We start from the raw sequence: 71855 nt of genomic DNA, 5'->3' as shown, positions 1-71855 counted from the left end.
TGTAATGTCTTGATGCTTGTGTGTATATATATATTTACATGTTTCACCACTTACCTGTACTGTTTGTATGTAATGTCTTGATGTTTGTGTGTGTGTGTGTGTATATATTTACATGTTTCACCACTTACCTGTACTGTTTGTATGTAATGTCTTGATGCTTGTGTGTGTGTGTGTGTATATATTTACATGTTTCACCACTTACCTGTACTGTTTGTGTCTTGATGCTTGTGTGTGTGTGTGTGTGTGTGTATATATATATTTACATGTTTCACCACTTACCTGTACTGTTTGTGTCTTGATGCTTGTGTGTGTGTGTGTGTGTGTGTATATATATATTTACATGTTTCACCACTTACCTGTACTGTTTGTGTCTTGATGCTTGTGTGTGTGTGTGTGTGTGTGTATATATATATTTACATGTTTCACCACTTACCTGTACTGTTTGTGTCTTGATGCTTGTGTGTGTGTGTGTGTATATATATATATTTACATGTTTCACCACTTACCTGTACTGTTTGTATGTAATGTCTTGATGCTTGTGTGTATATATATATTTACATGTTTCACCACTTACCTGTACTGTTTGTATGTAATGTCTTGATGTTTGTGTGTGTGTGTGTGTATATATTTACATGTTTCACCACTTACCTGTACTGTTTGTATGTAATGTCTTGATGCTTGTGTGTGTGTGTATATATATATTTACATGTTTCACCACTTACCTGTACTGTTTGTGTCTTGATGCTTGTGTGTGTGTGTGTGTATATATATATTTACATGTTTCACCACTTACCTGTACTGTTTGTGTCTTGATGCTTGTGTGTATATATATATTTACATGTTTCACCACTTACCTGTACTGTTTGTATGTAATGTCTTGATGCTTGTGTGTGTGTGTGTGTGTGTGTGTGTATATATATATATTTACATGTTTCACCACTTACCTGTACTGTTTGTATGTAATGTCTTGATGTTTGTGTGTGTGTGTGTGTATATATTTACAAGTTTCACCACTTACCTGTACTGTTTGTACGTAATGTCTTGATGCTTGTGTGTGTGTGTATATATATATATATTTACATGTTTCACCACTTACCTGTACTGTTTGTATGTAATGTCTTGATGCTTGTGTGTGTGTGTGTGTGTATATATTTACATGTTTCACCACTTACCTGTACTGTTTGTATGTAATGTCTTGATGCTTGTGTGTGTGTGTGTGTGTGTATATATATATATTTACATGTTTCACCACTTACCTGTACTGTTTGTATGTAATGTCTTGATGCTTGTGTGTGTGTGTGTGTGTATATATATATTTACATGTTTCACCACTTACCTGTACTGTTTGTGTCTTGATGCTTGAGTGTGTGTGTGTGTGTATATATATATATTTACATGTTTCACCACTTACCTGTACTGTTTGTATGTAATGTCTTGATGCTTGTGTGTATATATATATTTACATGTTTCACCACTTACCTGTACTGTTTGTATGTAATGTCTTGATGTTTGTGTGTGTGTGTGTGTATATATATTTACATGTTTCACCACTTACCTGTACTGTTTGTATGTAATGTCTTGATGCTTGTGTGTGTGTGTGTGTGTATATATATATATTTACATGTTTCACCACTTACCTGTACTGTTTGTATGTAATGTCTTGATGCTTGTGTGTGTGTGTGTGTATATATATATATTTACATGTTTCACCACTTACCTGTACTGTTTGTATGTAATGTCTTGATGCTTGTGTGTGTGTGTGTATATATATATATTTACATGTTTCACCACTTACCTGTACTGTTTGTATGTAATGTCTTGATGCTTGTGTGTATATATATATATTTACATGTTTCACCACTTACCTGTACTGTTTGTATGTAATGTCTTGATGCTTGTGTGTGTGTGTGTGTGTATATATATATTTACATGTTTCACCACTTACCTGTACTGTTTGTATGTAATGTCTTGATGCTTGTGTGTGTGTATATATATATTTACATGTTTCACCACTTACCTGTACTGTTTGTATGTAATGTCTTGATGCTTGTGTGTATATATATATTTACATGTTTCACCACTTACCTGTACTGTTTGTATGTAATGTCTTGATGTTTGTGTGTGTGTATATATATATATATATATTTACATGTTTCACCACTTACCTGTACTGTTTGTATGTAATGTCTTGATGTTTGTGTGTGTGTGTGTGTATATATTTACAAGTTACACCACTTACCTGTACTGTTTGTACGTAATGTCTTGATGCTTGTGTGTATATATATATTTACATGTTTCACCACTTACCTGTACTGTTTGTATGTAATGTCTTGATGCTTGTGTGTGTGTGTGTGTGTGTGTATATATATATTTACATGTTTCACCACTTACCTGTACTGTTTGTATGTGTGATGTCTTGATGTTTTGTGTGTGTGTGTGTATATATTTACATGTTTCACCACTTACCTGTACTGTTTGTACGTAATGTCTTGATGCTTGTGTGTGTGTGTGTATATATATATATTTACATGTTTCACCACTTACCTGTACTGTTTGTATGTAATGTCTTGATGCTTGTGTGTGTGTGTGTGTGTGTATATATATATTTACATGTTTCACCACTTACCTGTACTGTTTGTATGTAATGTCTTGATGTTTGTGTGTGTGTGTGTGTATATATTTACATGTTTCACCACTTACCTGTACTGTTTGTATGTAATGTCTTGATGCTTGTGTGTGTGTATATATTTACATGTTTCACCACTTACCTGTACTGTTTGTATGTAATGTCTTGATGCTTGTGTGTGTGTATATATTTACATGTTTCACCACTTACCTGTACTGTTTGTGTCTTGATGCTTGTGTGTGTGTGTGTGTATATATTTACAAGTTTCACCACTTACCTGTACTGTTTGTACGTAATGTCTTGATGCTTGTGTGTATATATATATTTACATGTTTCACCACTTACCTGTACTGTTTGTATGTAATGTCTTGATGCTTGTGTGTGTGTGTGTATATATATATATATATTTACATGTTTCACCACTTACCTGTACTGTTTGTATGTAATGTCTTGATGCTTGTGTGTGTGTGTGTATATATATATTTACATGTTTCACCACTTACCTGTACTGTTTGTATGTAATGTCTTGATGCTTGTGTGTGCATATTATACATGTATATGTGTTTCATCACTATCTGTTTATGATATTTCAATGTTTATGTGTGTATGTGTATATTCCACCATTAATGAATAAATACCCTTTAACCCTATAAAAGATTATTATGTGATTGGTTATCTGAACACTGTTCAACCTTTCAGAAGTAATCTTGTTCCTGGAATCAGTGGTCTCAATTGTTATTCTTTGCTTATTTTGTCATGTAATAAGAAAGCTGAACTTTATAAAAGTTACTATTTGTTTAATATAATTTTCCATACCTGTTTTTGTAAATTGGTTACTGTAACATATCTTTATCAATCATTATGCAGGTGTCACCTCCATTTCATTTAAACACTTAAGTTTAGTTTCAATAAATGTATATTTAACCTTTTTTAAAATAAATTTCCCCAACACCATTTCACAAACGTTCTCGCCATCGGCTATTTTGTACTGGAAATAAGAAAACAGTACACGGAGAAGTAAACATTTCCTGGAAAACTGGATGATCTTTATGATGTCACGAGACACCCTTTATTTATTCAGATGTATTACTCACTTGATTACACTACCGTTCCCAAATTGCCCCTGAAGAAGAAGGGTACTATATATATCAGTCAGGTTGTAAGGTTTTTATTCATTTCTATCAAGACTTCTTGAACCTTTGAGTTTTTGTAATATCATGCATGTTCTATAATTAATTATCTTTATTTAGCCTGTGGCTGTTTGTGTTTATATTATGCAACTAGTTTTTCTCATATTTACATCTACAAGCTTAGACAAACATTTGATTGATCTGTGATAAAGTTAAGCATAAACTAACCTGTTCTAAATAGAAACAGTCATCATAAGTGCTCACATTACACACAACTTAAGGTTGACTGGCTTTTAGTGTTACTTGGTTTGTTTTGGAAATCTGCTGAGTTCTGGTGTGACGTGTGGTTTCTTTAACCTCTTCACTTCAGTGTGATGTTTTATTTTGTATATCTGTTAAGTTGTGGTTTCTTATAAATACCATTATCTTCAGGGTTTCAGTGTGATGTTTTATTTTGTATATTTGTGGTTTCTTATAAATACCATTATTTTCAGGGTTTCAGTGAGATGTTTTATTTTGTATATTTGTGGTTTCTGATAAATACCATTATCTTCAGGGTTTCAGTGTGATGTTTTATTTTGTATATTTGTGGTTTCTTATAAATACCATTATTTTCAGGGTTTCAGTGAGATGTTTTATTTTGTATATTTGTGGTTTCTGATAAATACCATTATCTTCAGGGTTTCAGTGTGATGTTTTATTTTGTATATTTGTGGTTTCTGATAAATACCATTATCTTCAGGGTTTCAGTGTGATGTTTTATTTTGTATATTTGTGGTTTCTGATAAATACCATTATCTTCAGGGCTTCAGTGTGATGTTTTATTTTGTATATTTGTGGTTTCTGATAAATACCATTATCTTCAGGGTTTCAGTGTGATGTTTTATTTTGTATATTTGTGGTTTCTGATAAATACCATTATCTTCAGGGTTTCAGTGTGATGTTTTATTTTGTATATTTGTGGTTTCTGATAAATACCATTATCTTCAGGGCTTCAGTGTGATGTTTTATTGTGGATAGCTGTTATGATTGATGCCACTAACGTATGTGTTTTGTATGTTGTTTAAATGTAGTTTCAGTTGTTATTTTATTTAACTGACCTTTGCCGTAAAGTTTCCTATGAAAGCCAGTGTAGGAGTTGAATAATGGGTTTCTGGTGAAAATGTTAAGAAACGTAAAACTTCCGAGTGTATGAAAGGTGTAAAGCTTGTCTTTATATCCTGTTTCTGTTAATTAAAAGTGAAAACACTGAGTGAAATGTGTGGAACAAAATCATTATGTATGTTTGTTACTCTATTGGCAGCATCCTGAAGATCGACCAGCTTTCCATGTGCTCAAGCATCAATTAGAGAAGATCCTAGAAGAAGATGTGTGATAAACCACTCTTTTGTGTGTGTTATATATATATATATCTGACCAACAAGCTGGACAGTGTTTCAGGATCAGTTGTAACATATAGGTAGCAGTGAAGCTTTGTCAACTTGTTAATTTATGGTGCACAGTGTTTTGCATTAAAGAACTTAATGATGTATTAAGTGCTTCTGGTTTTTAAGAGTGCCTATCAAGTTTCGTCATGTATTGTGACTTTCGTAACCCTCTTCTGAGCTGCTAATCTCCAAGAAAAATCTAACAAACATATTTCTCTTTATAGTTATTAACATGTTTCCATTGTGTTTGTGTGACTGCTATTGTTCACTATATACCCAGCCATGTATAGTTGCATTTCCACTATGTCTGTGTGACTGGTATAGTACTAGGTAAGACAAGTAAATGTATTGTCAAATTAATGTTTCCATTATATTTGTGTGGCCCGTATAGTACGAGATAAAGCAAGCAAGTATATTATCATATTAATGTGACTGGTACAGTACTAAATAAGGCAAGTAAGTGCATTATGACATCATTGTTTGTACTGTGTCCATGTGACTGGTACAGTACTAAATAAGGCAAGTAAGTGTATTGTCACCTTAATGTTTCCACTACATTTGTGTGACTCATATAGTAGTAAGTCAAGCACGTGTATTATCAAATTAATATTTCTACTACTGTGTGACTGATACAGTACAAGGTAACATAAAGCGAGTATATTACCACATTAACGTTTCCATTATATCCATGTGACTGATGTGGTACCAGATAATCCAAACACCTGTATTACTACATTATACTTTTTGCAATGGAGTCGTGCATTTTACACAACCTTGTAACCATTAAGAAACCATGTGTATCTTCACGAAATCTGATAAGTTTTCAGTTAGGCATGTTTACTAAAAATATGTCCATAAATATATGGAGTAGAATGTTGGCTGTTTCAAGCACAGTTTTCATATCAAGATTAAAAATACCTTCATTCCTCTGAAAATCCACAAATTTCATTTGTTTAATCTCTCAAACCTCCTGACTAAATATTAGGATTTGTTTTGTAATCTCTCTAACCTCCTGACTAAATATTAGGGTTTGTTTGTAATCTCTCAAACATCTTGATTAAATATTAGGATTTGTTTTGTAATCTCTCAAACATCCTGACTAAATATTAGGGTTTGTTTTGTAATCTCTCTAACCTCCTGACTAAATATTAGGGTTTGTTTTGTAATCTCTCTAACCTCCTGACTAAATATTAGGGTTTGTTTTGTAATCTCTCAAACATCCTGACTAAATATTAGGGTTTGTTTGTAATCTCTCTAACCTCCTGACTAAATATTAGGGTTTGTTCGTTGTTGTTGTTTCCGCAAAATGTAGTATTTTATTTGTTAGTTTCAATATCATAACTATGTATACGCTCAGTTGATTTGACCAACCTTGTAACCACCATACAAAATTAGTAAGTAAATCTAAATTACTGTTTTTTTCTTACTAAAATATCTACAAATTGTATCAGACACCACATGTGATTTCTGGTTTTCTAGCTTATGTATGTAAAGAAGACATAAAAGTTGTTTTGGCTTAGTATTATCTATAATATAATGAAGTACCTTATAGACAGTCAAAAATGACAGACCAAATACTACCACACCCATCCCTAACCTTACAGTTCCTAACTGAAATAAATTTTACAAAATGAAACTTGACCAATAGAGATGCTGAAAAAGTGTAGTTCAGCTGGTCAAACATCAGTAAATTCCTTTGTGAGGCAATCGAAATTAAGATCATTTATGAAGTGAATTTGTAGCATATTGATAGTTACCAAGAATTATTATGTGTGTTAGTTTAACAATTTATAATATATAGAAAAGCCATTGCAGTTTAGTAACACTACATTTCAACAATGGCTTTTATGTCATGTTGTTTATGAACAAAACTATAACCTAATATTGTTGTTGGTCTATGTGCTGAAAATATAAAATGAAATGTATAAACAACAAAACTTATTGATCCTTAATTTTGTTGGTTAACAAGGTATATATTTTATTAAAAACATAGGTAAAATAATAGAAAATAGCTTAGTTTAGACTAAATCAGTGTATATTTTTACTTTCATGATAAGTTACATGCACAGGGTTCTAGGCTAGATGATCCACACTACATAAGTTTCATGCACAGGGTTCTAGGCTAGATGATACGTCTTTAGACTTATTATATCAACATTCACTGCACTTATAAGGTATCATGGACCCACATCACTAAGATTGTAATTGGCATACAGTAATCAAACTATTCAATCTAGATATAAATGCATTTTGGTTTTTATGACTCCCATTTTGAGAAATCAAGCATGGAGTGACATGCTGGCTTTTATCTAGTATTATTAAATTAGTATTTATTAAACTAATTCTTTGTCTTTGAGAATTACATAGTGTGAAAACATAAAAAATAATCTCAGTTCTCATACTTTAAGGATTTTTTTTTAAATGAGAACTTAAACCCTGTATTAACATTGATTTATAAACAATGTTTTGAATCCACTTCTGTTAAAAGGTTAATGTTGTTTTCATAATGTCTGTGTGACTGATATGGAACAAGGTAAGGCAGGTCCATGTATCATCACATTAATGTTTCTTACTGTATCTGTGTGACATTTCGTAGTTTAGGAACTAAACTCTTGTTCAGTAGAAATCTTTGTTTTTCCACTAATAAGGTGTAGCCTTTTTGATAATTGCAGATAAAGTAAAAAAGAAAGTGTTTCCAACTCTAAGTCTTCCATATTTTGTGTTGGTTGTAACTTTCTCAGCTGTTAACCAGTTGATGGTGTGTGTTTTTCACATAGTGTTAGTGTTTTTACATAAACGTCATGATGAGAAATAACTAGTTTAGTCTCTCTGGAAACCAAGGAAGAATGAGTTTAATAAACCATTATATTTTTATATAAGAACTGACAAAACACAGGTTATGTGTATATCACAATAACAAACACTTATCTTTTTATACCATATGTACAGAATAATGTATTTTAAAATAACATCTTCAGACAAGAAGTGTTAAACTTTGGGATCTTTGCACGTTGAGGTATGAAACTGTGCTATTGTTTGGATAATTTACACTAAATTAAAAACACTTTCTAGGATGTGTTTGGTTTTAAAAAAATCAAAATATTCACATAGATTAACCACTCATCTTAAATAATTACATATGTTCATGTCCAGGACAGAGTAACTGTATTGTAGTGGTTTACAGTAATCACTTAGAACAACTATTATATAGTTATTAATATGACTATTTTAGTCTCCACAATGATATCGACTTAATCAAAAGACTTGAAGTATACTGTTTGTGACTGACTTTGTATGGGTGTTTAATACATTACTTTTACACAGCTTTTGAAAGGAATTATGCCCTATAGAGATGTGACTGTTAGTCTATGCAAGAGCTTAAAGATCATATCATAACTTATATGTTACTTCCTTTATTATAACATACCCCCCCCCCAGAAAGTTAGTTGTGATACTTCCTTTATTATAATATACCCCCCACCAGGAAGTTAGTTTGTGATTATCAAATGTATAGGTTAGTCTGGCATTATATCAGTATCTCTGAAAGTGTTTTTAATAATTGAAGACACAACTCACTGTGCCAGAGTGTGACTTCTAGTATCACCGTTTTATATTAATTCTAAAATGAAAAAAAATCGTACTTTCAAGATATTTTCTATGTTAATAATAAATCAGTTTGGTATTCTTCATTTGTGGTGTTGTGACAGAAGAAATCAATAAATTTTGTGATGTTTTGTATTTTGTCTTTATTTGGGTCATAGTTTAATCAATTTGTGACAAGGCTATCAGTAAATTAACTCACAAACATCTTGGTACTGCATATCACACACAGTGACCAGACACAGTCATGGATAGCTAAAAGGAAAGTTGCATTAATTTTCTGATTTAACCCTTTCCACACAAGTTAAAGGCCAGGTCATTGAACTACTATTTTATGAATTTATATCACAGTTTGGTAGTGAAATGTAGATTGTAATTGAAATTTTCATATTATACATTAAGAAATTAAATGTAAATATTAAAAGAACACACCTGAATATCACTTGGTATGTTAAATACAGCACCAGTTTAAATTAGATGTTTGTAATGTCTAAATACAAATTCAAGTTAATAAGCTTATGTACCAAATCAAACACAGCGGCCCTGTTCAACAGTCTCTTACGTACACTTCTATATCCCAAATCAAACACAGCGGCCCTGTTCAACAGTCTCTTACGTACACTTCTATATCCCAAATCAAACACAGCGGCCCTGTTCAACAGTCTCTTACGTACACTTCTATATCCCAAATCAAACACAGCGGCCCTGTTCAACAGTCTCTTACGTACACTTCTATATCCCAAATCAAACACAGCAGCCCTGTTCAACAGTCTCTTACGTACACTTCTATATCCCAAATCAAACACAGCAGCCCTGTTCAACAGTCTCTTACGTACACTTCTATATCCCAAATCAAACACAGTGGCCCTGTTCAGCAGTCTCTTACGTGCACTTCTATATCCCAAATCAAACACAGCGGCCCTGTTCAACAGTCTCTTACGTACACTTCTATATCCCAAATCAAAACACAGCGGCCCTGTTCAACAGTCTCTTACGTACACTTCTATATCCCAAATCAAACACAGCGGCCCTGTTCAACAGTCTCTTACGTACACTTCTATATCCCAAATCAAACACAGCGCCCTGTTCAACAGTCTCTTACGTACACTTCTATATCCCAAATCAAACACAGCGCCCTGTTCAACAGTCTCTTACGTTACACTTCTATATCCCAAATCAAACACAGCGGCCCTGTTCAACAGTCTCTTACGTGACACTTCTATATCCCAAATCAAAACACAGCGCCCTGTTCAACAGTCTCTTCGTGACACTTCTATATCCCAAATCAAAACACAGCGGCCCTGTTCAACAGTCTCTTACGTGCACACTTCTATATCCCAAATCAAACACAGCGCCCTGTTCAACAGTCTCTTACGTGCACTTCTATATCCCAAATCAAACACAGCGGCCCTGTTCAACAGTCTCTTACGTGCACTTCTATATCCCAAATCAAACACAGCGGCCCTGTTCAGCAGTCTCTTCGTGCACTTCTATATCCCAAATCAAAACACAGCGGCCCTGTTCAGCAGTCTCTTACGTGCACTTCTATATCCCAAAACACAGCGTCCTGTTCAGCAGTCTCTTACGTGCACTTCTATATCCCAAATCAAAACACAGCGGCCCTGTTCAACAGTCTCTTACGTGACACTTCTATATCCCACATCAAACACAGCGGCCCTGTTCAACAGTCTCTTACGTGCACTTCTATATCCCAAATCAAACACAGCGGCCCTGTTCAACAGTCTCTTACGTACACTTCTATATCCCAAATCAAACACAGCGCCCTGTTCAACAGTCTCTTACGTTACACTTCTGTATCCCAAATCAAACACAGCGGCCCTGTTCAACAGTCTCTTACGTACACTTCTATATCCCAAATCAAACACAGCGGCCCTGTTCAGCAGTCTCTTACGTGCACTTCTATATCCCAAATCAAACACAGCGGCCCTGTTCAACAGTCTCTTACGTGCACTTCTATATCCCAAATCAAACACAGCGGCCCTGTTCAACAGTCTCTTACGTGCACTTCTATATCCCAAATCAAACACAGCGGCCCTGTTCAACAGTCTCTTACGTACACTTCTATATCCCAAATCAAACACAGCGGCCCTGTTCAACAGTCTCTTACGTACACTTCTATATCCCAAATCAAACACAGCGGCCCTGTTCAACAGTCTCTTACGTACACTTCTATATCCCAAATCAAACACACCAGCCCTGTTCAACGGTCTCTTACATACCGAATCAAACACACCGGCCCTGTTCAACGGTCTCTTATGTACGCTGCTAATGAATTTCTAAGCCATTTTCAAATATAACAATGTCAACTCTCTGCTTTGAGACAAACCTTCAGCCTGGCAAATTCACTCTTTAGTCTGTTTGAAATGTCTATATTTTTAGAACCAAATGCAGCTTGGTTATTAAACTTGATAAATTATTATGGAATTCTATAGTATTGCTGATGTAACATATGGTTTGTTTTTTGGTTAATTATAATGTATATATACAACCTAAAAATATTTCATTTCACATCTTCCCCAAGCAAAATTTCTTAAGGCTTAGCAACCCAATACAAGAGTTGTAACTAGAATAAATGTTTGCTGTGCTTATTTACATATAGTAATAATGTACAACAACTAGAACAATTGAAATATGACTATTGTACAAAACAAAAGCAGGTCAGTTCTTGGATGTCGTACCACGAGTGTACATGTGGTGTGTCATTGAAACTTTTGTCAACATAATGCATACAGAGCAGGTCAGTTCTTGGATGTCGTACCACGAGTGTACATGTGGTGTGTCATTGAAACTTTTGTCAACATAATGCATACAGAGCAGGTCAGTTCTTGGATGTCGTACCACGAGTGTACATGTGGAGTGTCATTGAAACTTTTGTTCTAGGAAATTCTCTTAACGTAACGTCAAAAACCTACATATAATTATAGGATTGATGATTTGTTTTTTTGATCCTAAGAGATATTTCCACAGTAAAATACCACAATATCATGACTATTCAGAACTACGGGGCAACCCTGGATACCAGTAAATAGTCTTGGCTCTTTCTAAACAAACAATATTTTTATTAGTTGTTTACATATTTATATAGTTTAGTTTCTTTCTTTCAGTAATTTAATTATGATTTTCTTTGCTTTGGCCATATCAGCTCTGTTCAAACTACTGACCCTGACCTCGGCCAGTAAGGGATTCAAGGCTCTTTCCTTCCCTTTCTTGAACTGCTTCACCTAGACAAAAAGTAAAATATATTTCAGAAAATATATAAAAAGTCAGATCAACTTTACATACAAACATAACACAAGCTTCTTAGGAAATGTTAAACATACCTTCTGTGGGTATTGTTCAATAACTTTCTCACAAATAGCTTCCAGCATCTTCTCATCACAGATTTGGCTCCACCCGTACTCTCTCACAACCTATGTTTAAATTATTTTAATACCTATTAAGTCATGTTTCTACAGATTTCCAAAAATGGGGTTTGTGTTCTATTATGACATCTTTAGTACATATAACTATTCTTCTATAAAGGTAACACCTAAGATCTACTTGCATCAGGTCATCCTTTTAAGTAATGTGCAATTTTAGTTTCAGAATAGGAGAATGTTAGTTAATCAATGATGTATGTTTCATTATTATTAATTACCTCCTGCCAATGATTTGCAAGCTTCTGAATGTCACTTCTATAAAGTTCTTGAGGTTTGGATGAAAAGAAGGTAGAGAGGGTAGTTATGACATCTACATGCATTCTAAGCTCTTTTTCCATCAAGATAGTTCTGCAAACTTTGGAATAGATGATAATCAGATGGAGCAAGGACTAGAGAAGAAGGAAGATGTGGAAGTTGTTCCCAGTCTAGCTCTTCAATCTTTGCAGATGTGATCCTTGTTGTATGGAGCCATGCATTATCCTGATGTAACACGACACCTTTACGGCTGATCAAAGCAGGCCTCTTTTCTTTCACTGCAACATTCAAGTGCTCTAACTGTTTACAGTAGAAGTCTGATGTAATCGTTGCTTTGAGTGGCAGGAACTCAAAAACCAACAATATCCCACACCAAACACTTAACAAGACTTTCCTAAGATGGAGGTCCATTTTTGCCTGTAATTTAGCCAGTTTATCTGCACTGAGCTATTGTCTGTGGTGCTTGACACTTTTATAAGATATCTATTTTTCAACTCCAGTCACTGACCTGTCCAAATAAGGTGAGTTATGATCACAAGAGTGCAGAGAAATGCAAGTGTCTACTCTGGATCTAAAGTTGGCTTCCGTCAAGTCATGGGGGACCTATTTTCCAATTTTTGACACCTTTTCAAGCTGTTGCAGATGATGGTGAACTATCAAACGGTTTGAATTAAGCTTCTGTTCTAGTTCTTCAACTGTTACAGCACAATCTTCATAAAGTGCAGCCAACAGTAAGTCATCATTAAACTCAACAGAACAACCTGAATGTGGCACATCACTTAAGTTGTAGTCACCTGATCTGAACTTCTGATACCACCTTTGACACTTTCTTTCATTGAGAGACTCCACACCATAAACACTTTGAATGTTTTGTGTAGTTTCTGCTGCACTATTGCCTTTTTTAAACTCATAAAGCATTATATACCTAATGTGATCCTCAGACACATCTATCTTCATAAGGTTTTATTTCATTAATGATCTGAATAGGTGGAGTTGGGTTAGATTCTTTTATTTCTCTGAACATTTTTATACACGTCCTACTACATATTTTAGTTATTAAAGCCTTCTACAAAGACAGAAATAATGATACACTTTCTGTATTAAATGTTCAGACATTACTTATGGGATGGCCTGATGCGTACACCATCAAACTAGATTAATGTTGTAAATGATGTACATCAGGGCTCATCAGTCTTAAGGCCTCTTTTTGATTTGCATCAATAACATAAATGAAGGAGTGGTTAATGATACTGACCATTGGTAGCTGTGAAGAGGATGTTGCTGGCTTACAACAGTACTCAGATCACTTACTGACTTGGGAAAATAAATGTCAGATGTGTGTTATAATTTTAATAGGAATAACCTTAAAAGTGTTGTGAAAGAAAAGGATCTTGGTGTAACAGTCAATCAGTTTATAAAGCCATTGAAACAGTGTACAGTGTATGGCAACAGGATTTTGGGTTCTATCTACAGAAATATTGAATATAAGTTTAGATAGGCTATAATTTCATTGTACAGGTGACTGAATAGGCCACATAGAATAATGTGTTCAGTCTCGGGCTCCTTACCTTGGGAAAGACATTATATTTTTTGAAAGTGTTCAGAAGAGAACTAAAATGGTATCTGAGATGGGGGGGTTGTCATATGAGGAGAGGTTAAGATCTTTGAAATTGTTCACAGAGGATAGTGAAGTGTTTAAGGTTGTATGAGGAACTGATAATGTTTACAGGGGATAGTGAAGTGTTTACGGTTGTATGAGGAACTGATAATGTTTACAGGGGATAGTGAAGTGTTTATGGTTGTATGAGGAACTGATAATGTTTACAGGGGATAGTGAAGTGTTTAAGGTTGTATGAGGAACTGATAATGTTTACAGGGGATAGTGAAGTGTTTAAGGTTGTATGAGGAACTGATAATGTTGATGCATCAACATGTTTCATACTTGACAGTGAGAATTATAGAACTATGGACATAAATACAGATTTAATTAGGATAGAAGCCATCTTCAGCTAAAACAATTTCATTTATCAAAGAGGGTGGTTGGCATATAGAATGAATTGCCTTCAGATGTTCTGGAGGTAGTAAATTTGAGTGTGTTTAGAAAAGAATCTTAATAGATATATGAATGATAAAGACTGGCTTTAAATTTTTTTTTAGTTTGGCTTAGAGGATGGAACAGCTGAGATGAACCAATAGGTTTACTGTTGTCCCTAAACATTATGTAATGTTATATACACCTGTGGTCTAACAGTAGTCATCCACAAGATTTACATACATTGATGTACAAACTTGTTCTGTTTGAACACATACACATTTATAGAAATAATTAACAAGGTGCTTATACAAATACACACTTAACAATGTTTATGGACCTACTGGCTGTCCCTTCATTGAAACTGAGCTAAAATTATTAAATTAATTTTGAAAAATAAAAAGAATTAAAAGTACTCCTTGCCACTCAAATTTGTTACTCCTGCAACATTTGCTGGCAACCCATTTCAAAACCCAACCACCCTGTTAGAAAAATAAAACTGTCTTATCTGAAGCTGACTCCTACACTGCCAAACTTTATAGTTGTCTTTCTTAGTTAGAATATTCTCACTATTAAATATGATGCATCAACACTATCAGTTTCCTTTACAATCTTAAACACCTCAACCAGATCCCATCCAATTCCTCTTTTTTTAAGACAATGTATTTAAAGAATTGATTATTAAGTTATTTATACTGCTTCACATAAGCAATACATAACCCAATTCACAAATAAATAGCAATAAAAATAACCTTGATATGTACCTCTTGAGGAGATTTTGCATGGTCTTCAAACAAATGTTTCAGCACATCCTGAGCTGTGGCCAAACTGATAAATTTTGATTCTAACATATCAAGTAAATCTCCAATCTTCTGTGGACTAACAGGACTTGAAAATAGTAAGACACATTTAATAAAAAATAGAATACAGTGAAACACACTTAATAAGAAATGGAAAACAGCGAGACACAACAAGAAACATCAATAGTTCTACAAAATAGAAATACTTTTAAAATACAGTTTATTTCATCAACTATACAATTTTGTTTTAATTACTAGAAAATGAGGAATTATGGTACTTAGGAAACACAAGTTTTTACAAGAAATTTTTACCATCATGCAAAAATTAATGCTGCTTAAGCAAATGTTATTACTATTATTAAATATTATATACTACTTCAGGTTGGAAAACATTTCTCATAGCTTTGGAACATATGACTGTTATGTTGCATTACAAAATTGAGACATGGATTTCAGGGTGACTGTTTAAGGATATACATTAAAAAACATGATCACTATGAGTTAGAATACAATACTGAAACATGAATTTCAGGTGACTGCTCATGGATGTATTTTAACAATTATCACTGAGAGTTACAATGACAGAGTAAGATATCAATGTGATAATGATTAGGTGCATGAGGTAATCAACCAAACTTATTAAATCTTGGTGCTTATCCATAACAATAATTTAATGTAGCCTTACAACCTTGATTCAGTGTTCCCAAAATCAGTGGAGATCAAATGTTTGTGAAAAAGTTACATTCTTAATCTTCCATATCAATAACAAACAACTGTTAGAAGATAAACACAGCAGTTGTCTGGAGGTAAACACAACAGATAAACAACAACTGTTTTGTCTTTTTCTTTCCCTCAGAAAACAAATTTGTTTATATCAACATATAAAAGTAATACATTATTTCCTTTTAATTTCTGCAATAATGCTTCTAAGATATTAGAGAAAACTAAAAAGTACAACTTAGAAACTACATCCAAAAATATTAAAAACAAATTAATCAACTACACAGCATTTAAAACTTAGAACATTACTTAAACTGATTTAGTTCAAGATGTTCAACTAGTTTACAAGATAATATAATGTTACCTTTCTCCAAAGGTTAAACCTTTATCATTCAGTTGAGACATCACTTCACTCAGAATAAAGTTAGTTGCTATTTTTACATTTCTCTTCCGATCATTCAGAACAGCACAATAAAACTCTTCAAGACCAGTTTCACTCTAGAGATAAAAAGTAAAATCTAGTTTCTACCAATGTATGAAGATGATCGAGTATCTTGCTAAGTTTCACTCTATAGAAATAGAAAGTAAAAAATAGTTTCTAACAATGTATGAAGATGATCGGGAATCTTGCTAAGTTTCACTCGACAGATAAAAGGTAAAATCTCATTTCTAACAATGTATGAAGATGATCAGACACCTGATTAATGAGTTTTATCAAAAGTTAAACCTACTAAGATATTTACTATTTAAGAAATATTTCAGATAATATAAAATTATGAATAACTAAAAGTAACTGTTCAGTTCTTATTTCATTGTTAACATATAATAATTATGTATTCATTGTTAACATATAATAATTATGTATTCATTGTTAACATATAATAATTATGTATTCATTGTTAACATATAATAATTCATTGTTGATAAACTAATGATTAACAATTTTGTGGACTGCTTAAGTACTCACATTACCACTTAAATAATGGTTTAATTTAAACGTATCTGACCATAAACAACACAAAGACAAGTTAACCCAGGAGTATGTATATGTTTATAATATACTTAAAAGCATTCATTAGCACTAACAAATTATCACACAAGTTAACCCAGGAGTATGTATATGTTTATAATATACTTAAAAGCATTCATTAGCACTAATAAATTATCACAAGTTAACCCAGGAGTATGTATATGTTTATAATATACTTAAAAGCATTCATTAGCACTAACAAATTATCACACAAGTTAACCCAGGAGTATGTATATGTTTATAATATACTTAAAAGCATTCATTAGCACTAATAAATTATCACACAAGTTAACCCAGGAGTATGTATATGTTTATAATATACTTAAAAGCATTCATTAGCACTAACAAATTATCACAAGTTAACCCAGAAGTATGTATATGTTTATAATATACTTAAAAGCATTCATTAGCACTAACAAATTATCACACAAGTTAACCCAGGAGTATGTATATGTTTATAATATACTTAAAAGCATTCATTAGCACTAATAAATTATCACACAAGTTAACCCAGGAGTATGTATATGTTTATAATATACTTAAAAGCATTCATTAACACTAATAAATTATCACACAAGTTAACCCAGGAGTATGTATATGTTTATAATATACTTAAAAGCATTCATTAGCACTAATAAATTATCACACAAGTTAACCCAGGAGTATGTATATGTTTATAATATACTTAAAAGCATTCATTAGCACTAATAAATTATCACACAAGTTAACCCAGGAGTATGTATATGTTTATAATATACTTAAAAGCATTCATTAGCACTAATAAATTATCACACAAGTTAACCCAGGAGTATGTATATGTTTATAATATACTTAAAAGCATTCATTAGCACTAATAAATTATCACACAAGTTAACCCAGGAGTATGTATATGTTTATAATATACTTAAAAGCATTCATTAGCACTAACAAATTATCACAAGTTAACCCAGAAGTATGTATATGTTTATAATATACTTAAAAGCATTCATTAGCACTAACAAATTATCACACAAGTTAACCCAGGAGTATGTATATGTTTATAATTCACTCTGGTTATTGTATTAGATCAACTTCAATAAACTTTAAAAAGAGATAAAACTAATACCAAAACAAGCAGCTTTACTTAAAGTCTTGAGAATTCCTAGATCTTATAACAGGTGTATTCCTCTACCAACCATCAAATAACCTAGTAACTTTAAAACTTATAAAAATAACTGTTACAAATAATAACTCAGCATTCTTTAAAGTTATAGGTGTCAATATAATGAAAAGTGTATTTGCACAAGTCTCATAACATAATTAATTAAAATAACTCACCACAATCACCATGGCTTGTTGTAATGAAATTCCATAACTCTCAATGAGTCGTTGACGAGCTTGTCCAGGAAGTTCACAGAGGTTATCCTGCAGGTCAGTTATACTAACAAGATGTGTAGACTTACCATCTTTTGAATCTGAGAGCCTTAAAGGTGGAAGGTTGGGTTCAGGCATGTACCTATAATCTTGAAAAACTTCCTTGTCTCTCATCGGCACAGTCTGTCTACAATAATTTGTACAAAAATGTATTGTGCACTGCTTCTTTTAATCAAACTAATAGTGGTGCTTAAAACATTAGGAATATTTCACTCTTACATTATTCACTCAACATGTCACATTATTATTTTATTTATAAAACTACAGATAATCTAGATTTAAGGTTTTTCTAAATTCTACATAGCTATACTTTTGTAACATAGAACCACATTCACACAGCTGTAAGAATAACTCACATAATAATAAGGAACTCACTTCAGAGGCTGAATCACAGAAATTTCATACTGTACATACTACCACAGAAAAACTTTTTACCCAACAATGTGTTCTCACTCTACAAACTAATGTAAAACCACGTTCTCACTCTACAAACTAATGTAAAACCACGTTCTGACTCTACAAACTAATGTAAAACCACGTTCTCACTCTACAAACTAATGTAAAACCACATGCTCACTCTACAAACTAATGTAAAACCACGTTCTTACTCTACAGACATGCGTAAAACATGTTTTCACTCTACAAACTAATGTAAAACCACATTCTCACTCTACAAACTAATGTAAAACCACGTTCTCACTCTACAAACTAATGTAAAACCACGTTCTCACTCTACAAACTAATGTAAAACCACGTTCTTACTCTACAGACATGCGTAAAACATGTTTTCACTCTACAAACTAGCGTAAAACCACGTTCTCACTCTACAAACTAATGTAAAACCACGTTCTCACTCTACAAACTAATGTAAAACACTCTACAAACTAATGTAAAACCACGTTCTCACTCTACAAACTAATGTAAAACCACATTCTCACTCTACAAACTAATGTAAAACCACGCTTCTCACTCTACAAACTAATGTAAAACCATCGTTCTCACTCTACAAACTAATGTAAAACCACGTTCTCACTCTACAAACTAATGTAAAACCACGTTCTCACTCTACAAACTAATGTAAAACCACGTTCTCACTCTACAAACTAATGTAAAACCACGTTCTCACTCTACAAACTAATGTAAAACACTCTACAAACTAATGTAAAACCACGTTCTCACTCTACAAACTAATGTAAAACCACGTTCTTACTCTACAAACTAATGTAAAACCACGTTCTTACTCTACAAACTAATGTAAAACCATGTTCTTACTCTACAGACATGTGTAAAACATGTTTTCACTCTACAAACTAATGTAAAACCACGTTCTTACTCTACAAACTAATGTAAAACAATGTTCTCACTTTACAAACTAATGTAAAACCACGTTCTCACTCTACAAACTAATGTAAAACCACGTTCTCACTCTACAAACTAATGTAAAACCATGTTCTCACTGTACAAATTAACAAAAAACTCCACTAACTCCACAAATTAAAATAAAACCTACCATATTTACACTGAAAATTAAGTTATGGATACATAATATTTAGTAATGTTTCAAATGAAATAAATGTTTTGTTTTGAAAAGGTTATGGAAACAAAAATCTCCTCATCCATAAATGCACAAGGATATTTTCTTAAAGTTATTATTTTATAAAACTATGAACAGTATATGTTACTTCAGTCAGCAGTTCACACTGTAATGATGCACAATTCTGTTAATCAAAAGCTAATGACTATAATCCAGCAACATTCAATACACAACTCATTTTAGTTATTCCTTTGAAAGACTTTTAGTGCCAACCTAATAAACCAAAGCCCTCAAGCTGGAGATTCCTTCATAGTGATGTTAATGTCATACTAATAAACCAAAACAATCAATCTGGAGATTCCATCATAGTGATGTTAATGTCATACTAATAAGCCAAAACAATCAATCTGGAGATTCCTTCATAGTGATGTTAATGTCATACTAATAAGCCAAAACAATCAATCTGGAGATTCCTTCATAGTGATGTTAATGTCATACTAATAAACCAAAACAATCAATCTTGAGATTCCTTCATAGTGATATTAATGTCATACTAATGAACCAAAAGAATTAATCTGGAGATTCCATAACAAGTATTAATCTTATCCAAACACAACTTATGGTTAAAACTGTGTGTAGTTGTTATAAAAAATTTGTAATTATTTAAAATTGATGCCATATTTTAAAAAAAGTAAAATATACTTGGCTTGTGCATCAAACATTCTTGTTTCATTTATAATCTTGAACCCAGCTTCCAACTCTCCAATCTGTCTTTTTATTTCAAAATCTAATAAGAAAAATAAATATTAATCCCTTCATCACTGAGAATTATGTTTACTACTTAGAATTGAACATAACAATATTAATAAAAGTCTGAAGTGTTAACAACATAAGAAGTAAATATTACAGTATTTAAGAAATGCCAAAAATACTAACACCTTTAGAAGTAAATATTGCAACACTTAAAAAGCTCAGTTTCAAAGTACTTAAATGAAAGCTACAATGTTGTTATAGTACTTTTAAAAAACTACAAATGTTACAATTCTTGAAGTTAGAAATGTGAACACCCCTAAAGACAAATGTTACACGTCTTGAAAGAAGACCTAATATTTGTGAAAATTCAAACTAGACCCTGCTTCCAGAAATTGTAGGAAGACTTTAGGGTAACGATATGCATGTTAAAATGAACTGGTTATAAGTAGTTATTGTTATAGAAAACAAGAATCTAACATTTAGAAACTATGGAATCATCAGTTTGACGTCTTTACTATAAGTAGAATTTTCCAAAATAATTTCAATTACTCAGTCTAGCCAACTTACATTTAAGTTAGTCACAAGTCCATATACAAGTTAACTGTACAAACTGCCCTTCATAATTTTAAATGCAATGCTCAACATAACAACAATTTAATAGGATTAGCTACAAATAAAAATGACAATATATTCTTTCTCATAAAGTAATGTAGACATTGAGAACTTTAGAAAAATGGATCCTTCATCATCTTGGGAAAACTGCAGAAAAACAAAAATGATCCAACATTTGCCTAATATTAATTACCCCAGTATTAATATTTGCCCAGTTTACCCTTCAAAGTTTCTCGTGTTCTCTAGTAACAGAAGTTCATACTTTTGTCTTGAAACAATTTTATAACTTATATGATTTAACAGAATGTTTTTTATTAAGAAAGATTAGGATAAAAGACATTTAATGATTAGCAAACAAACAAAAAATTCCTTAGAACTACACTATCTTAAATTATATATGTAAAAATGGCTGGTATGGGAGAAAGCACTAGTAGAGGAGCGAACAGTGTTTTGACATTCTTCAGTTATCGTCAAGTTCACAAAAAAGGTCAAAATGTTGTTCATTCCTCTACGTAGTGCTTTCTCTATCCATACCAGCCTTTTTTACATATATAATTTTCTCTATAAGTGGGTTTTCTCATCATCACAGATTATGCCATCTTAACAAAAACTATGATAGAACTGACCAACTGCTTTAGCCACACAACGTACACTGTTTATATTTTTCACTTCTGTCCTTGTACCCCATGGCTCTCCTGGTTGGTTTACTGATACATTAGCATCTACTCTCAGAGCACCCTCTATAACAAAATTTAATTATTTCACTAAGAGTTACAGCCTATTGTCTAAAAGTTAATATGTTTCTAAACTAAAAATGTATTGGCAATAATACTTACCACAGCTGACATTAAAGCTATCGCTCAATCTTTAGAGTTACCACTCTTTGACTACCTGAGAATGATTGCTCCAGTCCCTTACACCCCACTCAAATGCCTTAGTCAAAGTTATAATTTGGAAATTTCTCCACCAACTTCAATGCACCCTCTATCTAGGTACTGTACATAAGCATCACATCCCAGTAATGCAACCCACCTTTTAATGGTTAAGTAAGGCAAGAGAGTGAGTGTCAGTGGAGGTTAGTATTATTGAAAATTATTTTCAGTTTAGGAAAATGTTAACTTCCAACACATACTTACCTCCACTGACAATATGGTTAAACTCTAACATTGAGAAGGTGCAGTGGCTTGTACAAGTATGATCTGTACAGAAAACGTGTAGAAAACAGGAGTGCACCAAGACAGAAGTGGTACAAGTGGGAGAACCACACTACCTCCAAAACAGGTATGCTCTTCACCAGGAATTGAATTCCTATATCAAAGGTTGAATAGAAAATGAGTCATCATCATTACAGGCCAGCTACAGCAAGATAGTTGAAGTTTAACATCTTGGGGTTGGTATTAAGGGATCATGGTACCTACATCCCATGTTGGTAGCCAGGGCTAGTGGACCACAATGTTTTATATAATATACATACATACTGTGATTGTATTCCAACCTGTAGCTATAGTGTGATGCATTTCACACCACTAGAATCATGCTGAGAAAGCAAGTGACACTTTAGAGAACAGTATTTCTCCTCAACCTGAAGAAGTCCAAAAGTCAACACCCTGGGCTCGAAACTGTGGTACCATGTATACCACACTCAACTAAGGAAAAGAACTCATCTGATCTGAAATTATGAACATTCAGCTTCACTCCCCAACTAAGCAGAGAAGGAATATCCCACTTGCCCTGGAATTATGGAGAGGACATGGGACCTGTGCTCAACCAAAAACCTAGGATTGGACCATTTTGCATTCAAAATTATGAGATAATGGACCACCTTTCATGGCCAATATACTAAACCAATACTGATCAAAGAGAAGGACCTAATAAAATAATAATAATAATAAAAATAGGAGCCAATAAGACTAAGACTAAATTCCTGCCAGTCATCCCTGGGTTATTTGTAAAAGTTACTTTAAAAACCCTGGAGAGACACCCTCAGTCTGCACACGTCTCCATCTTGCAGTGGATAATATCATAAAAAGCCTCGACTGAAAGTGCCCCTCCTCTGGTTGTTAACAATCACTAGATAACAGAGGTGGAAGAAGAAAGGTCAGGTTGACTTCAGTAGCAAAAACATCAATTTAGGAATTCATATCCATCTACAAGTTGTTTTTTTCTTCTTAACTAATGTATAATTATAAATATAAAGATAACTATATAAACATCAACTTCATTCAAATGTACATTGTAAATATTAAAAAAACAAAACACTCCTGCTGATAGAAACCTGTGCCAAATACTTTGTCGAGAAAAAACAGATTAAATTATAATAATGAGGTACTTATATACAATATTTAAAAAGAGGGAACACAGAAGTTGGTGGAAAAATTTCCCTAAGGCATTTAACTAGGGTATAAAACACAGGAGCAAGCATTTTCAATGCTTACATTGGCAAAAAATGGAAACATTGGAGATCTAGAAATAGCTGTAGTGTCAACAGATGGTAAGTAGGATTTGGAATTTAATTTTTATATCACATTCCAATATACAAAACAGTTTACATCAATGTAGAACAATTATTCTTGTTTACAACAAATAATGAGCAAAAACAATTATATATTCTGTCTAATTTCATTACTAGTATTTACACTGAGTAATATTACTACTGCTATTTACTCTACCTAATGTTAATACTGTCAATTTTCATACAGTAATTTCTTGTAAAATATGATAATTGAACAAAGTACAAACTCTTGTGCAAGCAGTGATCACAAGTTTAACAGAATATAGGCATCACCTACCAAATTTAAACTTTGAAATCTAAATCACATGTAAGACTTCATCAGAATTCACAAACCTTCCTCTTTATTTGTACATTATAAACAAATCCTACACCACAAACCTTCCATTTTACTTGTACATTATAAACAAATCCTACACCACAAACCTTCCATTTTACTTGTACATTATAAACAAATCCTACACCACAAACCTTCCATTTTACTTGTACATTATAAACAAATCCTACACCACAAACCTTCCATTTTACTTGTACATTATAAACAAATCCTACACCACAAACCTTCCATTTTACTTGTACATTATAAACAAATCCTACACCACAAACTGTCCATTTTACTTGTACATTATAAACAAATCCTACACCACAAACCTTCCATTTTACTTGTACATTATAAACAAATCCTACACCACAAACCTTCCATTTTACTTGTACATTATAAACAAATCCTACACCACAAACTGTCCATTTTACTTGTACATTATAAACAAATCCTACACCACAAACCTTCCATTTTACTTGTACATTATAAACAAATCCTACACCACAAACCTTCCATTTTACTTGTACATTATAAACAAATCCTACACCACAAACCTTCCATTTTACTTGTACATTATAAACAAATCCTACACCACAAACCTTCCATTTTACTTGTACATTATAAACAAATCCTACACCACAAACCTTCCATTTTACTTGTACAAGTTCCAAGTCTTTTGAAAATTAACTGCAATTCTTTCACAAGAGCTGCTGCTTCTTCCCCATCTTTTAATGTTGCCTCAAAAACCAACTCCATCAAAGGAACACCTGGTGGGTAAAAATAAAATCACACAAACAATAAGTTACACAAGGGTCAACTAAGAGGCAACATCTTATGGATTTCTCAATGCTTTGTGTTATGAACCACTCCATGCCTTACTATTTCACATAAAACTCAGCGCAGTTTATACCGAAAAGTGCCTTATAATTCACAGGTATAATTTCATAAGCAAATGCCACATGTATAAGACACGCAATATTTAAATTCTGTGATACTCTTCCTAATGTTGAGTGATGATATTTAATCCGTGGATTTCACACAGTAGGAAATATACAATTTTCTTATGTGTGGCATGTAATGCACCACGTTTTCTAACACCTAATACCTGATACACCTAGTTTTCTAATATCTAACACCTGATATACCTAGTTTTCTAAAACCTAACACCTCACACACCTAGTTTTCTAATACCTAATACCTGATACACAACATTTTCTAATTCCTGACACATAATGTACTCAGGTCTTTGATGTCTGACACTTAATGATACAATCTGTACTTATTTTTGTGAGAACTAAGAAGTTACAGTAAAGTAAATCCTAATTTAAAATGCTCAATTATAGTTATACATTTTAGTTTTTATCATTCAGCTCATTTGTAGTAAAGCACTAAGCTAAACAATGGGTTAGTCTAGTTATACACCTTAGTTTTTATTATTTGTAGTAAAGCACTAAGCTACACAATGGGTTAGTACAGTTATACACCTTAGTTTTTATCAATTTTAGTCAAACACAAAGCTACACAATGAGCTACTCTAGTTATACAACTTAGTCTTCATCAATTGTAGTCAAACACCAAGCTACACAATGGGCTGCTCTAGTTTTACACTGGAGTTTTATCATCTGTAGTCAAGCACAAAACTACACAATGGGCTACTCTAGTTATACACCTTAGTTTTTATCAACTGTAGTCAAAAACAAAGCTACACAATGGGCTACTCTAGTTTTACACCTTAGTTTTTATCAACTGTAGTCAAAAACAAAGCTACACAATGGGCTACTCTAGTTTTACACCTTAGTTTTTATCAACTGTAGTCAAAAACAAAGCTACACAATGGGCTACTCTAGTTTTACACCTTAGTTTTTATCAACTGTAGTCAAACACAAAGCTACACAATGGGTTAGTCTAGTTATACACTGGAGTGTGTATTATTTGTAGTCAAACACAAAGCTACACAATGGGCTTCTCTTGTTATATACCTTAGTTTTTATTATTTGTAGTCAAGCACAAAGCTATACAATGGGTTAGTCTAGTTATACACCTTAGTTTTTATTATTTGTAGTAAAGCACTAAACTACACAATGGGTTAGTCTAGTTATACACCTTAGTTTTTATCATCTGTAGTCAAGCACAAAGCTACACAATGGGCTACTCTACTTATACACTGGAGTTTGTATTATTTGAAGTCAAACACAAAACTACACAATGGGTTAGTCTAGTTATACACCTTAGTTTTATCAATTGTAGTCAAACACAAAGCTACACAATGGGTTAGTCTAGTTATACACCTTAGTTTTTATCAATTGTAGTCAAACACAAAGCTACACAATGGGTTAGTCTAGTTATACACCTTAGTTTTATCAATTGTAGTCAAACACAAAGCTACACAATGGGCTACTCTTGTTATACACCTTAGTTTTATTATTTGTAGTAAAGCACAAAGCTACACAATGGGTTAGTCTAGTTATACACCTTAGTTTTTATTATTTGTAGTAAAGCACTAAGCTACACAATGGGTTAGTCTAGTTATACACCTTAGTTTTTATTATTTGTAGTAAAGCACTAAGCTACACAATGGGGTAGTCTAGTTATACACCTTAGTTTTTATTATTTGTAGTCAAACACAAAGCTACACAATGGGCTTCTCTTGTTATACACCTTAGTTTGTATCAATTGTAGTCAAACACAAAGCTATACAATGGGTTAGTCTAGTTATACACCTTAGTTTTTATCAATTGTAGTCAAACACAAAGCTACACAATGGGCTACTCTTGTTATACACCTTAGTTTTTATTATTTGTAGTAAAGCACTAAACTACACAATGGGTTAGTCTAGTTATACACCTTAGTTTTTATTATTTGTAGTAAAGCACTAAACTACACAATGGGTTAGTCTAGTTATACACCTTAGTTTTTATTATTTGTAGTAAAGCACTAAACTACACAATGGGTTAGTCTAGTTATACACCTTAGATTTTATTATTTGTAGTAAAGCACTAAACTACACAATGGGTTAGTCTAGTTATACACCTTAGTTTTTATTATTTGTAGTCAAACACAAAGCTACACAATGGGCTTCTCTTGTTATATACCTTAGTTTTTATTATTTGTAGTCAAACACACAGCTATACAATGGGTTAGTCTAGTTATACACCTTAGTTTTTATTATTTGTAGTCAAATACAAAGCTATACAATGGGTTAGTCTAGTTATACACCTTAGTTTTTATCATTATAGAGAAGTTTACTAACCCTAACATAATCACTAATTATACAGATTCTAAATAACTAAACAATTCTTAACCACAAGGAAGGTTTCCAACATTAAAGATTCTACAAAGCTGTTTTTAAACTGATGTTCAGATAACTTGATACATTTATAAATGATCTAATCTTTCTGGGTAATCAATCCATTGAAGCTGTGGATAAACAGCTCATATAAACAAACATAAAACACAATAAAACAATAATTAAAATGAAGTATTATTTTACCAGCTCTGTTCAGATCTATTAATGTTCTTCCTTCGTCCACATCATGAAGAGATTTACCACTATCCTGCTCCAACTGAAGTTGTAGCAATCCAACAGTTTTCTTGTATGGTCTTTTGTGGACAACCGGATTAAATACTACAAAACTCAAAAATCCATTCGTTGCTAGAGGCATCCTCTGTTGTGTGATCTGATAGCCAGCCTGTATGTTAAGTAAAGTCTATAAATACTACATGAGACTAACAAATTCCAGAAATAGCGTGAAACTTTTGTTTTACAAAGATAATTTATATAAAAATATAATATTAGAGTTAATCCAGAGGTAGAATATATTTTACCACAAGTAATAAAATAAATCCAGAAGAAAAACAAAAGGAATTTCCAACAGCTGGATAGTGAAAATTTCTGACACCTTTGGTTCTCACATATTAATGAACCCTTGAAACTCTTCTCACTTAGGGTCATACACAGTGAAAAATTACTGAAACTTGAAACAGTTCTTATGTGGGGTCATACACAGTGGTGGGTTAAAGAGCCATTAAAATACTTCTCACCTGGTGTACTACACAGTGGTTAGATAATGAACCATTAAAACACTTCTCAGCTGGTGTACTACACAGTGGTGAGTTAATGAACCAATAAAACACTTCTCACCTGGTGTACTACACAGTGGTTAGATAATGAACCATTAAAATACTTCTCACCTGGTGTACCACACAGTGGTGAGTTAATGAACCATTAAAATACTTCTCATCTGGTGTACCACACAGTGATAAGTTAATGAACCATTAAAACACTTCTCAGCTGGTGTACTACACAGTGGTGAGTTAATGAACCATTAAAATACTTCTCACCTGGTGTACCACACAGTGATAAGTTAATGAACCATTAAAACACTTCTCAGCTGGTGTACTACACAGTGGTTAGTTAATGAACCATTAAAACACTTCTCAGCTGGTGTACCACACAGTGGTTAGTTAATGAACCATTAAAATACTTCTCACCTGGTGTAGTACACAGTGATAATTTAATGAACCATTAAAATAGTTCTCAGCTGGTGTACCACACAGTGGTTAGTTAATGAACCATTAAAATACTTCTCACCTGGTGTACTACACAGTGGTTAGTTAATGAACCATTAAAATAGTTCTCAGCTGGTGTACTACACAGTGGTTAGTTAATGAACCATTAAAACACTTCTCAGCTGGTGTACTACACAGTGGTTAGTTAATGAACCATTAAAACACTTCTCAGCTGGTGTACCACACAGTGGTTAGTTAATGAACCATTAAAATACTTCTCACCTGGTGTACTACACAGTGATAATTTAATGAACCATTAAAATAGTTCTCAGCTGGTGTACCACACAGTGGTTAGTTAATGAACCATTAAAATACTTCTCACCTGGTGTACTACACAGTGGTTAGTTAATGAACCATTAAAATAGTTCTCAGCTGGTGTACTACACAGTGGTTAGTTAATGAACCATTAAAATAGTTCTCAGCTGGTGTACCACACAGTGGTTAGTTAATGAACCATTAAAATACTTCTCACCTGGTGTACTACACAGTGGTTAGTTAATGAACCATTAAAATAGTTCTCAGCTGGTGTACCACACAGTGGTTAGTTAATGAACCATTAAAATACTTCTCACCTGGTGTACTGCTCAGTGGTTAGTTAATGAGCCATTAAAATAGTTCTCAGCTGGTGTACTACACAGTGGTTAGTTAATGAACCATTAAAATAGTTCTCAGCTGGTGTACCACACAGTGGTTAGTTAATGAACCATTAAAATAGTTCTCAGCTGGTGTACCACACAGTGGTTAGTTAATGAACCATTAAAATACTTCTCACCTGGTGTACTGCTCAGTGGTTAGTTAATGAGCCATTAAAATACTTCTCACCTGGTGTACCACACAGTGGTAAGTTAATGAACCATTAAAATACTTCTCACCTGGTGTACTGCTCAGTGGTTAGTTAATGAGCCATTAAAATACTTCTCACCTGGTGTACCACACAGTGGTAAGTTAATGAACCATTAAAATACTTCTCACCTGGTGTACTACACAGTGGTTAGTTAATGAACCATTAAAACACTTCTCACCTGGTGTGCTGCACAGTGGTAAGTTAATGAACCATTAAAATACTTCTCACCTGGTGTACCACACAGTGGTTAGTTAATGAACCATTAAAACACTTCTCAGCTGGTGTACTACACAGTGGTTAGTTAATGAACCATTAAAATACTTCTCAGCTGGTGTACTACACAGTGGTGAGTTAATGAACCATTAAAACATTTCTCAGCTGGTGTACTACACAGTGGTGAGTTAATGAACCATTAAAACATTTCTCAGCTGGTGTACTACACAGTGGTGAGTTAATGAACCATTAAAACACTTCTCACCTGGTGTACTACACAGTGGTTAGTTAATGAGCCATTAAAATACTTCTCACCTGGTGTACTGCACAGTGGTTAATTAATGAACCATTAAAATACTTCTCAGCTGGTGTACTACACAGTGGTGAGTTAATAAACCAATAAAACACTTCTCACCTGGTGTTCCACACAGTGGTTAATTAATGAACCATTAAAATACTTCTCAGCTGGTGTACTACACGGTGGTGAGTTAATGAACCAATAAAACACTTCTCACCTGGTGTACTACACAGTTGTTAGTTAATGAACCATTAAAACACTTCTGAGTTGGTGTACTACACAGTTGTGAGTTAATTAACCATTAAAATACTTCTCAGCTGGTGTACTACACAGTGGTGAGTTAATGAACTATTGCAATGCTCCTTAAGTTTACATCATAAATTTTTTTGTAAATTTAAATTTATTTCTAAAAGGAGAATCTTAAATTTTCTATGTAAGATATCACACCCATAACTTAACCACATAAGATATCAAACCCTTAACTACACCAAGTAAGATATTGCACCCCTAACTTAACCATGTAAGATACTGCACCCTTAACTAAACCACGCATCGATATCACACCCCTAACTTTACCATGTTCCATATCACACCCATTAATAAATCAGTACTATGTTTCCAAAGTACACGTTTGTGTCTGCAGACATCAACTAAAGATCACATATGAAGAAATAATGATTTCTTATTGTTTCCATAGCTGTAGTGGTCCATAGCAAAATAAATAATGGAGTACAAAAGAACACTCAGTTTATAAAGAATTATCTTTCAGTAGATATGCTATACTTAATATCTGTTATATAAATGAAAAATGAAATCTGTTCAATATATATTTAGTAAAATGTTTATCATTTAAATAAAAGTTGCTAAAAAACACTTACTGGTAGATCAGCGTAAAAGTAATGTTTCCGATCAAACATCGACACTTTATGAACTGTACAGTTCAGAGCTAAAGCAGTCAAAACTCCAGCTTCAACACAACGTCTGTTCAAGACCTGCAGAAGATTTCAAAATGTAATTCAAGTCAAGATATTCATCTGTAACGATTCACTGAAGTGAAAATGAACTAGAACATTACAACTTTGTGAACTGTACTGATCAGAGGAAAAGCAGTCAAGACTGCAGCTTTATCACAATTTCTTACAAACATGACGAAGAATAGAATTTTTCAAAATGTGTAACTCAAAACAGGATGTTTACATGTAACAACATACACGAAATACTTACATGTAAAAATATACTCAAGTTATTTCAAAACATGTAATTCAAACAAGATATTTACATGTAATGCTTTGCACACATTATTTACATGCAACAAAGTAAAAATAATAATAAATTCAAATAAATGCATTGATTATTTTCAACACCAATAATGAGATGTTAGCAGAGTTTTACTAGTTAATAAGTTAACTCTTTTCATAGAAAGTGGGTGTCTTCCAGCCACCTTAAAAATGCAAAACTACATACATAATTCTGAGTTCACTAAGTGTAAATACCAAAGATAAGACAAGCTTTTAGTAAACATCATAAATAAGTTACCTACAAAAAAAGATTTTTATAAGTAAACTATTTCAATTAAACATTCATCTAAAAGTATAAGAAGAGTCAGTCTGAGTCAGCGCTCATTTTCATAATGTTACAATTACTTCTTTCTGTGTTACAGTTTTCATGTTTTATTTAAATGACTTCTAGAACCTCCGATATAAATTTCTTTCCACATATGTCTTAACTCATATTTTCTCTATCCTAGCCCTAACAACAGTGATCCCTAATGTAGAGTGAAATGTGAAGTTAAAAAATATTAAATACAAGCAGTAACACATTCCTATGTAGAGTGACTGCATAATGAAACAGACAAAATTATTCATCCTAACAGCCTCAGTGTTTTCATATTTATTTTTATTTTATTAACAAACTTTGCACCTTGTTTCTAGGTGAAAAGCACAATGTTGCCAGCACAACTTAGAGTAAACAAATTATCAGGTCAGAGTTACACTAACTCCAAAAGCTTTTCTAGTTTCTTCATCAAATTAAATTTTATGGAAGTCTTGTTACCTTATTTCAGTTCATACACATAAAAAAACATTTAGTACTTGCTTTAGGAATGAACCATTTGCACTCAGATGGTTGACTTTGTAACCCTACTTTTTTTATAATCACTGTGTTAGGTGACCAAAGGTAATTCATGTAGTTTTCAAATATGTAACTTTAAAACCAAAAAAAAATATCAGATACCAGAATAAAATGTTCCAAAACTTTTGTAATATATCTGAAATTTTAACTAAGCTACAAATAAATTGAAAAATTCATCTACTGCTTGGAGTTATGAAAACACTCAATACATAAAGCTTTTCTTGCACACTATTGTCCTTAACTAAATAAACGAGTTTTAGGATTATTGTACAATACATAATGTGGTGTCTGTTGTTTACAAACATTTTCATCTGACAAGGATGCATGATTGAATAATATGCTTCAAATGCAAGAAGAAAATGAGAGAAAAACATAGAAAAAAGATATAAAGGTATTTATATCTTAGCAAACTTGATGTGTAACTTGTGTATTACTAGTTGCTTCCACAGCCTGTTGTTTAAGATACTGTTTTGAAGTGTGTCAGAGAAATAGATGTTTTCAGTTCTACAACCAACAACCTATCTTTCCAGGTAGAACTGAAAACATCTGTTTCCCTGAAACATCTCAAAACAGTATCTTGAACAAATTTTTCAAAGAATTTTCACACAAAACTATCAACATAATTTCAAAGAAATCTAAAAAACAACCTCACACAAAAAGATATTCTATAAACAACTTAAAACGAGACAACATCAAAATTCTAAAAGCAGATAAAGGCAATGCTATAGTTATAATGAAAACAAATGAACAGATTTAAAAAATGAACAACATCTTGTCAGACACAAACAAATTTAAACTACAAAACACAAATTCAACAAAAACACATAAAAACCAGTTAAACAAAATACTACTACAAATGAAAAAAAAAACAACACAATTTCAGAAAAACATTATTCTTACCTATGAAAGACCGACTCACGCCCACCACAACTATACGGCACTCCAAACATCACAAACCTAATTGTCTACTATAACCCATAATGTCGACCTATGAATCATTTAAGTACAACCTTGGTAAATATACAACTTGGACATTTTCTAAATATGTAACATAAGCTGGTGATGTAGAAAGAAGGGTATGTTAACATTACGTTAATGTTGTAGAAGGAAGGGTATGTTTAATTACAACCTTGGTAAATATACAACTTGGACATTTTCTAAATATGTAACATAAGCTGGTGATGTAGAAAGAAGGGTATGTTAACATTACGTTAATGTTGTAGAAGGAAGGGTATGTTTAACTACAACCTTGGTAAATATACAACTTGGACATTTTCTAAATATGTAACATAAGCTGGTGATGTAGAAAGAAGGGTATGTTAACATTACGTTAATGTTGTAGAAGGAAGGGTATGTTTAACTACAACCTTGGTAAATATACAACTTGGACATTTTCTAAATATGTAACATAAGCTGGTGATGTAGAAAGAAGGGTATGTTAACATTACGTTAATGTTGTAGAAGGAAGGGTATGTTTAACTACAACCTTGGTAAATATACAACTTGGACATTTTCTAAATATGTAACATAAGCTGGTGATGTAGAAAGAAGGGTATGTTAACATTACGTTAATGTTGTAGAAGGAAGGGTATGTTTAACTACAACCTTGGTAAATATACAACTTGGACATTTTCTAAATATGTAACATAAGCTGGTGATGTAGAAAGAAGGGTATGTTAACATTACGTTAATGTTGTAGAAGGAAGGGTATGTTTAACTACAACCCTGGTAAATATACAACTTGGACATTTTCTAAATATGTAACATAAGCTGGTGATGTAGAAAGAAGGGTATGTTAACATTACGTTAATGTTGTAGAAGGAAGGGTATGTTTAACTACAACCTTGGTAAATATACAACTTGGACATTTTCTAAATATGTAACATAAGCTGGTGATGTAGAAAGAAGGGTATGTTAACATTACGTTAATGTTGTAGAAGGAAGGGTATGTTTAACTACAACCTTGGTAAATATACAACTTGGACATTTTCTAAATATGTAACATAAGCTGGTGATGTAGAAAGAAGGGTATGTTAACATTACGCTAATGTTGTAGAAGGAAGGGTATGTTTAACTACAACCTTGGTAAATATACAACTTGGACATTTTCTAAATATGTAACATAAGCTGGTGATGTAGAAAGAAGGGTATGTTAACATTACGCTAATGTTGTAGAAGGAAGGGTATGTTTAACTACAACCTTGGTAAATATACAACTTGGACATTTTCTAAATATGTAACATAAGCTGGTGATGTAGAAAGAAGGGTATGTTAACATTACGTTAATGTTGTAGAAGGAAGGGTATGTTTAACTACAACCTTGGTAAATATACAACTTGGACATTTTCTAAATATGTAACATAAGCTGGTGATGTAGAAAGAAGGGTATGTTAACATTACGCTAATGTTGTAGAAGGAAGGGTATGTTTAACTACAACCTTGGTAAATATACAACTTGGACATTTTCTAAATATGTAACATAAGCTGGTGATGTAGAAAGAAGGGTATGTTAACATTACGTTAATGTTGTAGAAGGAAGGGTATGTTTAACTACAACCTTGGTAAATATACAACTTGGACATTTTCTAAATATGTAACATAAGCTGGTGATGTAGAAAGAAGGGTATGTTAACATTACGTTAATGTTGTAGAAGGAAGGGTATGTTTAACTACAACCTTGGTAAATATACAACTTGGACATTTTCTAAATATGTAACATAAGCTGGTGATGTAGAAAGAAGGGTATGTTAACATTACGTTAATGTTGTAGAAGGAAGGGTATGTTTAACTACAACCTTGGTAAATATACAACTTGGACATTTTCTAAATATGTAACATAAGCTGGTGATGTAGAAAGAAGGGTATGTTAACATTACGTTAATGTTGTAGAAGGAAGGGTATGTTTAACTACAACCTTGGTAAATATACAACTTGGACATTTTCTAAATATGTAACATAAGCTGGTGATGTAGAAAGAAGGGTATGTTAACATTACGTTAATGTTGTAGAAGGAAGGGTATGTTTAACTACAACCTTGGTAAATATACAACTTGGACATTTTCTAAATATGTAACATAAGCTGGCTCATTTTCCAGAGACTCTTTCAATTTTAAATATATTTTTAATCAACTAAATCATAAAGCTTTAATGGCCAATTTTGATGTAATCTCCCTCTTCACAGAAGTCCCCACAACTGAAGCCTGCAAGATAGCTTTAGAACTTTATATCCAAGACCCCAACCCATTGATACACATCCCCAGCAACCAATTAGCAATTCTTATATAATTCACTACCACCAAAACTAACTTTATGTTCAATAACCAAAACTACCTACAAATAAATGGCATAAATATGAGGAATCCCATGTCACCAGTTCTAGCCAACATTTTTCTGACACAGATTGAATCAGAAGCGATCAATTCAACCTTACACCCACCACTGTACTGGTACAGATATGTTGATGATACATTCACATCTACAGAACACACACTTATTTCAACCATGTTAACTCTATACACCCCAACATTAAGTTCACCTGTGAACAGGAAAAAACTCACCAAATAGCATTTATTAACCTCCAGATCACTAGAACTGATACACAATTCAAAACAGAAATCCACAGAAAAATCACCCATACTGGATTATACATTCCCTAAAATTCACCACATGAAACAAAACAAAAACTCAACATATTAAGAAACCAAATAAACACAGCCATAAAACTCTACTCACTAGATAAAATTAATGATGAAATCAACAAAATAAAACAACACTTCATCAATATCAACAAATTTTCTCAAAAAACCGTGGAAAAAATTACTTGTACACACCTAGACCAACAACAATAAATCACAAGACACAACAAACTACAAAACCTTATACTGCTGCATACCATGTTTCAGACATCAGTAAAAAAATAACCAATATTTGGAAAAAACTTACAACAAAACACAACATTCCAGTAAACACCAAATGTATTCAAAAACCATGAACAAAACTAAAGTCAATACTATGTAAAAACTACACTGACAAACACAACACCAAAATAATTCATAAAATACAATGCAACAACTGCCACAACTTCTATATTGGAGAAACGAGCAGAAAAATGGAAACTGGATTCAAAGGATACAAAAAAACATCTTCGCACATTTTTGACATTGGGAATACAAAAACAACACAACATAACCACAGAAAACACCCAGATACTTGGTAGAGAAAAATATAAGCAAATGCAAAATCAAAGAATCCCTACTTATACAGCAACTAAAACCAAAATTAACACAATATTAAGGAACACCTTTATACAAATTAATAACCAAACATCCACCTGCAATGCCACCTACAGTCTGGTGCCCATTTATACTCTCTTCCCTAAAACATGTCTGTCAACAGTCACATTCAAACACTCTCTCTTTCTTAACCTGAAGATGACTTAGGAAAGTCAAAACATTGTTCTCTCCTTATCAGTTAAAGTGTTAATACCCACACTAGCTGCTCTGAGATACATTTTTATTTCAAGTGGGTTTCTCATCATCAAGAAACCTGTATCTCAGAATGTAGCTTGTGTATTACTGCTTGTTTCCACAGCCTGTATTCCAGAATGTAACTTGTGTATTACTGCTTGTTTCCACAGCCTGTATCTCAGAATGTAGCTTGTGTATTACTACTTGTTTCCACAGCCTGTATCTCAGAATGTAGCTTGTGTATTACTACTTGTTTCCACAGCCTGTATTCCAGAATGTAACTTGTGTATTACTGCTTGTTTCCACAGCCTGTATCTCAGAATGTAGCTTGTGTATTACTACTTGTTTCCACAGCCTGTATCTCAGAATGTAGCTTGTGTATTACTACTTGTTTCCACAGCCTGTATCTCAGAATGTAACTTGTGTATTACTACTTGTTTCCACAGCCTGTATCTCAGAATGTAACTTGTGTATTACTACTTGTTTCCACAGCCTGTATTCCAGAATGTAACTTGTGTATTACTGCTTGTTTCCACAGCCTGTATTCCAGAATGTAACTTGTGTATTACTACTTGTTTCCACAGCCTGTATCTCAGAATGTAGCTTGTGTATTACTACTTGTTTCCACAGCCTGTATCTCAGAATGTAACTTGTGTATTACTACTTGTTTCCACAGCCTGTATCTCAGAATGTAACTTGTGTATTACTACTTGTTTCCACAGCCTGTATCTCAGAATGTAACTTGTGTATTACTGCTTGTTTCCACAGCCTGTATCTCAGAATGTAACTTGTGTATTACTACTTGTTTCCACAGCCTGTATCTCAGAATGTAGCTTGTGTATTACTACTTGTTTCCACAGCCTGTATCTCAGAATGTAGCTTGTGTATTACTACTTGTTTCCACAGCCTGTATCTCAGAATGTAACTTGTGTATTACTACTTGTTTCCACAGCCTGTATCTCAGAATGTAGCTTGTGTATTACTACTTGTTTCCACAGCCTGTATTCCAGAATGTAACTTGTGTATTACTGCTTGTTTCCACAGCCTGTATCTCAGAATGTAACTTGTGTATTACTGCTTGTTTCCACAGCCTGTATCTCAGAATGTAGCTTGTGTATTACTACTTGTTTCCACAGCCTGTATTCCAGAATGTAACTTGTGTATTACTGCTTGTTTCCACAGCCTGTATCCCAGAATGTAACTTGTGTATTACTGCTTGTTTCCACAGCCTGTATCCCAGAATGTAACTTGTGTATTACTAGTTGTTTCCACAGCCTGTATTCCAGAATGTAACTTATGTATTATTACTTGTTTCCAAAGACTGTATTCCAAAATGTAACTTGTGTATTACTACTTGTTTCTACAGCCTGTATTCCAAAATGTAACTTGTGTATTATTACTTGTTTCCAAAGCCTGTATTCCAAAATGTAACTTGTGTATTACTAGTTGTTTCCACAGCCTGTATTCCAGAATGTAACTTATGTATTACTGGTTGTTTCCACAGCCTGTATTCCAAAATGTAACTTGTGCATTACTAGTTGTTTCCACAGCCTGTATTCCAAAATGTAACTTGTGTATTACTGGTTTCCACAGTTTTTATTCCAGAATGTAACTTGTGTATTACTGGTTTCCACAGTTTTTATTCCAGAATGTAACTTGTGTATTACTGGTTGTTTCCACAGCCTGTATTCCAGAATGTAACTTATGTATTACTGGTTGTTTCCACAGCCTGTATTCCAAAATGTAACTTGTGCATTACTAGTTGTTTCCACAGCCTGTATTCCAAAATGTAACTTGTGTATTACTGGTTTCCACAGTTTTTATTCCAGAATGTAACTTGTGTATTACTGGTTGTTTCCACAGCCTGTATTCCAGAATGTAACTTGTGTATTACTACTTGTTTCCACAGCCTGTATCCCAAAATGTAACTTGTGTATTACTAGTCATTTCCACAGCCTGTATTCCAAAATGTAACTTGTGTATTACTGGTTTCCACAGTTTTTATTCCAGAATGTAACTTGTGTATTACTGGTTGTTTCCACAGCCTGTATTCCAGAATGTAACTTGTGTATTACTACTTGTTTCCACAGCCTGTATCCCAAAATGTAACTTGTGTATTACTAGTCATTTCCACAGCCTGTATTCCAAAATGTAACTTGTGTATTACTAGTCATTTCCACAGCCTGTATTCCAAAATGTAACTTGTGTATTACTAGTTGTTTCCACAGCCTGTATTCCAGAATGTAACTTGTGTATTACTAGTCATTTCCACAGCCTGTATTCCAAAATGTAACTTGTGTATTACTAGTTGTTTCCACAGCCTGTATTCCAGAATGTAACTTGTGTATTACTAGTTGTTTCCACAGCCTGTATTCCAGAATATAACCTGTGTATTACTAGTTGTTTCCACAGCCTGTATTTCAGAATGTAACTTGTGTATTACTAGTTGTTTCCACAGCCTGTATTCCAGAATGTATTGGGTTGAGGAATAATTTGTGAGCGTTTTTTCAAGTTAACAAAATATATTCATAAATTAAACGCTTTCGCAAAATATTTCATGTCATTTGGTAGATAATTTTTTGCTCTAATAGATGGTGTGTTTGATTTTCATATGTCTTTAATTTTTGCTTTCATTTTCATCTCATTAAATGGACTGTCAAGTGGACAAAATCGAGCATTTTCGACACCATCTGCTTTTCGCATTTAATTTCTTGCAATTTCGTTTAAAACAATGCATACTATATATCTAGGTATTACATGAAATAAAGTATCATAATAAATGTTTTGGGTGTAATGTGTTCATGCATTGAAGTATTGTATAGTCTTGCATGTAATGCTTGAATGAAATTATTTAAAAACGCTCACGAATTATTCCTCAACCTAATAACTTGTATATTACTGGTTGTTTCCACAGCCTGTATCCCAGAATGTAACTTGTGTATTACCAGTTGTTTCCACAGCCTGTATTCCAGAATGTAACTTATGTATTACTGGTTGTTTCCACAGCCTGTATTCCAAAATGTAACTTGTGTATTACTACTTGTTTCCACAGCCTGTATTCCACAGTGTAACTTGTGTATTACTGGTTGTTTCCACAGCCTGTATTCCAAAATGTAACTTGTGTATTACTGGTTGTTTCCACAGCCTGTATTCCAAAATGTAACTTGTGTATTACTGGTTGTTTCCACAGCCTGTATTCCAAAATGTAACTTGTGTATTACTGGTTGTTTCCACAGCCTGTATTCCAAAATGTAACTTGTGTATTACTGGTTGTTTCCACAGCCTGTATTCCAAAATGTAACTTGTGTATTACTGGTTGTTTCCACAGCCTGTATTCCAAAATGTAACTTGTGTATTACTGGTTGTTTCCACAGCCTGTATTCCAGAATGTAACTTATGTATTACTGGTTGTTTCCACAGCCTGTATCCCAGAATGTAACTTGTGTATTACTAGTTGTTTCCACAGCCTGTATTCCAGAATGTAACTTATGTATTACTGGTTGTTTCCACAGCCTGTATCCCTGAATGAACTTTTGTATTACTGGGTATTTTCAGTCTGTACCCATATTCTTCTGTAGGTAAATAAGTAAAATAAGATGCCTTGTGGATCACCTTCAGAAGAACATCAAATAGTAATAAAAGAAGTAAACCTCATTAACAGATGTATCCTTCATTCAAACAAATCTCATCAATCATAATATATAAAAAAAACTAACCAATCAGACAGTTATAAAACCTTTCACCAGAAATATTGTCAGTATGTTCATCTTCCTGAAACTTCATTCAACTTCATAAAAGATATAATCTTACATATGACACTACTACTTCCTTAGAAGAACCATCTATTCTGGCTAAAATGACATGCACAACTGGACCTTACATTCCAGAACTGACAACTATTATAAAAATCTCCACTTTAGCCACTGTCTACACCCTTCACCATCAGAAACAACCTGTATATGTTTCAAACTGTTTTATAGATTTTTCTTTAATAATTTATAATACACTAAAGACTTTGAAAACAGACACTTACAGGCAGAGTTCCTGGTAAAGCAGCATCAAACAATGACACTTGGGTATTCGGTGCTGCTGTAAACTGGGTACCGGCACCAGAAAACATTTTTGCTTCAGAATTAATTTGGGCATGGATTTCCAGCCCGACAACACTCTCCCAACTCCGTTTTGCTTGTCTCCTACAATAAAACAGCCTCATCAAATGTGTGAAGTCTCTTCCTAGTGAAATTTAATGATGTTATTATGTCACAACAATTAATATAAAATATTAAGTTCCTTTCAACAAAATTGTTTTCGTTGCACAACAAGCTGTTTCTAAACATTATTAATTTGCAACTGTTCATGTAATAATAATATTATCATTATTTTTAAGAAAGTCACTAGACACCTGAAAGCATGAAACTATCTTTCAGATAATAAATATCCAGCAGTCCAAACAGGTACTTAGCTACTGCATATCATTTATCAGTACATTTAATCCACTTGAGATTTACTTTATGTTGGCAATGCCATTATTCACATAAACAATTAAATGATCAAAATTAGTGTTTCTAGTTATTAATATTTTTAATTACTCAAGCTATCCAAGTTTCACATGAGAATAATTAATTGATAGACCCAAGAATTAATCAATTAGTAAATTCTCTAACTGACCACCTATAGCCTTAAAACTAAAATAATTAAATGTAATATTATGTAGTACATGAAAAAATAAATAACCTCAAAAACCAGAACACACAACTATGCCACAATGATACACGTCTGTTTTGTTGTTGGCTTACTTCATGTTCTGCATGATATTATAATACACACACACAAAATCATGTAACAATAAAAACTTGCCATGTATTAGTTTCATGGTGAAGATATAGTCAGGCTACAGTACTTCAACAGAAATAAACTAGAACTACACACCATAGCTTCCTGAACATTTACCTGATAGTTTCACTGTCACTCATGGTTTGTGACTTTTTCTGGCATTCATGTCATAAGATACCATGTACACCACTACTTAACAGACAAAAATGTTGTCATAATTACTGTCGAAATTAAGATGACAGGAAGTACTCCACTGAATACCAAATATCTTTATATATCAATCAAATTCCAGAACAAAATTGGAACAAGCAACATACAATTTCCAATGGATTTCTTGCCCAGCTATTACTCATTCTTTAATTAAAAGTAAGGCTTTAAACGTTTACACAGTTTGATAGTTCTGTTGGCTTCAGAATTAACCATGGCTGTGTTCTGACTACATTCACTAATGTGAAAAAAATAAGTCATGAGAATTATAAAAGATATTCAGTATACGATGTGTAAAAAATATACTATAATCATATTGATCCTTAATGTATAAAATATATAATGGTGACTGGTGAATTCCTTTATTTTTATAGTTGCTGCTAAAATGACTAGTTTGCAGATTAAATTTTAATTTCGTTTGAAATTTTGTACCTGAAAACGGTAAACGTTAACAGCCATTATAAGTAACTAGGGTTTAATAATTGCAGTTATGTTCGTATAATCTCATAAATTACAGATTTGAATCACAGAATCATCAGTTAAATTTTAACTTAAAATATATTCTATTTTGTATATCGTACTACTGTAGTTGTTAGGCAGACCCAAAATAATCAATAAACTAGAAAGAAAGAAAACACAACCCTGTGCTGAAATATGAAGAGACGTGCAGTTTACGATCCGAATTGTTTTTGAAAATCCTCGAATAATTTACATATTTAATAGCTTGTCTACTGCAGAAGTTGCATAAACATTGTTGACTTATGAAAACCGCCATATTCACAACACGAAAACGCGAAAGCGTTTCGAGCTATTCCTTTATACATACTGTTCATATTACGTAAAATAAAAAGGATGGTTATTACTATTTTATTATGAAAAACGTGAATTGTACGAAGTAGAGCACACGGAAAATACAATTTTCAAAGATTTGTGAGAGTTAAACCAACATTTTCATAACAATTTAAGATCATGAAAGATATTCCAATAAAAGTCAATAACTCAGCCTGTGTGTGTTCCTTATAGCAAAGCCACATCAGACTATCTACTAAGTCCACCGAGGGGAATTGAACCCCTGATTTTAGCATTGTAAATCCGTAGACTTACCGCTGTTCTAGCGGCGGATGTCAATAACTAAGTAAGCAACAATGTAAATAAAAACTGTATAAGTGTCATTCAAATATATGTTCAAATATTAAACGAAGAAAAGTGCAAGAAATTAAAAAAGAAATTTCTTAGAGTAAGTAACTTCATGCTCAAATTCTTATAAAATACTGTAATTATTAAACATCACTCTATAAATCATCCTTTCTTGTATACTAGCAATTTTTGTCATTAATTTGTAAAAATTTATAACCCCTTCTCTGTGCAATGAAGGCCTGGCATGGCCAGGTAGATTAAGGCGTTCGACTCGTAATTCGAAGGTCGCGGGTTCGAATCCCGGTAGCACCAAACATGATCGCCCTTTCAGCCGTGGGAGCGTTATAATGTTACGGTCAATCTCACTATTCGTTGGTAAAAGAGTAGCCCAAGAGTTGGCGGTGGGATGGCTAGCGCAGATAGCCCTCGAGTAGCTTTGCGCAAAATTCAAAACAAACAAAACTCTATGCAATGACGTCAATGATAACATAAGTGTTGGGACAATATGGGATCCATTGGTCAGTTTCGGCTGTTTTAGATTCTAAACTAAATTAACTTACGAAATTTAAAGCCAGCAATTATCACACATATTAGTATCAAGCTTTTTTCTTAAACTCATTTAAATTTACTGCCAGTACAACACCTGAAGGCAACCTATTCCAAAGGTGAACCACCTTGTTAGTAAAATAAAATTATCGAGATATAAGAATGAATGAGACCAGTGGTGGATACAGGATTTTTTTTTGGGGGGGGGGGGATGATCGACTAAGTAACAGTGACTTAAACCCGATCCCAAGTAAACTTTTACTTGCTACTGCAACGTAAGTTTCATGGAATTAATTTAGAAACAAAGAAAAGAAACATATATGACTATGAAGTCTCATTTATTGATTTTATTCTGAAATATCAAGTTACAAGTAATCGTACAGCACTGTACTGAATCACACAGCATAGTGCATGTGACAATGAACTTTCATATATTCCTAAATAACATGATACAAGTAAACATACATCAAAAATATTTTAATTGAGATGATCAGTACTTTATATTTCTGATTTTCCATTAACCTACACAATTTTGGTATGGCCAATGAAGGGATGCATCCCCCCCATCTCCCCTCTGTATCCATCCCTGAATGAGACACGAAAGAAAAAAGTTAAAAACCGCTCACAATATTGTTATGGAAATACATGTGTTGTTCACTTTGAAATTATACATCAACAACTATCGTAAGGATATAACGTTAAAATTGTTATTTAAATATACTACACGTTTCTAACTTTTCATAATATTATAGTGCTTATTTTTAAATTACAATTTGTTCTGTATATATGCAGGTTTCTCATAAAACATGTTCGAGAAAAAAGTTAATTTCATTCTAAGATATATTTTAATTTTATGCCAGAAAGAGCTAGTCATTGTATCATGATCTAAAATCCTCCTTTACTAAGTACGAAAGTAATAATATAAACATCAATTAGCGAATTATTTGTTTAGTAAAATAAAGCTGTGGGTTATTAACTGAGTTAGATAAGTGCTAGTTAGAGTTAAATGATAAGGATTAGTGTTTTTTGTGACAGAAATTACGTAAGCTAAACATGTTGGTTTCCACAAGTTCTTGTTAACATTAATCGAAAATTGAACTCTTTTGAAGTTAGGCCTACAAAGAAATCTACCTTGTGCCAAACATCACTTAAACTTCTTGACGAAATATATTTTAATTCGTTATCATTACTTAGCATGGACATAGCAATCATTTTACTAAATAATTCAAAGGACCCACCCAATGATAAAATAGTTACTATGATACAACACGTCAGAAGTGAGTTTATGTTCGTGAAAATAAAACAGAACTTTTACTAAAGTTTCCAAATAACAACACAATCACAGCTTGAAATCGAAACTTTAATGTATATAACACAGCAATTAAAAGAGTCAACACGGAAAAGATAAAAATTAAAGGATGAAGAAAAACAAAAACAAAATTAAAAAGGCCAAGAATAGAAGTATAGAAAGTTAAAAGACGTAAGAGAAAGGAACTAAAGAGAAGATTTAAAAGATATATTGTGTGTATGTTTCTCTTATAGCAAAGCCACATCGGGCTATCTGCTGATCGCACCGAGGGGAATCGAACCGCTAATTTTAGCGTTGTAAATCCGTAGACCTACTGCTGTACAAGCGGGGGATTATATATTGTGTTTACAGAAGAATTAAAAACAAAAGTAAAACTGATCAAACTACTGGTAATATACAAGAGGTTCAGAGAAAGATGGTTGAAGCAGTTCAGAAAGATGTCTTTGAAGTCGAAAAAGATTAATGTAGAAGAAAAGAATATCAATGACGTAGTATAACGTTCGGAAAAAGAAATAGTAAATTCGAGGATCAAACTACTCGTAAGTCATTGTACATCTTCACAAGAACCTCAACTTAAATATCATATAGTACTAATTACAGAATAGAACCGATATGATATACGATTATTTTCACTATTTGTGTGCCATCTGTAACCATGGGACTTTTCTTGATTACTCTCGCCAATACACTAACAAATCGAGATTTAGAGTTCAACAATATTGCCTGATTTAAAAAGCAATGAACTATATTGAAGGAGTGCCATGAAATTTATGTTAGGCCAGTTCGAAATAATTTCCAGAACGAATGGTGAAAGGGTGAAACGTTGTTTCCTATTTTAAATTATCATTTTTATGACAACTTTCCAATCTAAAGCTGTAAGAGCTAGCAGACAGCATTAGCAGAAGTCTTATTTAACAGATTCAGAGTGGTATACTAGACACAAATATTCAAAGCAAAGTTCCGGAGCAGGATATAGATGAAAGAAAAGAAATCAGCTGAACTTACACAAAATTTTGGGGAAGTGTGTCTAATTATTTTTGCATAGATGCTTCATTCAAGACAGTGGATTTATTTACAAGTGACTAATTATTGGATGCCATAACAGACAAGGATACACAAGTTAGGCTAAAGCAAAGTCAGTAACTACTTCTAAAGAATAGTATGAGTTGTAACAGCAGTATTATGTTGGAGCAGCATTTTAGAGAGTTACTGTCGAAGTACTTGGTCTCTGCCACAGAGTAACCGTAGGAATGGATATATCATATTTTTGGTGGACTGTTTTACCAAATTACTAGAAGCATAACTATTCTTCACCAGAAATCAGAAACACTAACAAAGAAATTTGCGAATGAATTTATTTCAGTATTCAGAGATTCAAATTTGGATTGGCTTATATGTGGATAAATTACAGATCCTTTGATATAAATTACTTTAATAATAATAAAAAAGACTTAATTGTGCAGTGATAAAATGAAATGTTGGTATGATGCTAATTCTAAAAAAACCACATTCCACTGAGATGACTCAGAATAGTTGGACAATCAAAACATCTAGTGAGCATGAATTCCAAATGTGCACAGGCTTTGAGAAAGGCCCAGCAAGGCCAAGCGTGTTAAGGCCTGCAACTCGTAATCTGAGGGTCGCGGGTTCGCATCCCCGTCGCGCCAAACATGCTCGCCCTTTCAGCCGTGGGGGCGTTATAATGTTACAGTCAATCACACTATTCGTTGGCAAAAGAGTAGCCCAAGAGTTGGCGGTGGGTGGTGATGACTAGCTGCCTTTCCTCTAGTCTTACACTGCTAAATTAGGGACAGCTAGCACAGATATCCCTCGAGTAGCTTTGTGCGAAATACAAAAAACAAACAAGCTTTGAGAAAAACAATATATTGTATTGAAAAGAGCTATTGATGTTGTTTACTAAATCCATATAGGTGTACTTTAATGTCGAGTAACATTAAAGAAACACATGCTGGAGAAAAGTCAGTCTGTTCAAGTGCCAACGGTTCCTGTCAATATCTCTCCTCTACGTAAAATAGTTTCTTAACCCAAACGAGCTGTTTTTACATGATTAAAATATATACTAATTGTGTACTAATCATGTTATACATGGTGATTGTGTACTAATCACGTCTATGTTGTGACAAGCTGGAATACAAGAACCTTTGTTATGTTATGTTAATGTGTACTAATAACGTCTATGTTGTGACGAGCTGGAATACAAGAACCTTCGTTATACGTGGCTATTGTGCACTAATCACGTCCATGTTGTGACGAGCTGGAGTACATGAACCTTTGTTATGCATGGTTATTGGGTATTGATTACTACTTTGTTCTAGACCATGTGTGCTGATTTAATGAGGTTGAAGTCTGATCCTATCCTTAAAAAAGTAGTAATTCAATAATCTATAGTATTTAGTTCAAGGACCTATATTCACATTGTTCAAAGCTGAGTGTTATCTTAACTATAGTTATAAAGTCACGTATTTAAACCAATTGCTATTGTTCTTTTACTTGATGAACTTTCATGATCTTTCTACGAGTTGGAACAAAGCAACTTGACATACATAAAACTGTGCCAATCCTGTTCCTTCACGAGCCGTATATTAACGTTCTTAATCCACTTCATAATCACATGGATTTTGACTCTAAATCCTATAAAGAAAGTCTGATTGATAGGCAATCTTGTTGGTCAAGTAAGAATTGTTTGTTTTTGAATTTTGCGCAAAGATACACGAGGGCTATCTTCGCTAGCTGTCCCTAATTTAGCAATGTAAAAGAAGAGGGAAGTCAGCTATTCATCATCACTCACCGCCAACTCTTGGGCTACTTTTTTTTTACCAGCGAATAATGGGATTGGTCATCACATTTTAATGCCCTCACGGCTGAAAGGACGACCAAGTTTGGTGTGAAGGGGATTCGAACCCGCGACCCTCAGGTTACGAGTCGAACGCCTTAACCCACCTGGCCATGCCGGGCCTGTCAAGTCAGAAAGTTTAGTTTAATATATGTTAATAATTAATACGACCCAACTGACATAAAAATTTAGTTAAATATACTTTATTGTATGGATACGGCGACTGACATGAAAGGTTTAGGTAGATTAATAATGCCAGTATTGGATACGACCAGACTGACATAAAAGGTTTAGTTTAACATATGTTAGCTATGTGTACGATCGTGAGTGTGATTGTATGCTTTTCTTATAGCAAAGCCACATTAAGCTATATGCTGAGTCCACCGAGAGGAAACGAAATATACGATCGGACTGACATGAAAGTTTTAGTTTAGAATATGCTATTTCCCAGATCCATGGAGGAAGACTAGCTGAGGTCGTCGGAAGCAAATGGCTGTTCGGAGTAGGAATTATTTTATCTTCAGTCTTAACGTTACTGACACCGATGGCTGCCCGCCTTCATATAGGAGCTCCAATCTTTGTCAGAGTACTAATGGGATTAGGAGAGGTTGCATGTTATTTTACCGTAATGGTACTTTAAGAGGTTAGATTTTGGACCAAGATGGGCACTTAAATAATCATAGCTACTTAACTTTAACTGGACCTTAAGTGAGTATCTGTGATATTCCTAGTTATGTAACTTTGATTGGACACTAGATGGGTACTTGGAATATTTGTAGGTTTGTAACTTTTACTAGACACTAGATGGGTCCTTATGATACTTGTAGATATGCAAGTTTAACAGGAAACTTGATGGGTTCTTTTGATATTTTTAGGTATGTAACTTGAACTGGGCACTAAAGGGTTCTTAGGATATCTGTAGGTGTGTAATTTTCACTGGGCTCTAGATGGGCTCTTATGATATTTGTAAAAATGTAACTCTGACTGGACACTAGATGGGTTCTTATGATATTTGAAGATATGTAAATTTGGCTGGACAATAATAAATGATATTTGTAGGTATGTAACTCTAACTGGACACTAGATGGGTCCTTATGATATTTGAAAGTATGTAGCTTTGATTGGACAGTAGTTGGTTACTTAGAATATTTATAAGTATGTAACTTTGTACTCACTAAGTATGTGCTGAAACGTATAGTGTAAAACAGTAAGCCTATTTAGCATATGACAATAAGTTTTCTGAATATCAACTTTCTTAAGTAGACACAATTTTACAGATATTTTTATGTTACGTTAAGTTATGATATATTAATTTAAACTAAATTTTTCTCCAGGGACAAGCATTCCATGCTGGCTAAGTGGATCCCCAAGACAGAGCGAACCTTCCTGACAATCGTGGTATACTGTGGTTCCCAGATATGTTATGTCATTGTCCCTTACTGGAATTCTCTGTGGATCCTTGGTGGCTGTCCCTCTTTTTTATATATCTTTGGTAACGAGATATGTCACCTTTTACTGCTAACACACTAATTAATTTGACTGGAATTTTTCACTTTTTGATAATTCTCACTGATAATTCTCCCATATGTATATTAAATATTCATAAATTAATAATTCAAGAACGACTAGAAAATACATACGATAATCTTGTATTGTATATGTGACACTCATTAGTTTTCATAAGATTAGTCACTTCTTGTTCATTCAGATCTATACACCAACGTCGGTAATTTGTGGTTTATAAAATTACTTGTTGTAAGAGGTCATCTCTCAATTTTTTAGTCAAAGATGTTACTGTAAAACCACGTAGGCTTGTATAACATATAGTTTTTATGAAACATCGAAACTATGTCGTGTGTACTTTAGCTGGTAGAATGTAAAATGTCTTCTCAGGACAAACAGACAACAACATCCAGGACTTATTACTCATATTGCAACAGAAACAACATCTAGAAGTTATTAGTTACATTCCAACAGTCAACAACATTTAAAGTTACTAGCCACATTTCAACAGGCAACAACATCTAGAAGATATATATCACCAAACATTAGTCACATTCCAACCGACAACAACATCTATAATTTATTAATCACATTCCAACAGACAACAACATTTAGAAGTTACGTATCAGCAGTTATTAGTTACATTCCAACAGACAATAACATCAAGGATTTATTAGTCACGACCCATCATACAACAACATCTAAAACTTATTAGTCATATTCCTAGAAAGAACAACATATAGACGTTATTACTCACATTCCAAGAGGCAACATCTAGAAGTTATTAATCACATTTACAACAGATAACGACATGTAGAAGCCATATCTCACCATTTATTTGTCATATTCCAACAGGAAACAACATCTAGAAGTTATTAATCACATTCCAACAAACAACACCACCTAGAAGCTATGTATCATATAGGAACAGACAACAACATCTAGAAGTTATAATATTCCACCAGACAAAAGCATGTAGAAGCTATATATCACCAAGTTATTAGTCACATTCCAACAGACAACAACACTTCAAAGTTATTTCTCACATTCCAACTCACAACAACATTTAGAAGTTGTTATTCACACTTGAATAGAAAACAACATCAAGAAGTTATTTATCATATTCCGACAGAGAACAACTTCTAAAGTTATTAATCCCATTCCAAGAAGCAACAACATCTAGAAGTTATATCTCACCATTTATTAGCAACAAATCCAACAGACAGTAACATCTAGAATGTATTAATCACATTTCAACAGACAACAACATCTAGTAGTTATTCGTTATATTCCAAAATACAACAACATCTAAAACTTGTTAATCACATACCAAGAGACAACACCATCTATCACTAATTTTTCATCTTCCAACAAACAATGAGATGTAGAAGCTATACCTCACCATTTATTAGTCTTATTCGGCCAGTAAAAAACATCTAAAGTTATTAATCACATTCCAACACACAACAACATCTAGAAGTTATTAGTTATATTGCTACAGACAATAACATCTATAAATTACTTGTCACATTTTTACAGAAAACAACATCTAGAAGTTATGTACCGCCAGTTATTAGTCACAATTCAATGAAAAACAACATCTAGAAGTTATTAATAACATTCCAATTGAAAACAACATCTAGAAGTTATATATTAGCAGTTATTAGTCACATTCCAACAGACAACAACATTTAGAAGTTATTTGTCTCATTCCACCACACAACAACATCTAGAAGTTATATATCAGCAGTTATTATTTACATTCCTAAACACAACAATATCTGAAAGTTTTTAGTCACATTTTAAAAGAAACAACACCTAGAAGTTGTTACTCATATTACAACAGACAGCAACATCTACAACAACAACTATGTTATTAATAACATTCCAACAGAAAACATTTAAAATTTATTAGTCACTTTTTAACAGACAACAACTTTTAAAATTATTAATTACGTTCCAACAGGCAACAACGTCAAAAAATTATTAATCACATTTCAAGAGACAACGACATCTATAAGTTATTAATCATATTCCATCACACAACAACATGTAGAAGTTATTTGTGACATTCCTACAGACAACAACATCTAGAAGTTATTAGTTTTATTACTACAGATAATAACATCTAGCAGTTATTTCTCACATTTTACAGAGAACAACACCTAGAAGTTATGAACCACCAATTATGTGCCACATTGTAAGGGAAAACAATATCTAGAAGTTACTAATCACATTCCACCAGACAACAACATCTACAAGTTATTACTAACATTTCAATAGAAAACAACATCTAGAAGTTATATATTACCAGTTATTAGTCTTTCTACAACAGCCAACAAAATGTAGAAGCTATTACTCACATTCCAACAAACAACATATAAAAGTTATATATTACCAGTAATTAGTCACATCCAACAGAGAACAACATCTAAAAGTTACTATTCACATTCCAACAGACAACGACATCTAAAAGCTATATGTCACCATTTATTATTCACATTCACATGGTGCAACAGTCACCAACATCTACACTGTACTAGTTATATTCCAACAGACAACAATATTTAGAAGTTATTAGTCACATTTGAATAGAAAACAACATCTAGAAGTTCTATGTCACCAGTTATTAGTCTCTTTCCAACAGACACCAAGGTTTAAAAGTTATTACTCATATTCCAACAGACAACAACTTCTAGAAGCTATATATGACCAGTTATTAGTAACATTCCAACAGACAACAATATTTCGAAGTTATTAGTCACTTTTCAAAACACAACAACATGTAGATGTTATTAGTTATATTCCAACAGATAATAACATCTAGGAGGCCTGGCATGGCCTAGCGCGTTAAGGCGTGCGCTTCGTAATCTGAGGGTCGCGGGTTCGCGCCCGAGTCGCGTCAAACATGCTCGCCCTCCCAGCCGTGGGGATGTATAATGTGACGGTCAATCCCACTATTCGTTGGTAAAAGAGTAGCCCAAGAGTTGGCGGTGGGTGGTGATGACTAGCTGCCTTCCCTCTAGTCTTACACTACTAAATTAGGGACGGCTAGCACAGATAGCCCTCGAGTAGCTTTGTGCGAAATTCCAAAGCAAACAAACAATAACATCTACACGATATTATTCACATTTCAACAGACAATAACATCTAGAAGTTATTACTTATCTTGCAACGGATAGCAATATCTAGAAGTAATTGATAACACTCCAATAGAAAACAACATTTAGAAGTTATTAATCACGTTCCAACAATCAACAACGTCCACAAGTTATTAATCACATTCTAAAAAACAACGATATCCGAAAGCTATATCTCACCATTTAATAGTCGCATTCCACCAGACAACAACATCTATAAGTTATTAACAACATTGTAATAGGCAACAATATCTAGAAGTTATTTTTGTCATTCCTACAGATAACAACTCTAGAAGTTGGTAGCTATATTGCTAAAGATAATAACATCTAGAAGTTACCTACCACCAGTTCTTAGTCACATTTCAATGGAAAACAGTATCTAGAAGTTATTAATTACATTCCAATAGATAACAACATATAAAAGTTATTAGTCATATTTAAAATTAAAACAGCATCTTGAAGTTATATATCACCAGTTATTTGTCACATTCCAAGAGACAACAACATTTACAAGTTATTAATCACATTTCAATAGAAAACGACACCTAGAAGTTATATATCGCCAGTTATTAGACTTTTTCCAACAGACAACAACATGTAGAAGTTATATATGACCAGTTATTAGTCACGTTTCAATAGACAACAACATTTTGAAATTATTTGTGACATTCCTACAGACATAAAACATCTAGAAGTTATTAGTTATTTTTCTACAGAAACTAACATTTAGAAGTTATTTACTACCAGTTATTAGTCACATTTCAATGTAAAACAATATCTAAAAGTTATTGGTCCCATTTGAGTCGAAAACAGCATCTTGAAGTTATATATCACCAGTTATTTGTCACATTCCAAGAGACAACAACATTTAGAAGTTATTTATCACATTTCTACAGACAACAACATTTAGAAGTTATTTCTCACTTTCCACAAGACAATAACATTTATAAGTTATTAGTCACATTTCAATGTAAAACAATATCTAAAAGTTATTGGTCCCATTTGAGTCGAAAACAACATATAGAAGTTATATATCACCAGTTATTAGTCACATTTCAACAGACGACAACATCTAGAAGATATATATCACCAAACATTAGTCACATTCCAATAGACAACAATATTTAGAATTTATTAATCACATTCCAACAGACAATAACATTTAGAAGTTACGTATCAGCAGTTATTAGTTACATTCCAACAGACAATAATATCAAGGATTTATTAGTCACGACCCATCATACAACAACATCTAAAACTTATTAGTCATATTACAAGAAAGAACAACATGTAGACGTTATTACTCACATTCCAACAGACAACGACATGTAGAAGCCACATCTCACCATTTATTAGTCATATTCCAACAAACAACAACACCTAGAAGCTATATATCATATAAGAACATACAACAACATCTAGAAGTTATTATATTCCACCAGATAACAACACATGGAAGCTATATATCACCATGTTATTAGTCACATTCCAACAGGCAACAACACTTCGAAGTTATTTCTCACATTCCAACTCACAACAACATTTAGAAGTTGTTATTCACACTTGAATAGAAAGCAACATCAAGAAGTTATTAATCACATTCCAACAAACAACAACATCTAGCATTTATATATCACCAGTTATTAGCCACACTCCAACAAACAACAGCATCTAGAAATTATTAGTCACATTCCACCAGCCAACAATATCTGTAACCTATTAAACACATTCCAACAGGCAACATGTGGAAGTTATGAAACACATTTCAACAGACAACGAGATCTAGAAGTTATTTATCATATTCCAACACCCAACAACATCTAGAAGATTGTTGTTTTTCATAAAGTAACAAGTAAAAAATTGGCCAAACACACATATTGGTTTCCTTCAAATATCTAAAAGGTAGACTCAACGTGCATGCTTTTTCTTATTATTGGCTTTTCTCTTTATCAAGGGTCATTTTGCTTCACACGTGTTGCCCTCCTCTAATAATCTCTATTCACTGTCAGGTTTTCTGCAGTTTCGTTCTTTCTGACGTCTCTTTTAATCTTATCCTTTCAATGCTTTACTTCCTTACTTTTATCCAACAGCCATCTCGAGTTTCTCATTTCTGTTTTTATCTTTGCCTCTTTGCTATCTTCACGATTGTTGTCACTTCTTCATAAGTGTGTCTCTCTGATCACCTTTCTGGGTTCTTACCTCTCTTGGAGACATCAAAATATTAATTGTCACACTGTCATATGCTTCTTGTTTATCACTTATTCTTTTTAGTAGTACCTCTTCTCCAATTTTTAGCAGATGGTCAATCACTTTTATTTATTCATATTTTCACACTAAAGATCAATCTGCTTGTACATGAATGTTAATAAACTCTTCAAGTGTCCATACATACTCAAGTCCATCGTCTTTTAATGTCTTTAATATCTCAATGACAGTCTTTACTATATTAATGACAGCCTTTACTATCTTAATGACAGCCTTTACTATCCCAATGACAGCCTTTACTATCACAATGACAGTCTTTACTATCACAATGACAGTCTTTACTATCTTAATGACAGTCTTTACTATATCAATGACAGTCTTTACTATCTCAATGACAGTCTTTACTATCTCAATAATAGTCCTTACTATCTCAATGACAGTCTTTACTATCTCAATAATAGTCCTTACTATCTCAATGACAGTCTTTTCCATCTCAACGACAGTCTTTACTATCTTAATGACAGTCTTTACTATCTTAATGACAGTCATTACTATCTCAATAATAGTCCTTACTATCTCAATGACAATCTTTTCCATCTCAACGACAGTCTTTACTGTCTCAGTGACAGTCTTTACTATATCAATGACAGTCTTTAAAGGAACTCCAGCCTTATCTCTCTTCATTTTTGTTATTGTTTTTTTAACCTCCACCCCACCAACGTTCAGTTCTGGGCTTCTTATTGATGGCGTCTCCTCTAATTCTACTGTTTAATTTTTGGAGTTAAACAGTTCCTCTTAGTACTGTTTCCATTTCTGTTTTACTACCTTTTCCTTCATCAGGACTTTCCTTTCTTTGTCCTTAATTACTTTAGTCACTGTGATGTCTTTTCTGGCCATTTCCCTTTTCTTGACTATTCTGTATACCTTATTTTACCCTTCTGATGTATCTATGATTTAATATCAAGTTTTAACTTTCCCACTCTTCAACACTGCTACCATTCTTTTCACCTCTTTCTTTACGTAAGCCATTCTTGAGTATTCATCATTTTCTGAAGACTTCTTTCTTTTCCTTGGGAGTTTCCTGTACTTTTTTCTTCATGTTTCTTCATACATTTTATACAGTACAAAACATGTTCTGTTTTAAGATATTTTTATGTACTGTAAAGAATAGCCTATAAAACGTGATTGGAAAACAAATTTAGTTGTGATATTAAAATTATTGAAAGTTATATAATGCACTTAAAGAAAATTATCCACTATCTGTGTAGTGAGATGTATTACCATTTTACGTTACTAAATGTACACTTATACTGTTATTACAATGTCCACTATCTGTGTAGTGAGATGTATTACCATTTTACGTTACTAAATGTACTCTTATACTGTTATTACAATGTCCACTATCTGTGTAGTGAGATGTATTACCATTTTACGTCACTAAATGTACTCTTAAACTGTTATTACAATGTCCACTAACTGTGTAGTGAGATGTATTACCATTTCACGTTACTAAATGTACACTTATACTGTTATTACAATGTCCACTAACTGTGTAGTGAGATGTATTACCATTTCACGTTACTAAATGTACACTTATACTGTTATTACAATGTCCACTAACTGTGTAGTGAGATGTATTACCATTTCACGTTACTAAATGTACACTTATATTGTTATTTCAATGTCCACTATCTGTGTAGTGAGATGTATTACCATTTTACGTCACTAAATGTACACTTATATTGTTATTTCAATGTCCACTATCTGTGTAGTGAGATGTATTACCATTTTACGTCACTAAATGTACACTTATATTGTTATTACAATGTCCACTATCTGTGTAGTGAGATGTATTACCATTTTACGTTACTAAATGTACTCTTATACTGTTATTACAATGTCCACTATCTGTGTAGTGAGATGTATTACCATTTTACGTTACTAAATGTACACTTATATTGTTATTTCAATGTCCACTAACTGTGTAGTGAGATGTATTACCATTTTACGTCACTAAATGTACTCTTAAACTGTTATTACAATGTCCACTATCTGTGTAGTGAGATGTATTACCATTTTACGTATCTAAATGTACACTTAAACTGTTATTACAATGTCCACTAACTGTGTAGTGAGATGTATTACCATTTCACGTTACTAAATGTACACTTATACTGTTATTACAATTTACACTATCTGTGTAGTGAGATGTATTACCATTTCACGTTACTAAATGTACTCTTAAACTGTTATTACAATGTCCACTATCTGTGTAGTGAGATGTATTACTATTTCACGTTACTAAATGTACACTTATATTGTTATTTCAATGTCCACTAACTGTGTAGTGAGATGTATTACCATTTCACGTTACTAAATGTACTCTTATACTGTTATTTCAATGTCCACTATCTGTGTAGTGAGATGTATTACCATTTTACGTCACTAAATGTACTCTTATACTGTTATTACAATGTCCACTAACTGTGTAGTGAGATGTATTACCATTTCACGTTACTAAATGTACTCTTATACTGTTATTACAATGTCCACTATCTGTGTAGTGAGATGTATTACCATTTTACGTTACTAAATGTACTCTTATACTGTTATTTCAATGTCCACTAACTGTGTAGTGAGATGTATTACCATTTCACGTTACTAAATGTACTCTTATACTGTTATTTCAATGTCCACTATCTGTGTAGTGAGATGTATTACCATTTTACGTCACTAAATGTACTCTTATACTGTTATTACAATGTCCACTAACTGTGTAGTGAGATGTATTACCATTTTACGTTACTAAATGTACACTTATACTGTTATTACAATGTCCACTAACTGTGTAGTGAGATGTATTACCATTTTACGTTACTAAATGTACTCTTATACTGTTATTTCAATGTCCACTAACTGTGTAGTGAGATGTATTACCATTTAACGTTACTAAATGTACTCTTATACTGTTATTACAATGTCCACTATCTGTGTAGTGAGATGTATTACCATTTTACGTCACTAAATGTACTCTTATACTGTTATTACAATGTCCACTATCTGTGTAGTGAGATGTATTACCATTTTACGTCACTAAATGTACTCTTATACTGTTATTACAATGTCCACTATCTGTGTAGTGAGATGTATTACCATTTTACGTCACTAAATGTACTCTTATACTGTTATTACAATGTCCACTATCTGTGTAGTGAGATGTATTACCATTTTACGTTACTAAATGTACTCTTATACTGTTATTACAATGTCCACTAACTGTGTAGTGAGATGTATTACCATTTTACGTTACTAAATGTACTCTTATACTGTTATTTCAATGTCCACTAACTGTGTAGTGAGATGTATTACCATTTCACGTTACTAAATGTACTCTTATACTGTTATTTCAATGTCCACTATCTGTGTAGTGAGATGTATTACCATTTTACGTCACTAAATGTACTCTTATACTGTTATTACAATGTCCACTAACTGTGTAGTGAGATGTATTACCATTTCACGTTACTAAATGTACTCTTATACTGTTATTACAATGTCCACTATCTGTGTAGTGAGATGTATTACCATTTTACGTTACTAAATGTACTCTTATACTGTTATTTCAATGTCCACTAACTGTGTAGTGAGATGTATTACCATTTCACGTTACTAAATGTACTCTTATACTGTTATTTCAATGTCCACTATCTGTGTAGTGAGATGTATTACCATTTTACGTTACTAAATGTACTCTTATACTGTTATTTCAATGTCCACTAACTGTGTAGTGAGATGTATTACCATTTCACGTTACTAAATGTACTCTTATACTGTTATTTCAATGTCCACTATCTGTGTAGTGAGATGTATTACCATTTTACGTTACTAAATGTGCTCTTATACTGTTATTACAATGTCCACTAACTGTGTAGTGAGATGTATTACCATTTCACGTCACTAAATGTACACTTATATTGTTATTTCAATGTCCACTATCTGTGTAGTGAGATGTATTACCATTTTACGTCACTAAATGTACTCTTATACTGTTATTACAATTTACACTAGCTGGGTATTGAGATAACTTAATGTTTGGTGTTATATACTTGTGTTCTGTTTTTAGTATTGCTTCTACACTTCTTTAAAATCAGTATAAAGACATGAATGGATACATATTTCATGTGTTTGTGATACAAATGTATTAATTACTCTTCTGAATATGTTTTCAGATGCACTGTTTGTTAGTCTATGTTCATATTAACTGAACATAAAAAAGGTGATTTTATTTTATTTTAGGAAACACTCTATCACTGGAATCTATACTGTTTTACAGTGAACTCCATAGTGTTTTACAATGGACTCCATAGTGTTTTACAGTGGACTCCATGGTGTTTTACAATGGACTCTACAGTGTTTTACACTGGACTCTATAGTGTTTTACAGTTGAATCTATAGTGTTACTACTGTAATCTTCTTGGTATATATTTCTTCAGAACTTCAACCCTGGAATATAGCTTCAAATCCAGAAAAAAAAAGAAATGGATCAACTTCCTAGATCTGCAACAAATTAATTAGGCAGATTAATAATAATTAACAACAGTTAATATAGTACACACAGGTTTTGTAAACAACAGTTAGTATAGTATATACAGGTTCTGTAAACAACAGTTAGTATTGTACATACAGTTTTGTAAACAACAGTTAGTATAGTACATACAGGTTTTGTAAACAACAGTTAGTATAGTACACAGAGGTTCTGTAAACAACAGTTAGTATGGTACATACAGGTTCTGTAAACAACAGTTAGTATAGTACATACAGGTTCTGTAAACAACAGTTAGTATAGTACATACAGGTTCTGGAAACAACAGTTAGTATAGTACATACAGGTTTTGTAAACAACAGTTAGTATAGTACATACAGGTTTTGTAAACAACAGTTAGTATAGTACACAGAGGTTCTGTAAACAACAGTTAGTATGGTACATACAGGTTCTGTAAACAACAGTTAGTATAGTACATACAGGTTCTGTAAACAACAGTTAGTATAGTACATACAGGTTTTGTAAACAACAGTTAGTATAGTATATACAGGTTTTGTAAACAACAGTTAGTATAGTATATGCATATTTTGTAAACAACAGTTAGTATAGTATATGCAGGTTTTGTAAACAACAGTTAGTATAATATATACAAGTTTTGTAAACAACAGTTAGTATAGTACATACAGGTTCTGTAAACAACAGTTAGTATAGTACATACAGGTTTTGGAAACAACAGTTAGTATAGTACATACAGGTTTTGTAAACAACAGTTAGTATAGTACATACAGGTTCTGTAAACAACAGTTAGTATAGTACATACAGGTTTTGTAAACAACAGTTAGTATAGTACATACAGGTTCTGTAAACAACAGTTAGTATAGTACATACAGGTTTTGTAAACAACAGTTAGTATAGTACATACAGGTTTTGTAAACAACAGTTAGTATAGTATATATACATTCTGTAAACAGCTGGGAAATATGTATAAGTCAAATTGGTGAAGGTTCTTCATTAATGTAATTTAACATTTATTCTGTGTAACCATGATGTTAATTTATTTTAAAGAAAGTTGTATAACCACAACATATAAACCTGGCATTATGAAATTCTTGCCTGTAATTTACATCAGTCATATTACAGGGAAAACAAAAAAAAATTACTGTGCAACACAAGCTTCTGCAGAAGAGGAAATAACATGTTTTAAATATATTGTGTGTCACATAAATCTAAACTAAATGTAATGTAATTCTGTAAATATAATTAATAAGAATGATGACAACATTTTCATGTTTATTTCTATTTTGATTTAATGAGTTAGTTTATTTGTACACTGCAACACATTGTAGAAAATATCAGCCTTCAGAGAGCATGTTTGGACTTGCTTATATTATAAAAATATAATATAGACTAATGAACACAAAGATATACAAATCTATAGAGTACAGAACCCCAGCTTATTCATATTTTATTTTCTAGTTACATTTGCTACTGTAATTTGATCAATACAAATACTAAATGCAGGTACATGTATTTAAGTATTCACTATTACTGTGAAGTCAGTCAGTCACAGTAACACATGGAGTGAATAAAAAACAACTCTCAATGTAACAAACTTGAAACTCTTAAAAATACAGTATATGATGAAATACAGTATTAATACAATAAACCTGCACACTTCCAAGATACATCACTATATACATTACTATATAACACAGTAGTAATATATAGTACCCAATACAGTACAAATAGTACACTTCCAAGATACATCACTATATAATACAGTAGTAGTATATAGTACCCAATACAGTACAAATTGTACACTTCCAAGATACATCACACAATAGAGTACTATATAACACAGTATTAGTATATAGAACCCAGTACAGTACAAATTGTACACTTCCAAGATACATCACACAATAGAGTACTATATAACACAGTATTAGTATATAGAACCCAGTACAGTACAAATTGTACACTTCCAAGATACATCACACAATAGAGTACTATATAACACAGTATTAGTATATAGAACCCAGTACAGTACAAATTGTACACTTCCAAGATACATCACACAATAGAGTACTATATAACACAGTATTAGTATATAGAACCCAGTACAGTACAAATTGTACACTTCCAAGATACATCACACAATAGAGTACTATATAACACAGTATTAGTATATAGAACCCAGTACAGTACAAATTGTACACTTCCAAGATACATCACACAATAGAGTACTATATAACACAGTATTAGTATATAGAACCCAGTACAGTACAAATTGTACACTTCCAAGATACATCACACAATAGAGTACTATATAACACAGTATTAGTATATAGTACCCAATACAGTACAAATAGTACACTTCCAAGATACATCACACAATAGAGTACTATATAACACAGTATTAGTATATAGAACCCAGTACAGTACAAATTGTACACTTCCAAGATACATCACACAATAGAGTACTATATAACACAGTATTAGTATATAGAACCCAGTACAGTACAAATTGTACACTTCCAAGATACATCACACAATAGAGTACTATATAACACAGTATTAGTATATAGAACCCAGTACAGTACAAATTGTACACTTCCAAGATACATCACACAATAGAGTACTATATAACACAGTATTAGTATATAGTACCCAATACAGTAAAAATTGTACACTTCCAAGATACATCACACAATAGAGTACTATATAACACAGTATTAGTATATAGAACCCAGTACAGTACAAATTGTACACTTCCAAGATACATCACACAATAGAGTACTATATAACACAGTATTAGTATATAGAACCCAGTACAGTACAAATTGTACACTTCCAAGATACATCACAATAGAGTACTATATAACACAGTATTAGTATATAGAACCCAGTACAGTACAAATTGTACACTTCCAAGATACATCACACAATAGAGTACTATATAACACAGTATTAGTATATAGAACCCAGTACAGTACAAATTGTACACTTCCAAGATACATCACATAATACATCACTATGTAACACAGTATTAGTATATGGTACCCAATACAGTACAAATAGTACACTTCCAAGATACATCACATAATACAGTACTATATAACACAGTATTAGTATATAGAACCCAATACAGTATAAACTGTACATAACACTTGTTTAATTCCATATTAAATATCATTATTTTAACAACAGTTGTCATGTAACAAGCAATAAAACTGTTTTTATGGATTTTAAAACAATATATTACTTATATTTAATGCTATAAATGTTTAAATATTAACTTGTTTTATACAATTAATCCAACAGCAGCTGAAGTAACAAATGAAAAGTTTGTAAGTCATAATGTTAGGTGACAACAAAAGAGAGATGGAAACTGAAACAGTTTCTTGAAAACATAGTATAAATTATATGAGATTTTAACACTGTAACTCATTCAAAACCACTTATCAAAGTTATCTGTCATTCAATCAACCTAAAAGTAATTTCAACAATTACTGGCAAATTCTCCAGTGTACAAACTAGAATGTGTGAAAAGACTATCAGGAGACTGGGAACTGTCATCCAACAGGTAGCCTACAGGAAGCTGGCTGAGTTCCTGTGGGTCACATGTACTGGATGGCTGCAACAGAAATGGATGCTGATCCTGGCTTCTTGGAAGATACATGGAACAGAAGGTGTGAGATGAAAATTGAGATACTTCTGAGCTATTTGAGTGGTAATCTGTCGTGCTTGGAAAAGACTGCTGCTTTTCTGCAGAATGGTAAATGGGACCTTGTTCCAGGTTTGTAGGTTGGTCACAGTTTACAGTCACATTACTTAGTACCTGGGGAAAGGAAATATTACTGCCCCCACAGATTTCTTGATCAGAAGAAAACTGTGATTGGACAAACAACTCATACCCTATGCTGTCACTTTGAGTAAACTTGGAAAAGCAGGATGGAGTTCTAGTGATTCCAGTTTCTGAGAGATCACAATCGCTTCTAGATAGACCGTAATGAAACAGTTCTCGAAGGCTACTGGACCACTTCATTTGAATGATTTCTAGTTTAGTTTGTAGCTCAGTTCTTATCTTCCTTAGTTCTTGGCTCTGTTGGTTAACTTGCTGCTAGAAAAGGAAATACAATTTGAATATAGGGGCAAATAATATAGAGAAATAGTGTACAAACATTCAGCAAACCATTGTGAACTTCTTGATATCAGACCAGCTAAAAATAATATAGAGAAACAGTGTACAAACATTCAGCAAGCCATTGTGAACTTCTTGACATCAGACCAGCTAAAAACTTATGTTAATAATAACACATGAACTGAATTTCAAGATATAGGAATTACTTGATGAAAATTTATCAAATTTAAGTTATTCTCAACCTACTGTTACTCCATCTGAGAACTCCCATACTCAGGTAGTTCCATTTGTGGAAATTAATCCTATAGTTTATAAAAGTAGTTCCAACACAAATATGTAAAAACATTTGAGTTATTTGTATTTAACAAAACAATGCCATTTTGTTCTTACATTATAATGTAAAACAATTCACTCTTGCATGTAGTGGGTCTCCTTTAGAATTTTCAGGGAGACCCATGTCATTAGTTTATCTTGTATGTAGTGAGTTTCCTTTAGAATTTTCAGGGATACCCATGTCATTAGTTTATCTTGTATGTAGTGGGTCTCCTTTAGAATTTTCAGGGATACCTATGTCATTAGTTTATCTTGTATGTAGTGAGTTTCCTTTAGAATTTTCAGGGATACCCATGTCATTAGTTTATCTTGTATGTAGTGAGTTTTCTTTAGAATTTTCAGGGATACCCATGTCATTAGTTTATCTAGCGACACTTTATTCAGGACAGGTGGATTTGCCCCTTACTTACTTCAATTTAACCATGAATCTAACAGCAACTTATTGGGATCTCTATATTTGTCCATTAAGTTACCTGAATTTAAGCATGCACAATTTTCCTAGCAGAAAATTACATGGAAAAGACTGGACTATGAAACAGTGCATATTATTAATTATAATATTAGAAGCAGAAATAATTGGCTTTATATAGAATTTTTAAGTTAGAGCCCACTTAATCTTTTGTAAAACAAAGAATACGTTGAGTCAGTTCCATGCTGAAACAAACTGAAAGTTAATAACAAAGTAACCTTGGAAACATAAATTTGTTGAAACAACTCTTGAACAATTGGATGCTGATGAGCCCCAGAGCCCAGTAGCTGTTGACGAATCGCATCCAACTCCTTCTGTTGCTGTTGGAGATTCCTGTCCAGGCCATAAAGCTTTTGATAAAGTTGGTGAATCAAATGTACTTCTGCTATCTGATTCTTCTGTACAAAACAGGACAATCATAAGTATGGAATTTCAAAGTACACTAGAATGATACCAAAAAGGAACATCGTAATAATATTATTTACCGAATAAAACACAAGAATGATGCCAAAAACGACTTTCTTATTAAGATTATTTACATTATAAGACGCTGGAATTATGCCAAAAAGAACCTTTTAAATAACGTCTTTTACTTTATAAAACACTACGACGATGTCTAACAGAACCTTTTAATACCGTTATAAAACATTGGAATGATTAGTTTCGTAACGTCGCCACTCAAGTCTGGAAAAATATTAATTTAGTGACGTCGCTACACAAAACTTGATTAAAATTAGTATCGTAACGTCACTATACCAATTTTGATATCAGTATCAGAAATATGATGTTATATTTAAAAAAAATCAACATCTTAGAAAGTAATTTTAATCGTGTGTCTATATGTCTTAATGCCAACAATTTGTAAAAGTAATTGTATATCTTGTGTTTATACCATTTTAATGTCAGTATTTTAGTAATTTTAATCGTGTGTCTATATGTCTTAATGTCAATATTTTATAAAAGTAATTGTATATGTTGTGTCTACATACTTTAACATCAGTATTTTAGAATAATTTTAATCGAGTGTCTATGTACTTTAATACCAATATTTTGTAAAAGTAATTGTATATCTTGCGTCTACATTCTTTGATGTCAGAATTTTAGAAAGGAATTTTACGTCGTGTATAGACATTTCGTCAATATCTTGATATCAGTACCTTATAAAAGTAATTTTACACAAGGTTTCTACATATTTTAAGTCAGCGTACTAGAATATTTGTTTTATGCCGTGTCTATCTACGCTTCGCTTCTTCTGTGTGGGTATTTGGGTAGGTTAATCTTTGAATACCCATTAGGGTCAGGTGCACGCGACCTCTTCCTCCTGTCTACGGACGTTCCACTGTGTCGGTATTTGGGTATTGATGTTAAATACCCAGGAGGGTCAGGTACATTTGTCCTCTTCCTCCCTCCCGAACGATTATAGCGTCTGTCTTTAGGGTTGTTTTTTTTTAAGCTTTGGGCCAGAGTAAAAGTATAACATCATACTCAGGCCCATTTCAGGGCTCAGTCCATGCATGGACGAACAAGAAGTTTTTTTGTTTTTTTTTCTTCATTTTATTATTTCTCTTGTTTTTTTTCTTCATTTAATTTTTTTTTGTATTTTCATATATATATATATTTTTTTGTATTTTTCTCCTGTCTGCGTACGTTAATATACGTTTTTTTTAATTTCGCACAAAGCTACACGAAGGCTAACAGACTTTATCAAGGTTGTGGATTTATGCTATTTTTAGATCATGATGTAGTGCACCAGTGCACATGCGTGAATAGAAACCGGAAAAACCGGGCAAACTTTCCCAGTAACAACAGTGGGAGATTCAAAAAACATAGTTGGGTTTCATACTCCCTAATCAAGTTTCATCTTGACATCGACAGCAAAAAAGAGACCCGTAAGGAAGAGGTCTAATGTACCTGACCCTCCTGGGTATTGAACATGAATACCCAAATACCCACACGGTGAAACACTCCCTAATCAAATATCGTCTATGAAAACTACGGATCCATTTATAGCCCGTGTTTCTCTGTCATCTAGCCTTTTATCAATGAGGAAAATCTTAGTTCTCATCGTGTACAACCCACTATACTAGGTAGGAATTAAAAAGATAAGCGTAGATGAACTAATGTATTTTTATTGTTCAGTGTTTTATGATATCAAATGATATCCCAGTAATTACATTCATTCTTTCAAGAGAAATGGGTTTTGAATATACAATGTACTAGTATACGAAACAATTTCCGAAATTAACAGTGAGTTTGGGCCTAAAGGACGGAAATTCTATTGTGAAACAGCTACAAATGCGAGCTAACACAATTCCGTACAATTCACTTACTTATACCTGTGTATAATATATATATGGGTATATAATCACATGAAAACAGACTACTTTCTTTACATTGGGAATATGTTTTTAACGTTACATAGAATGATAAAAAAATGAAATTAACTCGTGTGAATAATAAAAAAAAAAAAACATTGATAAAGCCGCCTTACCTTTCTAACAGAATCGCGCAATTTCCCGTGACTGGGAGCCGACGATATCACAACCATCTTTTCAGCTGAGTATTTAAAAGTTAATCTACATCTTCATAACAAAACTTTGATCCTGGAACATCCTCTCCCAACAATTTTATTCTCAAAAACGATCCTGCATGTGCCATTCTGTCAGTCAAACAACCGGTTTGTTTGCCCGTACATCCTGGATCCACGTGCGCTCGCTGTAAATAGCACACACATCATCGCGCCATGATGTCAGCAGACCCCTAACTGTGATAAGGCATATTTAGCAATGCAAGACTAGAGAGTGCGCAGCTAGTCATCATCACTCACCGCCAACTATTGGCCTACTCTCTTACCAACGAATAGTGGGTTTGGCCATAACATTATAACGCCCCATGGCCGAAAGGGCTACCAAGGTTCGAGTGACAGGGATTCGAATCCGCAACTCTCGTATTACTAGTCGAGCGCCATGAGGACCTGACCATGCCAGGCCCGTTAAATACTCCAGCATTGCTTAAACGTTTTGCTAAGCTCTTTGTTTTCATTAAATAATGGGCAAATAAATATCGAGTTTTCTGTTGCAACTTATTCCTTTATTTGTTCAAATCAAGATTTGTTTGGTTTTAGCAACTGGCACAGTAATATCTTCAAAGCCTTATTTGTAGGAACAATATATCATACCCGTGTTTTTTACTTAACAAACATTTGCAATTTCTTAAAAACCATGAAGACTAACGAACAAGCATAACAGTCACGTGACTGACATGTTGTCCATAAAACTGGTGAAAACTGTAGTTTTCAATATCAAACAGCAAAAATTTCATCAGATGTTCTGTTCAGAAAGACAGTCTCACGAGAAATATACACTTTCTTCCAGAGCATTTATAGCCTGAGTACAGTTATTAATACGGTCAGAATCAGAATAATATTGTCACAAAAGACAGTAATTATTTTTTTAAAGTTTTATTTTATTGTCTTGAAACATTTCCATAGCACTAAGACATAAGTTGAAAGGAATATTCATTCATTATCATCACCCTTCAAGTGTATTATTGACTCCCCACTACTTCATTATCATCGGCCCAACTGTTCATTAACAATTTTAATTTAATGAAACTTGCCATATTTGTCTCTTTTTTATATAAAGAAATTTTAAAGGAACCTGAAAACAATCCACATCACCAAACTCTGATGCAACTCCTATAAGTGGTTATTTTTTGGCTCTTAATCAATGGCCCCAACATAAGGAAACCCTCTAACTTGTGATTGTGGTTTGAAATGGGTCAATTTAACGTTTTCAGTGTAAAGTAAGCTTTCCACCTTTTCACATTACATTTCTGTTCTTGGCTTTCTCTGAAACCAGCACCACACAGTGTCGAGAGCAGGCTATGAGTTCCAGGGTTTAACATACCAAATTACATGGTTAGAAACTTCTAGTACTAGTTGACCAACATCTCCAGTACCAGTTCATCAACATTTCGTGTACCAGTTAGTCAACATTGCTACTGTTAGTTGGTCAACATCTCCAGTACCAGTTCATCAACATTTCGTGTACCAGTAAGTTAACATTGCTACTGTTAGTTGGTCAACATCTCCAGTACCAGTTCATCAACATTTCGTGTACCAGTAAGTTAACATTGCTACTGTTAGTTGGTCAACATCTCCAGTACCAGTTCATCAACATATTATGTACCAGTTAGTCAACATCTCCACAACCAGTTGATCAACATATCCACTACCAGTTGATCAACATCTCCACTGTTTGTTGGTCAACATCTACAGTACCAATTAGTCAATATCTCAACTATTAGTTGGTCAACATCTCAACTGCCAGTTGGCCAATATCTTCACTGCCAGCTGGTTACAATTCCCAATATGTTACGTTTTGTTTTTCCAAGAACTTGGGACTACATTTATTTCCATTAGCTAGATCCCCTTCTCTATAATTTAAAGATACTTTATGAAGACAAAGCATAGATGTTATGAGTTTTGAGAGCTAGGACACATTCATTTTCAAAATTTAACTGTGAAGTTTTGACACAGATGGACAGAAACATCTATCCCCAACTTCTTTTATATACATCTCAAATTTCAACTTTCAATTGAGAAAACTTTAAATACAGACAACTGTACATCCAAAAAAATCATAAATGCTGCAAATTCTAGTCTCTAGCGATTCTTAACTTTTTACATGATGCAGTTTAAACCAGTTGTAATATTTGACAACAGAAACAAATACCAAAAAGTGATAAAATTATATTAATCCAAATGTTGCGAACATAAATAAAGTAACCTGCAGCCTGATAAAGGAACAAAAAATACATACAATTGATTACAGTGATTTGTAACTCGCGGTATTTACAGGTTAGATCTTTTGTAAGTATTGAAGTTTATAATTGTAATATTTCATAACTACACTAATATTTATAACTGTGATCTTTGTATATTAAACTGGTCTTTAAAATTGTGATTATACTCACCTTTGCACCTTTGGCAAATACTTATTAATATAACTAGGATATTTTGTGACAACTGATTTCTGAATCTGTGTTATTTGGTTACAGTTGATTCATATAATTGTGGTATTTTGTGATTCATGATTCATATATCTGTGGTGTTTTCTAATTATTGATTTATACAGCTGAAGTATTTTGTAACTACTCATATGTATATCTGTGGTATTTTGTGATTCCAGATTCATATACCTGTGATATTTTGTGATACCTGATTTATACAGCTGTGGTATTTTGTGATTCCAGATTCATATACCTGTGATATTTTGTGATACCTGATTTATACAGCTGTGGTATTTTGTGATTCCTGACTTATATAGCTGCAGTATTTTGAAACTAATGATATATATATATCTGGTATTTTGTAATTCCTCATTTATATAGCAGAGTTATTTTGTGATACCTAATTTATATAGCTGGGGTATTTTCTTAATTCTAATTCATATACCTGAGGTATTTTGTGATTATTCATTTATATAATTGTGGTATTTTCTGATTCCTGATTTCTATAGCTATGGTAGTTTTGTGATTTCTGATTTATATAGCTGTAATATTTTCCAACTACTGATACATGTATCTGTCGTATTTTGCGATTACGGATTTATATAGTTATGATATTTTGTGATTCCTCATTTATAAAACTTTGGCATTTTGTGATTCCTAATTTATATAACAGTGGGATTTTGTGATTCCTCATTTATAAAACTTTGGCATTTTGTGATTCCTAATTTATATAACAGTGGGATTTTGTGATTCCTCATTTATATTTATGAAGTACTTTCTGACTACTGTTATACATATATATATGTATATATATATGTATATATATATACTCTTCAAAAAAAGAAACGCAAAAGAGATATTTTTTCATTTTAAAGAGAAATATATGTAACAACGTTACAAGCTCAGAGTATGTGATGTTACACGTGTTAAGGCACTGATTGTCAGACCAAAATGACAATAAAAGTTGTGCACTTTGAAAACGGAGAAAAACATCGGATTTTTCGCATGCATGTCCAATAAAGTTTTTTGAGAGATCTGCATGTTCTGCAAGTGCAACATGTGCAAAATCCCTATAAAAGTGACGGGTTCTCGGTTTCCATAGCTCAGTGTTAAGCCACCGACACGCAATACAGTTACGCCAAGACTGACGTTATCACAACGCAACAACGCCATTGGTCGCTTTGAAGCAGGCGAATCTCGATCAGATGTTGCCAGAGCTGTGAATGTCCACCGAAGCACCATCACAAGGCTATGGAATCGTCACCAACAACATGGATCAACTCGTGACCGTCCACGATCTGGCAGACCTCGTGTGACCACGCCTGCACAAGATCGCTACATCCGGTTACGTCACCTTTGGGATAGGACCACCACTGCGACGTCTACTGCCTCACCCATACCAGGACTGCGTAGGATTTCCGATCAGACCGTACGCAACCGTCGACGAGATTCTTAGGCCCCATGTGCAACCCATCATGGTGAACGTCAACGACGTTTTTCAACATGACAACGCCCGTCCTCACACAGCCCGACTCACCACTGTCTTTTTGAGACACCACAACATCAACGTTCTTCTCTGGCCCTCCTAATCACCAGATTTAAACCCCATCAAACATCTTTGGGACGAGTTGGACCGACGTCTGCGATGGCGACAACCTCAACCGCAGACTCTACCTCAGCTTGCAGCAATTTTTCAGGCTGAGTGGACAGCCATTCCACATGATGTGATTCATGGGCAGGAGATGCCAAACAGTTATTGACGCGCACGGGGGGCATACTCATTATTGACGTTGAGTGACGTTAAACTTCAACTAGTGAACGTGGACTTCGCCTTTGCAGACTTTGGATGTTCAGCAGTGAATGTGCAAAGTTTCACACATGTCATACAGAACTACCCGGAATAAACTTGTTAACAATTTGTCTCAAATTTTGCCTTTTGCGTTTCTTTTTTTGAAGAGTATATATATATATATATCTGGTATTTTGTGATTCATGATTTATGTAGATGTGGTATTTTGATTCCTGATTTCTATAATTTTACTGTTTTCTAACTACTGATTTGTATATCTGTGGTATTTTGTGATTTTTGATTCCTACAGTTGTGGTATTTTGAGACTTCACATTCATATGACTGTGGTGTTTTGTGATTACTGATTTACAAAGCTGTGGTACTTCCTAACTACTGATATATATATTCGTCATATTTTGTGATTCCTCATTTATAAAACTGTGGTATTTTGTGATTCCTTAAATATATAGTTGTGGCATTTTAGGATTTCTGACTCATATACCTGTAGTATTTTGTGATTCCTGGTTTTTATAGGTATGGTATTTTGTGTTTCCAGATTTATATAACTGTGGCATTTTGTGGTTATTGATTTGTCTATCTCTCGTATATTGTCATTCCTAATTTGCATAGTTGTAGTATTTTCTAACTACTGATATCTATATCTGTGGCATTTTCTGATTGCTGATTTATGCAGCTGTGGCATTTTTTGATTCTTGAATTCCATAACTCTGGTATTTTGTGTTTCCTGGTTTATATAGCTGTGGAATTTTGTAGCTACTCTCATATATATTTGTTGTACTTTGTGTATGATCATTTATAAAACTCTGTATTTTGTGATTCCTGATTTATATGTCTGTGGTGTTTTGTGATTCCTAACTTATGTAGTTGTCTATTTTGTAATTCCTGATTTATATACCAGTGATATTTTGTGCTTTCTGATTTATAGAACAGTGGTATTTTGTGATATCTTATTTATTTTGCTGTGGTATTTTCTAACTTTACATGTATATATCCATGGTATTTTTTGATTCCTCATTTATATAACTGTGCTATTTGTTATTCCAGATTTATATGGCTGTGGTATTTTGTAACTACTGATATATATGTATA

General features: G+C 33.1%; 2 protein-coding genes across 6 annotated transcripts in view; both read right to left on the bottom strand.

Annotated features, from left to right (window-relative positions):
- Positions 1-11842: 11842 nt before the first annotated feature.
- LOC143230153 (glutamyl-tRNA(Gln) amidotransferase subunit B, mitochondrial-like) lies at positions 11843-42585 on the bottom strand. 4 transcript variants are annotated; one of them, XM_076463230.1, is made up of 12 exons: positions 42405-42585; positions 40757-40916; positions 31006-31119; positions 27694-27892; positions 24848-24970; positions 21999-22112; positions 20710-20794; positions 18378-18600; positions 16395-16528; positions 15275-15398; positions 12125-12214; positions 11843-12025 (listed from the first exon to the last, which is right to left on the bottom strand). In XM_076463230.1, the coding sequence occupies exons 1-12, from the start codon at positions 42536-42538 to the stop codon at positions 11891-11893; spliced, it is 1635 nt and encodes a 544-aa protein (XP_076319345.1). In that variant the 5' UTR covers positions 42539-42585; the 3' UTR covers positions 11843-11890. The 4 variants fall into 4 exon arrangements, with proteins under 4 accessions (XP_076319345.1, XP_076319348.1, XP_076319347.1 ...); XM_076463233.1 differs by having other exon boundaries at positions 41674-42568; XM_076463232.1 differs by lacking the exon at positions 12125-12214 and having other exon boundaries at positions 42405-42583.
- A 17850-nt stretch (positions 42586-60435) lies between these two features.
- The window catches only part of LOC143230152 (uncharacterized), an 18106-nt gene continuing 6686 nt past the window's right edge, over positions 60436-71855 (bottom strand). The window contains exons 3-4 of one of the 2 annotated variants that reach the window (XM_076463229.1): positions 64162-64341; positions 60436-63117 (exon numbers count right to left, since the gene is read on the bottom strand). In XM_076463229.1, the coding sequence (XP_076319344.1) occupies positions 62500-63117; positions 64162-64341 (798 nt within the window). In that variant the 3' untranslated portion in view covers positions 60436-62499. Of the gene's footprint in view, positions 63121-64161; positions 64342-71855 lie in introns of both variants that reach the window. The other variant, XM_076463228.1, reaches the window with a different exon arrangement.

The sequence above is a fragment of the Tachypleus tridentatus genome, chromosome 10 (genome assembly GCF_004210375.1).
Source record: "Tachypleus tridentatus isolate NWPU-2018 chromosome 10, ASM421037v1, whole genome shotgun sequence".
NCBI classification, from domain to species: domain Eukaryota; kingdom Metazoa; phylum Arthropoda; class Merostomata; order Xiphosura; family Limulidae; genus Tachypleus; species Tachypleus tridentatus.
The sequence above is the reverse complement of the archived record's forward strand: the minus strand, read 5'-3'. Positions and strand labels throughout refer to the sequence as shown.

Bases quoted from the DNA above. Each gene is read 5' to 3' on its own strand.
- LOC143230153 (XM_076463230.1), bottom strand. From the start codon at position 42,538: ATGGCGGTTTTCATAAGTCAACAATGTTTATGCAACTTCTGCAGTAGA. The intron at 18,601-20,709 runs GTATATTTTACT...AAATTATTGTAG, and splicing joins ATGTTTGATGCACAAGCCAA to ACAGACTGTGCCGATGAGAG. The intron at 12,215-15,274 runs GTACATATCAAG...ATTTAAACATAG, and splicing joins ATGCAAAATCTCCTCAAGAG to GTTGTGAGAGAGTACGGGTG.